A 60,397-nucleotide genomic window follows, 5' to 3' on the forward strand; every position below is an offset into this window, starting at 1 on the left:
TTAGGAATTCAATGGCTGAAAAATAGAAGGAAACGTAAATGGGAATCAGGCTCACCAGATGGGTTTTGGGTCATGGGTGCAGCTACTCAGCCGAGCTCTGCCTTCGGTTTTCGGCTTTCCTTTTGATTTTTCAATGTCAATATGGGTGTGGGGAGGCTTAGGATCGAATTTCGAAGCAAAAGTGGAAAAAACTCACCTCCCCGACATCGGCGGCAAGCTTCGGTGCAGTGGCGACGGCTACCGGTCTTCTTCTATGGTGACTAGTTTCCGGCCACCCCTCTTATTCTTCTTCGATTTCTCTTGCGGCTACGGTTCAGGTTTCCTGTGGAAGAGGAGTTTAAATACTCATCTTCATTAAATTAGAGTCATTCATTCAAGAAAACGTGACCCATTCTCAACTATTGGATCAATCATATCTGGGGAACGAATCTAAACCGCACGATCAGATAAAATTAGGATCATTCAATCGCGCCTGAACAGAAAACGAATCTGGGTCGTCAGATCCATTGGCAAGCGGATCACCCGCGTGGACACGTGTTTGCATGTTTGCCACGAGGTGCACAACGACTGGCCTAACTGCTGACGTGGCAGTCCAAATTTTTGCCCTAATTTTTCATATTTCTCTTCAAATAGATTATTTCTTATTTCTACTATGATCTTGAGTTTTGAAATATTTTTTCAAATACATCCAAAACATATATTTCTTCAAAATTTTAAACTTAAAATTAAATTTTTCTAAACTATTTATTATTATAGTTTGATTATCCCGAATTTAAATGACGCGAGAGTTCTCCTTGAGGCCAAAAAGTACAGCAATACTGCCATCCTTAGTTACCCATTAATTTATAGTGCTAAACATATCTTCTAGAGTCCAAATCAAGTGCGGTAAGCACCATCAGCATACAACTACACCTTCATTGATAATCAATTCAGTTTTTTAATATTCTCATATTATTATAGGTAATTTATTTATCGTTCCCAGAGGATTCGCGGGGTCCATCCCACACATCTACTAAGTGTTGTACATATGTATATATATATATATATATATTATACATATACATTGCTCCGATTTAAGTAAAATTAGAAGAAAAATATATTTAGGCCCCCAAAATTAGTATGTGTGGACTAATTTTTTTTTTGTTCTCATTTCAATGGCCAATTAATTTTCTTTTTAGGAGAAGAGAAATATTGTTCTCAACATTATCTATAGTAAATTTTGGTAATATTTTACTTTAAATTATTTTCTCTTTGTTTTTAAAAAGGAAAAATACGAAAAATATGATTTATTAATTGAAATATATATAAATATATATATTGACTAATAAATAATTTTTTAATTGTAGACTAAACTTTTTATGGAAATTGATAAAGGAAGATTCATTTAATATATAAAAAATATCTAATTAAGTAAGATATTCATGATTAATTTATGATTAATGTAGCCTCTAAAAACATAATAACAAAATTAATAAAAATAAAATATACCAAAATTATTGGATGACAGATAACAATTAGTCAAAATCAAATTTGTATTTTGCTTTAAAGTGTATTTTTTACCATACCTAATTTTTAATCTTTATATTTTATGTATATAAAAATTTGACTAAATGGTCTATTTACTACTTTTTGGTATTTCATAATCTTCAACGAAGGTAACGTACATAATTAGGATATCATTATTAATTCTATTTAATGATGATTATTGTAGAAAAATATATCACCATTTTGGAAATGAATCTTCATAATTAAGTGCATACCATTTAAGAGGAAATCTAACAAAATTAACATAGATATCATAACTATTAAGCACATATGATTTTTGAATAGTATCAATATTTTCCTTAAATTCAAAATATATATATATATATATATATATTTAAAGAGAATATGTTGTTAATCTATATGTAAAAGAGAAAAATATAGAAAAAATTGAAAAGCTTATGAATTTCATTTTTCGTATGAATTTTAATATTGATAAGTTCAAAAGCACTTGATAAGATAGAATAAATTTGTGCAAAAACTGAGTATCTAGAAATATGCAAAAAGACCTTGAAGTCGAACCCTAAAAGTCTTGCATCAGATGAAAAAGGACTTACCATAATCATACTCCAAGAAGCACAAAGTTATGCTGACGCTACAATCGTGTTTGCAATTAAGGTACTCAAAGAGGCAAAAGATAAAAAAATCATAAATGATCTTAAAACATGTATTGAGTTTTATAACAAAACTATCTCACATATCCCAAAGATAATAAATGAGGTACAATCAGATAATTTTTTTGAAATTCGAGATTCTGCTACCATCATTTTAGAAACTGAGACTGATTAAGAAGATCCACAGCTAAGAGCTCCAGTTATTCAAGATGTACCATTAGTTGATAATAATACCCACATAGATAAACTTGGTTTTATCATCATGGATATGATATTAACTCTTGGATTATTTTTTAATTGTTTTTTTTTTATTTTTCAGTATAATAATTAATATCTCAAAATTGAAATTTAATTCTCATAATTGTGATGAATGGAAGAAAGAAAAACCTTTTGTTTATTCAATGATAATACTCGGTTACAAGCTAATAGGGTTATTAACACCCAACCAAATTATCTAAATAAGTTAAATATGACAACTGTACTTACTAAAATAATATAGTAATAAAATAAGTCAAGCTAAATAAATTATCTCTCCCCAACCAAACTATCTAAATATGTTAAATATGACAACTGTACTTAGTAAAATAATTTAGTACTAAAATAAGTCAAGCTAAAATAAGCTAGGTAAGTTATCCTCCCCTCCCCCAAGTTGAAGCTTGGTTAATGTCACTTAAGTTTAACTTGGGACAGATTTTGAAATAGCGAACTGCATAGAGACTTCGTAAAAATATGTGTTGGTGATATGAAGCCTTCTTTGATTTTGTTTCGAATTACATAGCAGTCAATTTCTGTGTTTGGTCCTTTCATGAAAAACTGAGTTGACGGCGATGTGAAGGGCTGCTTTGTTGTTACACAGAAAGCTAATCGGCAAACATACTTTTATGTGAAAGTCTTGTAATATGTAAGAAATTCATTGTAATTCAATACTGTCATACTCATAAATCTGTATTTGGTCTCTGCAGAGCTTCTATTAACTGTAGCTTGCTTTTTAACTTTCCATAAAATTAGTGAAAAAGAAGATGCAATATCTAGTAATGCATGCTGCCTAGTCGGAGTCATAGTAGGCTACTATCTGGAATGTATTTTTGGACCGAAGGATGAGCCTTAAAGAGGGCTGATGTTTCAAGTATTTTATGACATGTTGTACAATTTTTAGGTAAATTTCTCTCAAATTTTAAACAAATTGGTTTAATTGTTGAACGGCATATGCGATGTCAAGTCTTGTGAATCCCAAGTAAAGTAACTTTGCCACTAGGCTTCTGTAGCGCTGGGGATCAGAGCAAGGGAACAGAGTACATAGAGAATAAACCAGGCGGCATCGATAAAAACATGAGAAGGAGAATATTGACAGGAAGAATGTTGAACGAAAACCCAGGGATCTCTTTGGTGTCAGTTTCGCTGAGCAGAACGAACTACAAAAGCTAGAGAGAGGCTGTCAAAATCGCACTAGCTGCAAAACGTAAACTTGGATTCGTGGGTGGGAGAATCAAGTAACCGGCTGAAAGCTCAGCGGAATATGATGAATGGTGTGGAGATAACGCCATGGTTCTATCATGGCTTCTGAATTCTCTGTCGAAAGAATTCTACGAGACTTTCGTTTACACCAAATCGGCAAGGGAACTTTGGTTGAAGCTTGAGAAGCATTTCGGACAGTCTAACGGGCTGCAAAAATATCAGAACAATCATGTAGGGAAACTATTCTGTCACTGTGTATTTCACAAAGATTTGCAGATTATGGGACAAATTGACGAGTATAATGCCGATTCCACAGTGCATCTGCGATAAGTGCGCCTGTGGAATAACAAAGCGGGTTGAGGAGATAGAAGAAAACAAAAAGGTTCTCCAATTTCTAATGGGGTTGAACGACTCCTTCGAACAAGCAAAAAATCAAATCCTCCTCATTGAGCCACTTCCAAACATTGACAAAGTATTCTCTATAGTTCTGAACATCAAAAATTAGAGGGAAGTTTCCACTCTATTTGGGGAATAGTTGGACATAGCAGCTCAAGTGTCCAAAAATCAACGTGAAGGAACAAACAAAAATAATTTTCGAAAGGGAAATTCGCTGAAGAAAGAAGACAAGAAGTGTATGTACTATAAGGAGTCAAGGCATTTGAGAGAAACGTGCTTCAAGTTGAATGGCTATCCCGAGTGGATCAAAGAGCTCAAAGCTAGGAGGAAGGCCAATGATGGGATTAAGTCCAAGGCAAATATGGCAAGTACACCTTTTAGTGAGTATGCTGCAGCAGAAGGAAGCTTGAACACATCAGTAAAAGAAATTATGGAAGAACTTTCGAAGTTGCTGAAGGAGAAATACTTTGATGAACATGCTGGAACGTCCAACCTTGACTTTGTAGGTATCACATCTCACTTCCTCTCTAAAAATAATTGTTGGGTTGTGGACACTGGTGCTAGCAATCACATTTGTGGAAATAAGGATATGTTTAGAACATTAGATAAAATGAGCATGACAAGTACTGTTCATCTGCCTAATTGAGAGGTTGTAAAGGTTGAGTACACAGGAGATGTAGAACTAAAGACTGATCTAGTGTTGAAAGGAGTATTATACATTCCCTCATTCAAGCACAATTTGCTTTTAGTAAATAGAATGACAAAATCAGATGGAATTAAATTCATTTTTTTCACTGACTTTTGTCTACTACAGGACTAGAGGAATGAGATAATCATTGGAGTGGGACTGACTGGGAAATTTGTATTGCATAAATAAAGAGGCTTTGGCAGTAGGTACAATTTGTAAGTACAATTCAATTGTGAATGGATTAAAGCATAGTGGTAGTATAAATACAGTGAATATGGAAGGAAAAATAGAATGGGCTGTAATGTGGCACAATAGGATGGGACATCCCTCTGCACGAGCACTTGAAAAACTTGATATTCGAATAAAATAATTTTTTTTTTATAATAGATTTTGTGATGTATGTGCAAAAGCTAAGCAAATAAGATTACAATTTGAAAGAACCAAAAGTAATTCTAATATATTGTTTGAGATGATCTATGTAGACACTTAGGAACCTTATACACATAGATCAGTTTCAGGAGCAGCGTATTTTTTGACCATAGTTGAGGATAAATCTAGATGCATATGGACTTACCTAATGGAAAGTAAGAAATAAGCAAAAAGTACACTTGAGAAATTTTTGAAAATGGTACTGATTCAATTTAATCCTAAAGTGAAAATAATGAGGTCAGATAATGGGAGTGAGTTTATGAGCACTTCCTACCAAAATTTCCTCATAGATATGGGAATCACCCTCCAGACGACCTATATTTATAAACCCAACAAAATGGGAGAGTAGAAAAGAAACAACGACACCTCTTGCAAATTGTAAGAGCACTTTTATTCTAAGTTAGACTGTTTGAATTATTTTAGGGAGAAGCGATACTTTATGCAACACACTTAATAAATAGGCTGCCCATAGAAATCTTGCAATGGAAAACACCCTATGAGATACTCTATGATAAGGCTCCAGACCTAGACAGATTAAAAGTGTTCGGCTCTTTGTGCTATTCGACTAATACTCGACTAGATAAAGATAAGTTAGATCCCAGAGCATTAAAGTGCGTCTTTGTAGGCTTCGAAGAAGGAAAGAATATATACAAATTATATAACCTCGAGGATGGGAAAACTTTTATGTCAAGATATGTAAAGTTTTATGAAAGCCATTTTCCATACAAGCATATCGAAGATGAGACCAGCTTGCCACAGGTCCCCGTAGCGGCTATGGGATTGAGACATAGAGGGGATGAGGCTACTGTGAGCCAACAGGATGTTGACAATGGGAGTCAAACAGAATAGCTTACTGACACTTGTGTAGACCAACCACAACCTGTAGAACGAAGGAGATTCCGAAACAGAACCAGATCCAAATGGTTGCAGGATTATGTGAACAAAATTAACACCACACCAGTTCTGACATCGCCACATTATCCGAACACCTTTCCATTCATTTAGAACCCGCTCCTACTCTAATGGACCAAGACACAAGCTTTCTAGCCAACATAGATGAATCTCAGGAACCCACGAATTACAAAGAAACAGTACAATCTAGCAAGTGGATGGAAGCCATGCAAGCAGAAATAAATGCACTAAACAAAATCAAACATGGATTGTAATGGCCCCGAAAATTTAAAATGGAATGTATATTAAAAATATCAAATGCGGAAGCGAAGTCAAAATTCGATTAACATCCCTTACGCTAAAACCAAAAACGTGCTCAAAATATAAAAGATCAAACTAACTAAAAGAGAAATTCGAAAATAAACTATGAATATGACTTTGGAGTCTTTAGGCGTCCCCTTCGTCGTCTTCTTGCGGAACGGACTCGGGAACAATGTCTTCCTGATCTTAAATGATTAAATAAGGAATGAGCTACACTAGGCCAGTAAGGACATCACGATATCTCACCGTCACGGAGATAAAGGTGGGTAGAAAACACAAAAAGACCAATGGAGCATAATTTACAATAAACTCATTTATCAGTAATAAAATCTTTTACCATTCACTTACCTCGGTGAAATTCATAAAACAATATACGAAAGCAATAATATTATCATCATCATGAAATCATATAAACTGTGTAACATAATACTCATCACGCCCTTGCAATTCAATCATTTCACAATTACTTTTCCTCATTCACCAGCCTACTAGTATCCATGGGGATCCATAGGGGTCCCGCTACCCGTTACCCTTAATACTTGTAATCAGATTCCAGGGCCGTCCCCATACCCCGTCCGGTATGGGTGCCAAAATTGTAAACCTCAATACCCCGTCCGGTATGAGGGTGAAACGGGCCGTCCCCATACCCCGTCCGGTATGGGCGCCAAAACACATAAGATCTCCATACCCCATCCGGTATGAGAGACCACAATCCCGGTAGGGTCCCCTACGGACCCGGTCTGTCCACCATCTCCCAGGATATCTAGTCAGGCTGACCTCATTACACAATTATGAATTTATACAATCTTCCATTCTTCTTTCCCTCAATCAGCATTGTCAATTCGCATTTAGATAAGCAAACAGTAATTCATGCCAAACAGACAACATACAGTATCGGTATTTCAGTCATTCAACCAATAATCAATAAAACAGTAAAATATGCACACGAAACTATAAAATGAAAACATCAAACCTCATACTGCATTTAATACTGAAAATTAGATCAAACAATAACAGACCAACATTGTATCAGACTCGGGCTCCATTGGCAACCTCAATCAGTTATACATCTATAAAGTCTCAAAATACCGTTTAATTATTTATTAAGCTTTAATACCATGATAGGAAATAGAGTGAGGGGTCCTTGCTCGTTTCGGGGTCCGAACATGGCTTCACAGTGCACCTACAGGCTGTCCCTAATTTTTCCTGAATTTTTCTCGGGGAACTGAAACGCACTACTGATACCTGCACGTGTTCCAAAAAAATTCCAAATTAGGCCCAGGGCCCCTTTCGGCCCAAATCGCAACTCCGGCACGGCGGCTCCGCCGTACTCCGGCGACGGCGCCGCTGCTTGCTGCAGCGGTTTGCCTCGGGTTGGCCATTTTCGGCCACACTCGCATTGGTTCCTGTGATAAAACAACCCTACGGCCCTCGGGGGGCCGAAAATTTACGGAAAACCGAAGCTTACCGGCGGCGGTGCTCTCGGGTGCGGCGGCTCTCCGGTGAAGTTCGTGTTTTGGTGATTCGGCTCCGATCAACCTGTAGAGAAAAGAATGGTGATCACGGTGATATAAAGATTGCATTAAACGGAGGCCGGGAAGGGCTCATCGGAGGTAAAAATCGAGAAGGGGCGCGGCGGCGCCGCTGGCTTTCGGCCGTGTTTTTCCAGCCGTTTGGTCGGAATTTTGGCTCCGATTTGGCCACTGGGGAAATCAGCGTGGAAAAACGAGTCGGGGTATGAAATTTACCTCAATCGGCGGTCGGAAATCCCTCCGGTACGGCGGCGGGCGGCGGCGGCCGGCTTCTGGTTCGTCTTCTCCGGCGAGCGGCAGGCGGCTAGGGTTTGTGGTCTGGTGTGGGGGTTCTATTTATAACCCTTTGCCCTTTTGATCTCAGCCGTCCATTTTGATTTAATCTAGGCCGTCCGTTTTTGATTAAATCTGGACCGTCCGATCGCACGCTTGATCTGAGCCGTCCGATCGCGCCTACGTGGATCGCCAACGTGGCCCGTTTCGGAAAGACGTGGTCTTGCCACGTGGCAAGTCCCGGTTGGCCGGGATTGCTGACCGGGCCTGCTGACGTGGCTGCCGACGTGGCCTTTTTTTTTTTTTTTTCCGGCCCCTTTTCCGGGTGCTACATGGATAATCACTTATCTATCACCTGAAAAAAAAGGCCATTGGATGTAGATGGGTCTACAAAGTAAAATTGAATCCTGATGGCACTATAGATAAATACAAAGTTAGACTTGTTGCGAAAGAGTATCATCAGCAAGAAGGGATAGATTATTTTGAAAGTTTCTCACCAGTGGCAAAGGTTGTAATAGTAAGAACATTACTCACTATAACAGCCGCCAACAGATGGATTCTACACCAATTGGACGTCAATAACGCATTCTTATATGGAAAACTTAAAGAAGATGTCTATATGCTCCCACCACAAGGATATGCAATGGCCAAGAAATGTGAGATATGTAAACTAAAAAAGTCTCTTTATGGCCTCAAGCAAGCATCAAGACAGTGGAACATTGAACTCTCAAATGCTCTGAAACCATGATGAAAGGGAGAAAGATAAGCCTTTTGTTTATTCAATGATAATACTAGGTTACAAGCTAATAAAATTATTAATATCCAACCAAACTGTCTAAATAAGTTAAATATGACAACTGTATTTACTAAAATAATTTAGCATTAAAATAAGTTAAGCTAAAATAAGCTAAATAAGTTATAACGTATTTCAATAAGCTATATATGCATGTTGTTTAAACTATATTCTACAATATATGTATGTTGTGCAAATATCTATGTTTTCAATTCTAAGAAAATTTTCCTTGAGTTGGATGTAAAAAAAGTTAAAAAAATATTTGTAATGATGGAAATTTTTTAGTAATATAAGAATATTAAATTATATTTACAACTTAGTTTTTTACACAAGTTACACTTGTTTTGTCATTTATTTGTTAAAATATATAATTAATATAATTAACTTAAATAATTGGATAAATCAAAAAGTGATTAAAAGATAAAAAAGAAATATGTCGAATAATTTATTTCAAACTGCATTGTTATTTAATTTTTTATTTAAATAATATTCAAATTATTCTAATCTTAACGAGTGTTATATAATGTTTATCAATGTATACTGTGTAACAAATTAATTTTACATTATATATGCAATTTATATCAATGTTAAGAAATTTCAAATAAGCATTTATAATATATTTTTATTTAAACTGACCAACTGTTTTTAAAAATGATTCAATTAAAAGTTACAAGCATCTTTTAAGTACTTTTACACATATCTTATCTCGCAGTTGCCTGGTCCATCAATATCATCATATACAGGTCTCTCTCTCACTCTCTCTAAAATATTTTTGCATTCTCTCTCTAAATGACTCTTCTCTCTCTAAAATATTTTGCCCTTACTATTTTTTTAATTTCCCAAATTATCTTTTATATTTTTAAGTTACTTCAAATTATTATAAATTATTTAAACTCAATATATTTTTTAAAAAATCCGAGTTTGGTGAATTAAATGTCAAAGTCGAATCCAGACATGCATGCATTGTCTTCTTTAAAAAATTAAGTGAAGATTTATTTAAAGATTTTTTTTTTTTTTAAAGTGATCTTTAGAAAATTGCCTCGAAATTCTTTCTTCGAAAATATATATTATCCATGAAGCCGGAATAAAGATGAGATGAAGGAGGAGAGAAGATTATGGAAAATGATCTTCAATTTTATGCTTGAAATCTTCTTCATCCTTACTCACACTTACACTCTCTCTTTTCTCTTTTGTCTTCTTTTTTTTTTCACATTTTACATTTTTATGGTAAGCATGAAGTTTTAATGATAATATTGTAGGTTGTTTTTCTTGTTCCAGATTGATTAAATTTTTGTCTTCATAAATTGGTTGTGCCATTCTGCGATGGTATTTCTTCACCATTATATTGATAAATTAATCTCTTAACTTTCAAAATAAGATTTCTCCATAAATTTACAAGTAAAAAAAAATGTAGTTTTTGCTTAATCAAGTACATAACATTTTTAATATTAAAAATATTTTTTTATGTAAAAGAGAAAAAAAGAAATACAAAAAAATGACAAATAAGCCTAGTGCTTAGTGAACCAGGCCTAGACAATGTCGGAATGATCCAAGAAGAGATATATGTGGAGGTCGGTCATTTGGGACTTGAGCCAATCTAGTGAATTTTTGTGAGCCTAAGTTGTTGTCACTAATGGATATAATTGATATGAACATCCTAATATAAGATTGAGAAGGAATGGAGACTGGGCTTATTTAACTAAGTTAAACCAATTTTAGTAAATTAAAGATAAAAGAAACAGAGATTGATAGGTTAAATGAGTAAAAATAAATTTAGAAATAACAAAGATGGACAAGTACTTCATTAAAGGCTTTCTTCTTTTAAAAAAATTACTAAATAAAAATAACAAATCTCAATTAAGTGAAAATTTTGAAATAAAGTAAAAAAAATTTGAGAGTCAACATAAAGAGTGAATATGTTAAAAGAGAACTAACTATAAGTTAGAAATTAGAAAATGTAAGCGTATAAAATAAGTATAAGCTTGAGTTTAAGTGTTAAGAGTCAACATAAAACATCAGTTTAAAAGTTCTAAGTAAGTGTAAAGTGTCTAAGGCATAAAATTTATTTGATCATATATCAAGAATTCCTTAAAATCGAATCCTAAAATCTCCATAGCAGATGAAAAATAACTTCTTACAATTATGCTCCAAGAGGTAGAGAGTTATGTCGACGCTGTTTGCAATTAAGGTACTCAAAATGATGAAAGATAAAACAAATCATCAACTATCTTGAAATTTGTATCGAATTCTACATTGATATTATGTTAAATATTCATTATATAATAGACTAGGTACAATCAGATAATTTTTCTCACGCTGAAGATTCTGCTAGCATTATTTTGGATACTGAGACTAATTATGAATATTCATATATAAGAGATTTAATTATTCAACATGAGTCACTAGTTGATAATAATAACTACATAAATTAATTTGCTTTTATAATTATAGAAATGATAAAAACTCTCGAATGATTTTTTAAACTTAATAATTATTTTTCTTTTACTTATATTCAAATGTCAGTCATTGTCAGATAAAGAAAAACAAAAATTTTTAACATAGTGACATTTTAGAGAAAAGAATTTACAAATTTTTTTTAGCGTTAGGCCGAGTATTTATTTAATAAGCTGAAAAAAATTAATAGGGATCGGATCTTTTCTTAGGCTTCAAAAATTTGTGCCGGATTTGTAAATGAATTTGATCTTGAGGTTGCAAATTTGAGGGAGTTGGGTTTCGGCTTTGCAAAATACAAACTGTTGTTTTCTTTTGGGTCTTCTATGGTAATGTTTTAGTAATTTGAAAAAAAAAACAGCAACAAAAAAAAAAAAAAAAAAAAAAAAAAGGATTAAAGAATAATTTTTTGGTGAATAAACAATTTTTTGTTTGTTTGAAACAATTTGAGAAAAAAATGAATTATTTTTTGGTAATAAGAAACGATAAAGAGAAAATAGCATTTGAGAAAAATCAGATAATTTCTTTTTGTAAATGAAAAATGCAAAACAGAAAATGCTAATTTCTTTTTGAGAATTGATTTTGGGAAGAAATGACTTGTGAGAGAATTTAATTTTTGAAAGAATTTCTCTTTGAAGGAATTCTCTCTTGGATATAAATTCTCTTTTAGAAAATTCTCTACTGATGAGAAATGATTCTAAGAGTCCATCGATTAATTAATGCTTCTTCAATCCAAACCACTTACATTACATATAATCCCAAATAACTTCACCAACATAATCACATTGTTCATCATTAGCCCTTTAAAATTGGTAGTGCTTAAAATTGAATATGCATAGAAACCGTGCGAATTTTATGAGATGGGTTGATGATGGCAATAATTATGGACCCCACCAATCCTCTGAATTGATTATCAAATGGAGGTGTAGTTATGAACTGATGGTGTTTACCGTACTTGATTGGAATTCTAGACAATATATTTGGCAGTATAAATTAAAGGGTAACAAAGGATGGCAGTATTGCTTTCCTTTTTGGACTCTTAAGAGAATTCCCAAGTAATAATATTCAATAAATATAATTAACAAATATCTATAAAAATAATTAAGGATGGTGTAGCTGTTGATAGGTATACATATATATATATATATATATATATTGCTCTCCATCTATTATTTGAACTCATACTGTCTACTTAATAGAATAGGTTTCTTAGTGTAATAATCAACGTACATCTCAATAATTTAATTTAATTCTCATAATTATTATTTTTTACTTGATTCACGAGTGTATTTAACAAAAAAAAAAAAAAAAAAGAAATTATATTTACATGCCCATTTAACTATATTCTACTATTGTGGAAGAGAAGCTCCACCACTCACTTCTCCTTCTCTCTTCCCCTCTCTTCTTCCTCATCAATCAGCATCTTCTACCACTCCTCTGTATATTACAATTCAACTTGACGTTTACAGAAAGTGTTAATTTTGACTTTCACCAAATTTCTCTCTGATCAATTGTGTTTTCCTCCGGGCTCTTGAACATGATATCAATGGCTAATTATGACAAAAAAGAGGACATCTTGGTAAGATTTTATTATATTTAAATACTTCTAATTTATATTATTAATACGTATTTCTATTTTCTGGATTACTAATCGATAATTAACTATGATATAAATATACCCACATATATAATCCCTCATTCCGTCGACATCTACACTTTCTGGATCACCAATAGAACAGGACAATAAATAAGAGAAGGAAAGAAGCAGGAGAGGTTTTGTAAGCTGCAGCAAATCTTTATGAGATCGGCTGATGATCCAACAACAATGGACCCCGCCAATCATCTGATTTTTTGGGGGCATCCTCTGATTTTTGCAAGTTGATGTGTGTATATATACACAAGCAGAATGGTGATGAGCAGGAGCACCATCGTGAGCTTCTGTTTTTACACAAGTAAAATCAGAATCATGCAGTTCTGTTTCGATTTTCTGATTACATTCATATTTTTTTAAGTGCGTTTTTATTCATTTATGTCTGTGTATCATAATTACTTGAAACAAAAGCAGGATAATCCTGAATTTAATTACATGTTGATTAAGATTGGAACTTCTATGCATATTGTAGTTCAAGCTGCATATCTGTGTGTGCATACACACGTGTCTTTGCAACATTAATTATATGTTATATAGCAAAAATTACAACGACTTTTGCAAAATGCAAAAATAACATAACTAATTTTAATATGAACAACAAATTCTGAATATATATTATTACCACAAAATTCTGATGTTGTTTGTAATATACAGTCTAATTTCTGTTGATCGAAAGCAAATAAGCTTCAAAGGAGGCTCTGTGAATGAGAAAACTTAGAGATAGAAAGTTGAGGAGAGAGAGGGCAGCAAAACAGAGCAAGCTAATGCAACTGCCTCTGTTTTGCTGTTTTGAAGAGGCGTGCACTTTCTTTGGAGAGAAGAAGTAATCTCTTCTTTTTATTTCAGCAAATATATATAGAAATACAAATTTAAACAGATTACATCAACCAACCGATCAAATCAGATCGACCAAAAATCATGCATACACATCGCATGGAATTTTACGTATCCTTCCGTGAAACAATTTCACGGTGGATTTCCTTTTTTTTTTTTGAATTTAAACTCAACAGAAAAAATCATTAAATTTAACACTCTCTCTTAATGACTTTTTTCACCAATCCCCACCTTTTCCCGCAATTTCTCAAATTTAGCTTTAGACAAGGCCTTGGTTAGAATGTCTGCAAGCTGATCATCAGTGGAGCAATATATCAGCTTTATTTCTTGATTCCTCTCAGCCTCATGTATAGCATGATACTTAACGTTGATGTGTTTAGTTCTCCCGTGCATTACAGAATTTTTCACAATGGCAATTGCAGACTTGTTGTCTACATACAACACTGTAGGTGTTTGTTTGTCCAGCTTTACATCATTGAACACCTTCCTCAACCAAATTGCTTGGTTAGTTGCTGTAGCTGCAGCTACATACTCAGCCTCAGTTGTGGACTGAGCCACAGTATCATGTTTCTTAGATGCCCATGAAAAAACACCGGAGCCTAGTTTGAACAAGTACCCAGTTGTGCTACGTGCATCTTCTACGCTTCCTGCCCAATCACTGTCATTGTAGCCGACTAATCCACCCTCAGCTCTTGCTTTGAATTGAACACCAAAATTCCAGGTTTCTTTCAAGTACCTTAGCACATGTTTGGCAGCTTGTAAGTGTGATTCCCTCGGTGAAGTCATGTTCCTTGAAAGCAAACTTACTGCAAACAAAATGTCTGGTCTGGTAGCTGTGAGATACAGAAGGCTCCCAATCAGACTTCTGTAATTTCCCTCTTCAACTTTGCTATCTTTCTCGTCCTTTGACAATTTCAAGTTGGACACCAGTGGTGTAGATACTGATTTACAGTGATTCATGTTGAATTTATTTAGAATTTCTTTGGCATACTTGCCTTGTGAAAGAAAAATACCCAGGTTGCTTTGATGAATCTCCATTCCCAGGAAGTAGGTAGCCTCCCCAAGATCAGACATCTCAAATTCCTTTTCCACTTTCAGCTTGAACTCTATCATTTTCCTTTTATTACTGCCTGTCACCAGTATATCATCAACATATACTGCAGTGATAAGACTGTCTTCATCTCTATTCACATACAGTGTATTTTCTGTCATGCTCCTCTCAAACCCATAGTGGAGTAAGTATGTATTTAACTTATCATACCAGGCTCGTGGAGCCTATTTGAGGCCGTATAGGGCCTTGTGAAGAAGATAGACGTGTCTCTCCTTTCCAGGTTGAATAAACCTCGGTGGTTGCTCAACATAAATTTCTTCATTCAGCTTGCCATTCAAGAAGGCCGATTTCACATCCAAATGCATCACACTCCAACTAAACTGAGCTGCCATGGCTAGAATAAGTCTAATTGTTTCATATCTGACCACAAGAGTAAAGGTCTCTATGTAGTCGATTCTTGGAAGCTGGGAGTACCCTTTTGCCACAAGCCGTGCCTTGCGCTTGTTTGTTGTCCCGTCCGGATTGAGTTTCATTTTGAACACCCATTTTACTTCAATAGGTTTTTTGTTTGTACTTGATTTTACCAGAGACCAAGTATTGTTTTTGTCGATCATCCTGATTTCCTCTTCCATGGCAAGTCTCCACTCTTGCTGCTGAAGTGCTTCCTTAATAGAGGAAGGTTCTTTTGAGGCAAAGTTGCATCTCTCATAGATGTCAGTTAGACTTTTCATTTTTATTCTCTCTTCTGCTTCACCTTCTTCATCTTCTTCATCTTGTTCATCACTCTGAGTTGGGTTTGATACTGTCATTGATTTCTTTCATTCTTCAACTGTGATACAGTCTCGTTCGACTTTCTGCTTCTCCCAATTCCAATAGCTGTTTTCATCCACCGTTACATTTCTTCGAATCATAAGCTTGTTGGTTTTCAGATTTAGAATTCTAGCTTGGATCTCTTGTCATCCGAGACATGGTAGTAGCACACGGATCCAAACACCTTTAGATACTTAGTTGATGGTTTAATGCCACTCCAAGCCTCTGCCGATGTCATCTGCTTTACAGCCTTTGTAGGCAGCATGTTGAGCAGGAACACAGCAGTGTTCATTGCCTCAGCCCACAAGGCTTTAGTCAGGTGCTTGTCAGCAAGCATGCTTCTTGCTATTTCCATAATGGTCCTGTTCTTCCTCTCCGAGACACCATTTTGTTGAGGAGAATATGGTGCCATGAGCTGCCTTTTGATCCCATTCTCAAAACAGAAATCATTGAATTGGCTGGAATTGAATTCAAGCCCATTATCTGTCCTTAGGCACCTCAGTACACTACCACTTTCCTTCTCTATAATAGCCTTGAACTTCTTGAATTCACCTAAAATTTGAGCTTTATTCTGCAGGAAACAAACCCAAATCATCCTGAAAAAATCATCTATGAACAAGCCAAAATACCTGCAACCACTCATGGAGTTTTCTGTCATTGGACCACAAATGTCAGAATGGATAAGTGTCAGCTTCTCTTTTGCTCTCCATTCTGCTTGCGAAGGAAATGAATTCCTTGCTAATTTTCCCATCTGACATGCACCACATACTGTCTCAGTGACTGCAATATTTGGGAAGTCCTTGGTTAGACCTCCCTTCTGCAGTTGTTGTAGCCCAGCTGCATGAAAATGCCCAAGGCGCCTGTGCCAAATCTCACCTTCAGTTACAGAGACAACACTGGCCCTCTCAACTACTTCTCGAAGTTTCAAGGAGTAGACTTGATTCTTCTTTTGGATGAAAGCAATCAAGCGATCCTCAGGATCATATATCCTGCAGCAGTTATTCTTGAATCCCACCGAGTAGCCTCGATCAGTCATCTGATTCACACTGAGAAGATTCTGTGAGAGAGTAGGAACAAAATTTACATCAGTGATAAGTTTCCTACCTTCCTTGGTTTCAATGGCTATGTTACCTTTGCCCTTGATAGTTTCCAGCATACCATTTCTAAGTCGGACCTGGCCTGTGATTGTTCTGTCAAGTGATACGAATAAGCCCTCATCCTTGCACATGTGGGAGGTGCATCCACTGTCCACCACCCAAAGAGTATCATCCTCCACTGGCAGCTTATTTAGTGCAACGAGAATTGTGTCATTTTGTTCACAGGACACCTCGGTGACATTGGCTTGTTGTTGTTCCTGCTTTGGCTGTGATCCTTCCAGCTTCTGTTTGTGGCCAAGTCTTTTGCAAAAATTGCACCGAACGGTTTTCTTTCCCTTATACCAGCACTCATTCTCAGAATGATTTGTTAAGGAACAGATACTACACTGAGAATATTTTCTTTGTTTACTGGAATTCTGGTTTCCAGTTTGATTCCATCCACTTCTTCTTCCTTGATTCTGTGTTGAAGAGTTGCCTTTGATCTGAGTTGAAATTAAGGCTCCCTCAGTATGTTGTCGAACATGCATATTTACACATTACTCACTAGATTGAAGCTTGTTTATCAGCTCAGCCGAGGAGATAGACTCTATGTCTGCTAGCTCCTTCAAGGCTGAGATTTTAGACTCGAATTTGGGGGGCAAACTGATAAGAATCTGCTCTACTACCCTTGATTCTAGAAAATCCTCCCCAATCAGTCTCATTTTGTTTACCACATCCGAGAGTTTGGATGCATAGTCTTTCACTGATTCATTTTCCTGCATTCTGAGTAATGTAAACTCACTCTTCAGTCTCAAGATTTTTACCTTCCTGCTTCTGACTCCCCCATCGAACTCTTCCTTAAGTTTCTCCCAAGAAGCCTTTGGTAATTCGAAGTTCATAATCCTTGAAAATACCCTATCCGAAACGGCCGAGAAAAGGCAAACAATTGCCTTTGGTTTCTTGGCTTTATCTTCCTCGTGCCTTCTGATTTGGTTTATAATGGCAGTGTCCCCTGGTGGAGAAGGATCATTGTCATCCAGAATAACATCCTACAGACTTAAGGCTTTCAGATGGGCTCTCATTTTGATTGCCCATACATGTTAGTTTTCTCCATTGAAGTGTGGAGGGGGGTGTTGTTCCGGTGGATGTCATTGGATTTTTTGAGGGTATATTGGTTTACCGGTCCTTTAAGATAACGGCTCTGATACCACTTGTTGATCGAAAGCGAATAATCTTCAAATGAGGCTTTGTGAATGAGAAAACTTAGAGAGAGAAAGTTGAGGAGAGAGAGGGCAGCAAAACAGAGCAAGTTAATGCAACTGCTTCTGTTTTGCTGTTTTGAAGAGGCGTGCACTTTCTTTGGAGAGAAGAAGTAATCTATTCTTTTTATTTCAGCATATATATATATAGAAATATAAATTTAAACAGATTACATCAACCAACCGATCAAATCAGATCGACCGAAAATCATGCATACACATCGCATGGAATTTTACGTATCCTTCCGTGAAACAACTTCACAGTAAATTTCTTTTTTTTTAAAAAAAATTTAAACTCAACAGAAAAAATTATTAAATTGAACAATTTCCTCCTTTTTCTATCCCTCACAAGCAAATGTGTGCGTGTGTATATATATATATATAATTTTCACTGCTAATTTTGTTATCTGTGCATTTTAACAAAAAACAATGACTAGTAGTTTTACAAACATGCTGAAAATGATGACAATTTTCATTTCAATCATGATAAACCACCATTTGAGGGTGGCTAGAGGAGAAACGGTGAAGAAGTTTGATTCTGTCGTGACTCTTGATGGCACTGGTAATTACACAAGAATCAAAGATGCTGTAATGACAGCATCTAATCAAAGCTAAAAAAAAAATTACTTTACGAAGATTAAAACAGGATAATATGTCGAAAACATTACTATCTCCAAATCAAAACCAATTTGATTTTTGTTGGAGACAGTGTATGGACCGAACTTGATTCCCTTGTAACTTGCACCAGCAAAAAGATAATGGTCTGGTAGAGAAATAAATGGTCAGTTGCACTTTTTGAAGCTACTGCCGTTTCACTTCTTGGTCCAGTTGTGTTTTCAAATGATTTTTGTTTGAACCCTTGTGTGTGTGTGTGTGATTATACATACCTTTTGTTTCCTGATATAACAATTCCTCCATGCCGTCTCCAACAAAAACCAAATTAGTTTTCAATGTGGATATGTAAATGTTTTCCAAATACTTTTCCTATTTTAATCTTTACAAACAATTTCTTTCGAGCTTCCATCTGATGCTGTTATTACAGCATCATTGATTCTTGTATAATTGTCAGTGCCCGTCAAGAGTCACAACAGCATCAAACTTCTTCACCATTTCTTCTTCAGCCACCCTCAGATCGTGGTCATCGTGATTGAAATGAAAATAATCATCACCTTCAGCACGTTTGCTGTACTACTCGTCATTGTCTTTTGGCTAAAATGCACAGATAACACAGAAAAATTAGTAGTGAAAACTATATATATTTGCACTTATATAAAAAACAAAGATTAAAAAGTCGGGATTGCAGTACACTAAGCAAGTGACATCTCATCTTTGAGGACTGAAAATGCTAATAGGAGAAATTCTCCAAGAAAACCAGCTTGCAAGAGAAACCTAAAAGAGAAAAAAAAAATAAAAAAAAACAAGAAAAAATCCACAAAACTAGATTATGCAGAACAGAACACGTAATGAAATAAAAGAAAACAGTGTCCCCTAAGAACAGACCCCGGCCTAAAAACACTCTTCTCTTCCCAAACCCTTTGTTGCATTCAAGACCATCTTCACATCAACGAAAATTCACAGCCGTGGTTTCTTCATTTGCTAATCACAAGCACATAAACTCAAAAACAAATTAAATATACCTTCTAAAGCTTCAATACCTCTCGTGCAAAAACTTTGAGAATAGAAGAGAGGAATGAATATACAATATTTACACATCTTCTACTAATATATATACATATATATAGATACACAGAGAGACACCGAGATAGAAGGGAAAAGAATTCTGCTTTTGGTTGGAGGGGAATTAAATGGTTTGAAGAGTATTTTAAATAGAAGGATTGTTTACGAATCACTTGAGAATCTTGATGGTGTTGCAGCTCATCACCATTCTACTTTATGTATATATACATACATATCAACTTGCAAAAACCAGAGGATGCCAAAAATGCATTACATTTAAAACCATGGATCACTATCTTCTAGAGTCCCAATCAAGTGCGGTAAGCACCATCATATCCACACCCACACCTCCATTTGATAATCAATTTAGAGGATTGGTGTGGCATCATTAACCGATCTCATTAAAGATTAGCAGCAGATTATAAAAGCTCTCTTGCTTCTTTACGTCCCTTAAGCCTCTTTTGAAGAATGGCAAATCTCATCTGCCCAAGTCAAACGTAGATTTGCCGGTGGAGGAAAATAATATATGGACTTTCAGTTTTCTTCTAAATCAAACTTCATTTAATGTTGTGGTAATAATAATATATATATATATATATATATTTAGAATTTGTTGTTTATATTTCAAATTAGTGAGCTTATTTTCTTGCATTTTGCAAAAGTCCTGTAAGTTTAATATATAATACAGATAAATTAATATTGTATATATATTAGAATCAAAATCAAAGTTTTTGTTGATAATCACTTTTTCCCTCTCAGAACCCCTGCAAGTTCTAGAAAAATCAAAAGAATATCTTTCCAAGTACTTTGTTTACAGGAAGAGGCTTTTAAGAAAAGATATTTGCAAAGCAGGAGAGCTTTTACAAGCCGCCCCTAATCTTTTATGAGATCGGTTGATGATGCCGAGATCATCAGAATGGACCCCACCACTCCTCTGAATTGATTATCAAATGGAGGTTGTAGCTGTGAACTGATGGTGTTTACCGCACTTGATTGGGACTCTAGAGAATGTATTTGGTATAAATGAAAGGGTAAGGATGACAGTGTTGCTTTCCTTTTCATTGATTAGAGCAAGTCCCCTCCTCCATCCACTTTGAACAAAATCATGCTCAGATCCACCTACCAAATGCTATACATATTGTGTGCATACATATATATATATATATATATATACACATTGCTCTAGATTTTAGTAAAATTAGAAAAGAACATATTTAGCCCCCGAGAAACTGTAGACCAAGTTTACTTTGTTGACATTTAAATGGCCAATTAATTTTTTTAGGAGAAGAATAATATTGTTTTTCAACATTATATATAGTAATTTCCTTTTTTTTTCGCTAATTTTACTATTTTCTTTGTTTTTTTTTATTTGAGCTCAGTTTTAAAAAATTTTGATAATATTTTTATTTAAATTATTTTTTAAATTTCATTAAAAAGGAAAAATACAAAAAAGTTATGGTATTAGTAATTAATATAATAATTTGCTATATAAGTTTTTTCTTAATTAATAAACCACTCTCTATTGTATTAAGAAATGAATTATTGAATATATTTAAATTCTTGACAATTGCATTTAATGGGTCCAAATTGTAGGCTTATTTTATTTATGTTTATGATAAATACTTGAATATTTATTTGGTATTTATTTTAGGTACATTCTTTCCTAAAAATATCTGTAATATCCGGATTCAAAATTTAGTTCAGGATCAATTTTGATATTTTAAAAATAAATAAAATATTAATTATAAATTAATTTTATTAAATTATTAAAAAAATAGGTAGGGATGTAATTGAAAGTAATTTTAGAGAAAAATAAGTAAAAATTTAAATTCGGTGGATGTTTTTGAAAAAAAAATAGAAACAAAAGGTCAAAGTGTAAATAGAAAAAGTTCGGCCATATAGGATTACCCAGTCAGTAGCTCCTACGAACCAGAGCATATTGTGTGGCAAGCCACACTGATGTCGGTACCACGCTAGTGATCGGCGTGTCCCGTAATCGGATGCACAGGATCGATCCCGCGTGCGTGGACGACTTAAATTTGTTTCTTTTTTAGGACGATCAAACGGACGAGATAAATTCTGATAAACGGTCCAGATCGACGTGGAATGAGTATAAATACTTCATGTCGCATAGGAGCCCGAACCCTACCCGCCAGCCCCTGCTGGAGAAGAAAAACCAGGCACCGGAGAAAGTGGTCGACCGCCGACCGTCGTCGTATATCAGAGCCACTGACAACCACTAAAAAAGATAAAATTTTTCCTTACTCGCTCAGAATTCGATTCCGAGCATTTCTGTGGCCAAATCAGAGCAAAATGGATGGCAGGTGAGCCGAAAAACACACGTAAAGCCTAGTAGAGCTGTCGTGGCCAAAATTAAAAAAATCCTTCCGATGAGCCCTTTTCCGTTTTCCATTTCACGCGATTTGTTGATCATTGTGCTCACCGTCTTTTTCTGAATATGTTGGAAGAAAAAGGAACCACAGCTGTAAAGAAGGACCAGCGGAGCCATTGCACATGGTGACCTCCCGCCGGTAGGTTCGATGTTTTTGGTGATTTTCCAGTCAATTGAGGTCATCTAACGTGTTTTTTTGTAGGGGTACGTGTAAAACCGACTAAAATCGGCCAAAATCGGCTAGGCCGAGGTGAACCTCCGCCGTATAGGAACCCCAAAATCGGTCGGAAAGAGTTTTGAGCATCGATTTTTTATTTTTGGAGTATTTTTAGGTACGTGACGAGTGTTTTGGATTCTTTAGAAAAAATTCAGGAAATCTACTACGCGTTAAGAGGTGTAATAAACAATACAACATCTCGAAATAACCGATCTGGGTGAGGATCTCTCACCCAAGGAGGGAATGAATCTGAACTGTTCACGCGCGCGGGATCGAACTTGGGTAATCGGATCGTTGGGCACGTGGATCGCCCGCGTTGCCTCCCACGTGGCACCGACGTCAGCGTGTTTGACACCTAGCATGCTTAGGTTCGTCGAGGCTGCTAACTGGGCCATAACACGTGGCTGAATTTTCTTTTTTTTACATTTTGACTTACTGTTTCTAATTTTTCTTTTAAAAATACTCCCGAACTCAAATTTTTACTTATTTTTTTTTAAATTATTTTCAATATTGTCCCTAATTTATATTTTTTAAATTTTAATTAAATAAAAATAAAATAATTTAACAAGAAAAATTAACCTGGGCCACTTTTTCAGATCTGAGTATTACAATTTCGTTCATTTGACTCGTTTTTTTTAACATATGAATTCTATTAAGAAAACGAATTAATCTATAATTATATTATGAACTAATAGTTATAGCACGAATAACCAACTGATGTTTCCCATTATGTGGATCCAAAAAATCAACTAAGATATGATATATTAGTCATATCATTGTAGCAACTATTTTTTTTATTTGCTTAGCTTGAGTATGGACCATATTTAAAAGAGTCATTTTTTCATAAGAATGGGGTTTATGTGGGCTATTCTGAAATTTCAAAAGGGGTTGAGCCTTGAATTAAAATTGGAATCATCAAGGGCTGTGAGGAATCAAAATAGTTGGTCCTCTTTTCGGGGTTTTTTATGGGTTTTAAAAAAATGACTTTTTGGGTTCAAAATTGACAGAATAAACACTTTGGGGTTTGGTTAAAAAATGAGAGATGACATTTAATCACAAAATCATAAGTATTTGAAATTAATAATAATTACAATAGTAATGATAATGTAAAACAAACTTTGTTTGAAAATAAAATAAAATTAAACCCCATGAAAAAAATTGGATATTATAGTAGGTATATCAGATTTTATCTAATTTTATCTGGAATAGAATATTTTTAGGTTTTCAATAAATTAAGGAGTCATTGTTGTTATTATATTATTATTATAGTTAATCCTGTTACTGGTATACTATTATTATTATAATTTTTTATCATTAATATTATTGTTGTCACTATTATAGTTATTGTTGTTATTTTTGTTGTTGACCTTGATTGTGTAGCAACCTAAGGAATAAATTGCATTTATCATATTTTAACATTTTTGAAAGTTTCTTGTTTTATTTTCTTTTTCAAAGTGCTAGCATTGGAAGATTTACAAAAACTATAATAATGGTAGCACTAATACTTAGTCACTTTGGTTGGACAAACATCTACATTTTTCTTAACACTTAATTCTGAATCACGTTAGTATGATAAAATTTTAATTATTTCTCTTGTTATATTTCTAAGAAGTTATTGTTGGATTTTTTTCTAACGTGTGGGCTTAATGTGGACCTTAATATTCGTATCAGACTATCAATTTAATGAGCTCATTTAAAAGTGATCAAATATAATTAAATAATATTGGGACTTAATGCATCGGGTTTAAGTATAGACTTTTAATGTACATATATTATTTTTGTAATATTCTTATTTTATGATGGATAAAATAGAAATTGTAAAAGTTTGTCGATATAAAAAGTGGTTATGGTCCCCGAATCACATGGCTGTCATTTTATTTTTCTGAAATTCTGTCACCAGAAAAAACTAGTTTCAAGGTGCCATGTTGATTTGGAAGATCTTACCGCTGGACGCGAATAAATCTTCTGTGATGGATTCAGGTATGCTTCCGCTTATATTTCTCTTTAATTCAGTACGAGAATATATGTTTAATTTTTACAGATCTATTGATTTAAAAAGAATTTTTATTCTAATAGTTATTACAATCATTTTTCTATGTTACGTATTGCTGAAACTTCTACTCTTTCATTGCATAGTAAGTCATCGTATATATATATTAATCTATTTTATCTTTGATTTAACGTATTGTTAATAAGATGTGTGTTCATTTTGAAGGATGTAGATAACTAAAGCATTCATGCATATGACGCCTCATTCACTAATAACATAACAATAACATTAAATAAATCATTCACAATAACATAACAACAACTAAATAAAAGAGAAATGGAAGAAGAGATGCACCCATAGTTTATAAAGGTTTTGTGACAATTTGTGCCTACGCCTCGCTTCAAGCAACTAATGAGAATTTCATAAAAGTTTTTACATTCAGCTTACTAGCTAACCATTATAGTTTGTTTCGTTTTCACTTACAAACAACATTTCTTGTTTTATCTCTGACTCACAAATAATTAGTCTTGTTTTATCTCTGGCTCATCAATAACTATTCTTATTTTCTCTCTAGGTTACAAACAATTGGCTTTTTTTTTCCTAACTTACAAGTAAACCGCATAGCTTGTCTTGCCTTAATCTCACAAGTAACCAACATTTTTTGTGTTTGATTCACGAGCAACCGAGCTTTTTTTTTTGCGCTCATAAGCAACCATCCTACTTTTTAAGGTACCACACAAGAGTAAACTCATTACAATAAAGATGGGTCCGTTAAAGTTCCAAACTCTCTAGATTGAATAAACATACCATTAAACCCTAAAAACATTCTCATTACACTAGAACAAATATATTGTACGAGGAGTTCCTTGATCATTACATTAGTTTGAAGAAGAACAAAGATTTTGCTTTTTGACATTGCATGCACAATCGTCCTTAAAAACTAGGTGAAGATTCATTTAGCAAAATCTTTTCCAAAAGTAATCTCAAGTATTCAATCATTTAAGAGAATAAAACATTATAAACACAAACTTGAGAAAATTCATTTTTCTTAAAGAAAGGATTTCTCCTAGTGGTTTTCTTTCATAAATCACCTTTAAAAAGAACTTTATGTCCATTTCATAAAAATATAATTAAAAAAATATTTAAAAAATTACCTCAAAATTTATTCTTCAAAAATATACCTTATCCATGAAGCCTAAATAAGGAGGAGACGAAGGAGGAGAGAATATTTTGAAAAATGAACTTTGGTTTTATGTTTGAAATCTTCTTCATTCTCACTCTCTCTTGTCTCTTATGTCTTTTTTTATTGCATCTTACATTTTTATGCTAAACATGGAGTTTTTTTTTTGTTCTGATTTTTGTTTCTGTACATGCTATTATTGTAGGTTGTTTTTCTTGTTCTAAATTGGTTATTTTATTCCTTATAGAATTAGACCTTGTACTATTTTATAGCAGTATTTTTTCACTATTATATTGATAAAGTAATTTCTTAACTTTTAAAAAAGAAAAAAAAATTCTACATGAATTTAATAAAAAAGAGAATATAGTTTTGCTTAAAAATACTCAATAAGGCAAATTAGTAATTTAAAAGAAAGAAAAAAAAGGAATTAGGGCTGCAGTTTCCTCATATATATATGTGTGTTGCACAGAAAAAGACGGAGTTAGAGGGAAAGAGAGAGAGGCTGTGCGGCAAGAAGAACAAGAGAACTATATATATATATATACAAATAAGTGGTTTTCATTCTCTCTCTTTGGTGACATCATTACTGATATCAAAAATTTTGTCATTTTCGATGAAAGTTTAAATTTGATTTTGTTTACCTCTTTCTTCTAATTCTGCATAAAGAAAAGGTTGTTTTTTATGTTCTGGATTTAATTTTTAGTAGATTATCTTGTACTTATTTTCATTAATAGTGGATTTGATTTAGACTTTGATCAGTATTTTTTCTTTTACATTGAAGGATTTTTCATGTAAAATTCTGTATTTATTTAATTTTATAGTTATTATCTGCTTATTATTTTTGTTCGGTTGTGCATCAATTTGGTTTGAGGTTATGGTTATTAGTTTCTGCTAATTAATTTGGGATTAATAATTTAAAACATTAATTTTATCTTTGTTCGAGACCCAATAAGTGGTATTAAAGCTTGATTGACTGGTTTGTTGATTGATTTATAGTCTGAGATTGATTGTGTGAATTAGGATGGAAGAATTTACGGTTACTATAATAAAATTGTCTTCTTCAAATTATTAAATTTGGAAGTCAAAGATAGATGATTTTTTTATTGTAGGGATTTATATGATCCGATTAACTTAGGAACTGTTAAGCCAATAGAAAAATCAGATGATGATTAGGAAAAGATGCATAGAAGACTATAGGAACTATCCAACAGTGGATGGATAATAATATCTATCATTATATAAATAAAAAAGTGAATACACAGGTTTTGTGGAACAAATTAAAAAATATGTTTGAGAGAAAAAATGCTCGGAATAAGACTTTTATTATTAGAAAGCTTGTTAATCTGAAGCTGAGAGATGGACAATCACTTACAGAACACTTGAATAAATTTCAATAGTTGATAAATGAGTTGAAAACAATGAAAATTACTCTAGATGATGAATTACAGTCGTTGTTACTCGAGTTCTTTGTCAGAATCTTAGTAGTGTCTCTTAGTAATTTTGCTCCGGACGATATTTTATCTTTACTTGTGGTAATAGATAGTCTGTACAATGAAGAGACTAGAAAAAAAGATATGGGTATTAAGACTTCACAGGCATTTGTTAAAACAACAAAGAGCAGAGGTGAAAGTAAAAATAGAGGTCCTAAGGGACGCCATAAATCCAGAGGTAAATTACAGGCAAAAGGAAAGTTCAGTTGTTATCATTGTGGCAAAGAGAGACATATAAAAAGAAATTGCAAGATTTGAAAAAAGGAATAGGATAGTGAGAAAAATAAAAAAATGATAGGTGATCAAAACACTACTGCAATTGTAGTTGATGACAGTGAAGAGTTGTACTTTCATTTGTTGAGGATCATAACTATGTCGCTGATTATGATACTGAGTGGGTTGTTGATTCTGTAGCATCCTATCATGCTACACCCAAAAGAGATGTCTTTACTATGTACAAAGTAGGGGATTTTGGCAGAGTGAAAATGGGTAATACTAGCTATACAGACATTGTGGGTATTGGTGATATTTGTGTACAGACAGATGTTGGTTGCAAGTTGACTCTGAAGAACGTGCGGCATGTATCAGATTTACGTCTTAATCTGATTTCTACTAATGTTCTTGACTTAGATGGTTATTACAATATATTTGGTGGTAGAAAATGAAAACTTACTAAAGGTTCAACTGTGATTGCTAGAGGCATCATACATTTACAAGACTCAGATGAATACTATTAGAGATACATTGAATGCATCTAAAGATGATGTTTCACCAGCCTTGTGGCATAAGAGGTTGGCTCACATGAGTGAGAGAAGGGGTTGCAAATTTTGGTAAATAAATCCCTTATTCCCTTTGCAAAAGGTATGAGTCTAAACCCTTTTTATTATTGTGTGCATGATAAACAACATAGAATTTCTTTTACTAACTCGTCTGAAAAGAAAAATAATATTTTTGAATTAATTTACTCTGATGTGTGTGGTCCTATTAATGTGGAAACCATAGGAGGTAGCAGATATTTTATTACTTTTATTGATAGTGCTCCATGAAAGGTTTGGGTGTTTGTGTTGAAAACAAAAGACCAAGTTCTTCAGTATTTTAAGCAATTTCATGTAATGGCAGAAAGAGAGAAACGAACTTCCTTAAAATGTCTTCACAGTGATAATGGTGGGGAATACACTTCAAAGGAGTTTGGGAATTACTATCTACAGTATGAAATTAGACATTAGAAAATAGTGTCTTGTACTCCTCAGCATAATGGTGTAGCTGAAAGAGCAAACAGAACCCTCATTGAAAATATCATATACATGTTAAAAATGACTAATTTACCAAAACCAATTTGGAATAAAGCACTCTACACTGTCTGCTACCTAATGAGTCGATCTCCATAAGCTCCTTTAGATTTTGATATTCTTTAGAGAGTATGGTCTGAGAAGGGCATCAGTTATTCTCATTTGAAAGTTTTTGGCTGTAAGACATTTATGCATGTACCTAAGGAGCAGAGATAGAAGCTTGATGATACGATAGTTTCATGTGTTTTTCTGGGTTATGCATATATAAAGTTTGGATATAAATTATGGAATCCAGTGAAGAAGAAAATCGTCAGGTCCAAAGATGTGATTTTTGATGAGCACAAGACTTTATCAGACTTTGAGACATAAGAGAATATTATAAGTGAATATGTTTCTCTTTCTGTACTAGTTTCTCCTTCGAATAGAGATGCCTTAGATGATGGAGAGTTACATGATGATCAAGGGTTTGCTAGTATGTCAGCATCAGATAATGTTGAGTAAGGGGAGCAGCCCTTTGCATCCCAGGTTACAGAAAAACCTCAACTTAGAAGATTAACTAGAACACATCATTCTTATACTAGATATCTCAGTTCTGAGTATATTACAGTTACTGAAGAGGGGAAGCGAGAAAGTTTTCAAGAAGTTTAGAACCATCAAGAAAAGACTCAGTGGTTGAAAGCAATGGAATAAGATATGAGCTCTTTAAAGAAGAAAAATACCTATGAGTTAGTTGAACTTCCAAAAGGTAGAAAAACTTTGAAAAATAAGTGGGTAGATAAGCCTAAGATGGATGGTAATAAGCTAGTGAAATATAAGACTTATTTGGTTGTAAAAGGTTTCAATCAGAAGAAAGGAATTGACTTTGATGAGATATTTTCTCTTGTTGTGAAGATGAGCTCTATTCGAGTAATTTTTGGTTTAACTGCTAGTTTAGATCTTGAGCTTAAACAATTAGATATAAAGACAACATTCCTTCATAATGATTTGGAGGAAAAAATCTACATAGATCAACCAAAGGGATTTGAAGTCAAAGGGAAAGAACATATAGTTTGCAGGTTAAAAAATAGTTTGTATGATTGAAATATGCTCCGAGATAATGGTACAAGAAATTTGATTCTTTCATGGTCAGTTATGGTTACACTAGAACAAATGCAGATCATTGTGTGTATTTCATGATATTCCCAAATGGTAAGTTTGTCATTCTATTGCTTTATGTTGATGATATGTTGATAGTAAGAAGAGACACTACACAAATTAGTGATTTGAAAAAAGAATTATTTGGCTCTTTTGATATGAAAATTTTGGGACCAATATGACAGATTTTGTGTATGCAGATTACTCGTGACAGAAAAGCTAAAAAGTTATGTTGTCACAAGAAAGGTATGTTGAGCAGGTTCTAAACAGATTTCATATGAAGAATGCTAAGCTAGTTAGCACACCAGTTACTAATCACTTCACACTTAATAAGAAATTATGTCCTACTACTCAAAAAGAAAAAGAAGAAATATCAATTGTTCTTTACTCATCTGCAGTTGAGAGTTTGATGTATGCTATGATTTACACCTGACCAGATATTCATACTATTGGTTTGGTAAACATATTTCTTTCTAATCCTGGTAAAAGTTATTGGAAAGTAGTAACAAATAAATTTTCAGATATTTGAAAGGTACTTCTAAGGTGTGCTTATGTTTTGAAGGTTCATAACTAATTCTAGAGAGATATGCAGATGCAGATATAACATGTGACCTTGATAGCAAAAAGTCTACTTTAGGGTATATATTTACTTTTATAGGGGGAACTATATCATGGAAGTCTAAATTGTAAAAATGTGTTGTCTTATCTACAATTGAGGTAGAGTATATAACTTTGACTAAAGCAGGAAAATAAATGATTTGGATGAAAAGATTTTATTAATAATTGAGTTTGAAGCAAGATGAGTATGTGATGAATTGTGATAGTTAAAGTACTCTAGATTTGAATAAGAATGTTATATATCATTGTCGAACTAAGCATATTTATGTGAGATACCATTGGATACAAGATGTCATAAATAATAAAGATACGCTATTGAAAAAGATTCACACTAATAAAAATCCAACTAACATTTTGACTAAGGTAGTGACTCATGATAAACATCAGTCTTGTACCAAAAAGGTGGGATTGATTAGACATTGAGTAATGTATGGTGGATATCTCCTCATGGGACGGAGGGGGAGTTTGTTGGTTATGTATCCAGTCCAAAACAGTAAATTAGTAATTTAAAAGACAAAAAATGAATTAGGGCTGTAGTTTCCTCATATATGTGTGTGTGTGTGTGTTGCGTGGAAGAAAAAACAGAGTTAGAGAGAAAGAGAGAGAGGATGTGCAGCAAGAAGAAAAAAGGAAGAAGAAGAGAACTATATATATACATATATATATATAGTTGAGTGGCTACCAAGAGAAGAAAAAATAAGTGGTTTTCATTCTCTCTTCTTGGCGATGTGACATCAGAAATTTCGTCTTTTTTAGGAGAGTTTAAATTTAATTTTGTTTACCTCTTTCTTTAGTTCTGCACTAAGAAAAGGTTGTTCTTTCTGTTCTGGATTTAATTATTGATGGATTACTTTCTACTTATTTTCATTAATAGTGGATTTGATTCGAAGTTTGACTCGTGATTTTTCTCTTTACATTGAAGGATTTTTCACGTAAAATTCTGTGTCTATTTAATTTTGTAATTATTATTTGCTTATTATTTTTATTTGGTTGTGCATCAATTTAGTTTGGAGTTATGGTTATCAGTTCCTGCTAATTAATTTGGAATTGACTTAATTTACACAATTAATTTTATCTTTGTTCGGGACCCAACGGGGGGGGGGGGGGGGGAAGGAGTATAAAAATGATGTAGAAGCTTAATACCAGTTAACCAAACCTAAATAGTATCAAAATGATCCAAGAAGAGGTAGATGTGGAGGTTATGTAGGACGTGAGCCAATGTAGTGGTATCTAATGGATTATTGTGAGCCCAATGGAGTGATTAATAAACATAATAGTTATTTTCTAAGTGGATATAATTGATTCTGAACATCCTAATTAAGATTGAGGTAAATATCATCTAAAATAATTTGTCAATGTTTTCTTTCTACATTAATTAATAAGTATTCAAGGGCAAGGAGCCGCATGAATCGACATACACATTTTGGTTTAGGAAGCGTGCAAATGGTCTTTTAATGAACTTGAGTGTGAGCTTCATGAGGTGACTTAAGGAAAACATATGTCGATTTCACCAGTAACACCTAATCAGTAGAATGAGGCCTAATCGATATAAGGACCCTATAGTGTGATAGCTCGAAAATACCCCCGAGTTAATTTCTTAGGTTTGATATATTTAATTTAGATTTTATATGTGTTTAAAAATATATAATAAAGTTAAGGACATACTTTAGAATTAAATAGAAAAAGGATAAATAAGGATGAAATAGTTAGAATAAGCATAGAAAAAGGTGAGAACCTTGTAGAACAAGTGGTATAATGAAAAGTGGTAACTTTTAGATGAAGTGACATAATAGAAAGTAACAATTTTTAGATAAAGTAAATAAAGTGACACAGTACAAAGTAGTAATTTTAGATGAAGTGGCACGTAAAAAATTATAACTTTTTAGATTTAGTGAAATAATGAAATATTACAACTTTTATGTGAATGGTATGACGAAATGGTCGCAACCTTTCTCTCGTAGCTCTCTACTCTTATAAATAAGGGATGAGAGAAGGGAGGAAGAGACATTTCTGGATGAGAAAAAATAGTGAGAAGCATAGAAGTGAGGAAAGAAGAATGAGTATGAAGTGTGTAATTTTTTAAAGTATTGTGAGATTTTAGATAAAAATCTTAGAGAAAATCTGCTAACTTCGTGAGAGCAAAGGAAGAGGAAGAGAAAATGAGGAAGGCTCATAGTCAAAAGAAAATTATAAACCGTTAAAAAGATAAGTCTTTTCTTAAGTTTTGAAATTCGGTTTCTCTTTAATTTTTGGGATTAGTTTGAGTATTTTATTAGATATTTTTGAGTTAAAAAAAGTGACAAAAAATCATCTCGAAACTCTGTTGAATTTTTAAGAGAAAAAAGTCATAAATAAAGTCAAAACTCTACTAAAATTAAGATTATGACTGCTAAGCACCCAAGGTAAGTGGATATTATGGGTTCATCAGTTTTGAAGTATTTTACGTATTTTCAGTATAAAAATGTGAAAGTGTTCAATTTTTTTTTTCGTATTTTTTAAGTAAATAAATGTTAAAGTTTTATTTCGATATAAGTGTTATTTCACTTTTTGTTTTCGAAATATAATTTTGATATATATGCATCACTCATTATGGAAAGAAATTATTCTGAGAGCACTTGCATTATACTAGACTTCAATGTGGCCATACATAACTGTTCCGTATTTGGGTGTATTGACGAAGTGATAAGTGTGTACCCATACATAACCGTTCCATAGTTGAGTGTATGAAAAAACAGTATGATTTATGTGTCCTAACCATTCTGCGTTCAAGATAACAATATTTCAAGGTACTAATGTATGTCGTTTCGTGTTCAAGTACATAGAGAACTAGCGATAAGTATGCGTGCCTACGTATAATGTATGGTAACTGATTGATCATCTATAATAGTGATGAAGTATACAACAAACAATTGTAAATCTGTTTTTTTATTTGTGCATTCATCTTCTGATTCATATATATGTTTTGGAAAAATTATATACTATATATTTTATTGTGTGTAAAGAAAATATATATTGCATGTATTATATTGTGATTTTACAATATCGCTTATTGGATATTTTATCTCACTCACCTATCACCCTCCAGATATTGAAAATACCGTTGCAGAGTGAGAAATGATACGGAAGAAATTTTTGAAGTTAAACTCTAATATTAAAATTATTGTTTTGTACTTTTTTTAGTACTGTAAGTAAGAAAATTTAGAGTCTCGTATATATGTTTATGTTTTACATTTAAGGGATGTAATACTTCTGTGATTCTGTTATGATTAATAAACTTAAGTTATTTTACTTAACTTTAGTTTATGTTATTTAAATAAGTATGGTTTGGTCATTACCCTATAAGATGGGTTATGGTCTGTGACAGCTAGAGCCCCTAACATAGGCAAATGCTAGACACAATGATTGAGAAAGAAGATCTAAAATAAGTTTATGACACCTTTACTGTTGATGTGTAAGCTACGTAACATATAGAGAATCAACTTTCAATATGAGTTGTATATGCCTTTTTTACCTCGAGGCAATCCCTTATGGTGTAAACAATATCTTCTTTAGTGGTGTAATATATGAGGCAAACATCCTTTCAAATAATGTGTCATTATTTTTATATGCATTAGATAACAAATATTTAGGGGCAAGGAACCAAATGAAATGGCATACTCGTTTTGGAATATGAAGAGTCTAAATGGTCTTATAATAAACCTGAGTGTGGGCCTCATGTGGTGATTTAAGAAATGCATATATTGGTTTCACTAATAATAGTACATCACTATAATGAGGTCTAATCGACTTATTGATATGAGGGCCTTCTAGAGCAACTCTAATGTGGGCAAGCGTCAGATGAAACGATTGAGGAAGAAGGTTTATAAACACATTCCATTTCTATGAGCTACTAGGTACATATAAAAATGAACCCACCTATTTGAATGTTGAACTGAAAAAAAAAAAAAAACAAAAACAAAAATTAGAGATGATAAAATTAGGGTGAATGTCCAAACCAAATATTACTTCCTAACTTTGACATGTTTTTCATCCCCTTATTTCCTGTCAAAACTCATATTAAAGGATTTGAACACACTTGAGAAGGATCTTTTAAGTAAATGACCCTTAAAAAAAGGCAACAATTAATATTTAAGACATGCAATGCCTCGAATCCCAATAACGAGGTATAGACATACTCATGCTATTTTAAACTAGTGGGATCCGTGAAACAGTAATATGCATAGTTTTAAAATTAAAATAAAACTGATCATCCCTTGCAATATATACAAACTTGTATATATATAAACATGATATTAAAACAAAATGGTACACTACCCTTAAAAACATAAATTTACAAATGATTAGGGTTCCTTCACGTGTCCCCCACTCGTTCAACACTTACTCTGAATTTACCTGATTTGTAAAATATCATAGTGAAATTTAATGAGTTTCACCAGTTCAGTAAGTATTATTATCATTCTAATACTCTAATCAGGCATCATGTACACACATACATGTAATAAATGCATCAATAAAAGTTTTGATTCTAAGATTCTTTGTAAAATTTTAGTGATGCTTTCTGTTTAATGGTCTTCACATCTAATGGTTTGCTTAATTCTCTTAATTTTTATCTTATAACATCATATTAATTTTTATAATATGATTTTTCACACATAAGGTTCATCTTGAAATTCACATATACACATTTCTACTCAAATATCAATTGAAATTTACATATGCACATTTCTACTTGAATATCACATTTAGAGTTTCATCGTGTGATGTTGTTTTTTATCGTCATCAATGAGAGGCAATACAGATCTCCTCACTACATGGATAACACTCACTCATATCACATATTGGTCACAACAATACATTCGTTAAGTGACCAGAAATACATCACACACATATCTACGCACATTTGGATTAAATTATGTATCTTTATCCATGAATAGGTTCACCACACTTACCACTAAATTCAGTCACATACACTCCCCTCCCTCATTATACGACTAAACGAGTATGGCTTTAGGATCCTTATATTTTGTACTCTTACCAAATTTCCTTTTTTTTCAATTCATTCATCCTATTTATTTTATCTAATTCCTCTTTTTAATTAATTTGTTATTTCCTAAATGCCTTTTTCTTTTTATTCTATTTATTATAATTTAATTTACTCCTCTAATTCTTTTTTTTTTTTATTTAGCAGAGTTTTTCATTATTAATTTACTTTAGTTCCTTTTACTTAATTCCTGTACGTAATATAGTTCTTCCTCTCACCAATTCCCCTCGCTTGTTCCCTTAATTTTATCGATTTCGTTATTGACATCCCTAATTATTTTTTTCATCGATGCCCTTAATTCTCATTAACTTTTACTTCATGTTTTGCGTCTTGCTCAAACTGTTTTCACGCCACGAACTCAGATAATTATACAATTATATAATTACATGAATTTAACTAACGCCAGAAAATCTTAAGCAATGCAACGAAAGCAAAAGTTCAAGTGTCCTGAACTCCATTCCCGGCCATCCACACTAATTGTGGACTCTTTCTCTCGAATGAGAGGAAACCTGATTGGGGTTTCCTTTATATGGCCCTTGCATCCGCCGTCCGATTGCTGCTCAATCAATATGGGTCATTAGTTTTAAGAGTATTTATATTTCTTTTATCATTTTTTAGATCTTGGTCGTTGGATCTAGATTTTGCGATCTGAGCTGTTCACCCTGTCCATTCATCTGGATCATTCCTGCCGTTCACTCTATAATTGATAATTTTCAAATGTTAACGGAGCTCAATGAATATTTAGTTATTATTTTTATTTTATAAAACATGTGATCAGAGGGGGGGAAAAGCAAGCAAACAATCTTATAGTCCAAAAAGGAAAGAAACACTCTTAAGACTGCCATCTTAAGTTACCATTTCATTTATACTAAAGATATTTTCAAGATCCCAATCAAGTGCAGTAAACACTATCAGTCCACATATACACCTCCATTTGATAATCAATTCAGTTTTTTTTTTTCATTTGTTGAAACGACTGTCACAGGCTCTAACATAGTCAACCTTAAGATTATATATTTGATTTTTAGTAGGCTAAAGATCAAATGCATAATCATAAGATTGACTGTATTACAACCTGTAACACTTGTTTCAACAAAGGAGATGAGGATTTTTACCTTTGTGGATTTAAACATAAGCTGCGCAGGGTAATTTAGAAAGACCAAAGACCCTTTGGTGAGGCCATGAGATCCCATAAGAACAACAGAGTTTGACATAGGTTTTCCATGAGTTGATCATTTGCTTGAGGGTGAAGCTTTGGAGGTAAATCAAAATTAAATTCACAAACCCTTAAATAAACGTGAAGTATCAATGGTTGCTGTTAAATAAAAAAAAACATATACACATCAAAATTCCTGAATGGCAGCCTATTGTATACATATTCATGAAAAATTAAGAGAACCGTAAGCTATTTCGACTTACTCAAAATAAAAATTTAAATAGATATCAAATTTGTTCGTAACTGTGTCTCACTTTTTTCTCTCTCAGAACTCTTAAGCAAATTCTTGAAAAATCAAACCATCCTTCCCCTAGAATTTTTTTTTCTTGATTTGATGTGATATGAAGTAGAGTACTATATAATTTCTAAAATGATGTAACTAAATTATATTACATTTTTAATACACCTGAAGTTGTGATTATCTTAATTTCTCCTGAAAATTAGATTGCCTTTTGTGTTTGTTGACAAATTAATACCGGTAATTGTGAATAATAAATTTAATTGTAGTGAATAAAAAATAAATTATCAAGAAAACAACAAAAATAAAAATACAAATGTATCAAAACGGAAAAAATAATTAAATTAACAATTGAATTTCAGAAACAAAAAGATTTTTAAAAAAATTATATTTTATTATTAATGAAGATAATTTATACTTTCAATTTAAAATTAAGGATAAAGGAAATGATGTTCCTGCATTAAAATTAGAAGGCCATATGTTTAGTTTAACTCAACTTATATAAGATGATTAAAAATATTGTTTCTTAAAGCTATCTTCCAACGCTAAGCGCTTGGATTTCTTGCGTTGCCATCATAAAATTATTCTGCTTCAATGAACTTATAAATAAATTATGCCCAAGAAGTTAAATGGGCTTTTTATGGGTTGGATTATACGTTCAGTGGCTTAGTGCTGCAATGATGTATCCACATTCATATGAGCAGTTCGGACATGCTACTCTTCAGGTAGTCTGTAGTCCCTCCTTCCAGTTTGATCGTAATATCTACAGTGATTTTGTTTCTCCAACTCGTAGGCCGAGACTGTTTTAAGTAACACAATCCTTTTAGCGTCTGGGATTCTAAATGCTTTCAGATGGTGAATGAGCAATGTATATTTGGATTTGGGAATAATTGATTTAAAGACCAAACTGGCTTAATAGAGGTGAAGGTATGAGCTTACTCATCTAATTGTAAGCTGGTTAGCTGAAAATAAAATTTGAGTTTTGGTGCTAGCAGCTGTCTTGCTTTCAGATCGAGTTCTGTTTCTTGCTGGTTTATCCATCAAGTTTGTTGTTTATAACTTAATTAAAATATAATTTTTTTATTTAAAATTTGTTGTTTATATTTTAAATTAGTTAGCTTGTTTTTGCATTTTGCAGAAGTCCTTGTAATTTTGCTATGATATATATAATCAATATTGCAAACACACGTGTATACGCACCCACAGATATGCAGCTTCAACTACAACATGCATAAAAGTTGCCATCTTAATCAACCTCATCGATCTGTATGATGGGTGGGTTGTGTAATTAAATTCAAGACTATCCCCTGGCTTTTCTTTCAAGTAAATATGATATATGACATAAATGAATAAAAACGCACTTAAAAGATGAAGGTAATCAGAAAATCAAAACAAAATTGTATGATTCTGATTTTACTTTGGTAAAAACAGGAGCTGACACCTGCATTTTGATGGTGGTACAGCTCATCACCATTCCACTTGTGTATATATACTTATCGACTTGCAAAAACCAGAGGATGCCAAAAATGCATCACATTTAAAACCATGGATCACTATCTTCTGGACTGCGGTAAGCACCATCAGTTCAGAACTACACCTCCATTTGATCATCAATTCAGAGGAATGGCGGGGTCCATTATTATTGCCATCATCGACCGATCTCACAAAAGATTAGCCGCAGGTTATAAACTTCTCCTGCTCTATAAATATCTCACTCTTAAATCCTCTCGCTGTAAATACAGAGACTTCTTTCCCCTTCTTTCTTTCTCTTTATATTTTCAACCAAAACCAGCCCTCAGTTTAATTTTCTAATTTCACAAAAATTGGAGCAATGTATATGTATAATATATATATATATACATATTTATAACACTTGGTAGGTGGATCTGAGTATGATCCTGTTCAAAGTAGACGGAGTAGGGGACTTGCTCTAATAAATGAAACGGAAAGCAACTGTCATCCTTACCCATTCATTTATTGCCAAAGGTAAACACCATCAGTCCACAGCTACACTCCAGTTGATCATCAATTCAGAGGTTTAGTAGCAGCTTATAAATAGCTCTCCCTGTAAACAACGTACATGGAAAGTTGAGCAGTCTGCTCGGTAAGTGATGATATTGCAAATACTTATTTTCCACAACATTCAGAGCAGCTCTTTATAATATTCATATACTGATCTAGTAGTCAGCTCAGCTTCAGCTTTCATCCAGGTGTACATACACACATACATACATATGTAAATAAATGTTCATGGTATTATAAACAGATATATATATATATATATATGTACATGTACATGTAAGTTATATTCTTTCTTCTGGGTATTATTTTTTTCATGGTAATACGTGGAAATGGCAGCAATTATGTGGAGTAGGAGCAAGAAGAATTGGAGTGTTTAGTTTACCTCCAATTGGGTGTGCGCCATCGCAGAGAACACTTGGCGGAGGACCAAATAGGGAATGTTCAGAGAAAGCTAACCAAGCTGCACTAGTCGTCAACTCCAAACTCTTTGATCAATTGAATTCTCTTCGGAAAAAGCTTCCAGGTTCCAAGCTTGTCTGCGTTGACGTCTACAATTCACTGCTTTCCCTCGTCCAAAACTCTGCTCAATATGGTACAAACATATCTATTCACTCATTTATTTATATCTTTACATGAAATATTGTTTCGAGTTAGAATCTACGTAACATCAGAATTAGCGACGTTACTATCTCTAAGATTATATGCATGCCAGATTTTAGGTCTGGTCGGCTGATCGTAAATCCTTCATTTGCAAACACGGGATTCAGTTTGTCCTGGTAGATAGCACAAGCACTTTGTCGACTAAACTAATTTGATCTCTCTGTAATAACGAATTTGGTGATAAATCACATTTCCTTTGTTGAACATTGATTTTGGTTGGTGTTACATTGTGGGATTCTAAGATGTGTTTATAATTTGCAGAGGTTTTATGGTTTCAGGTACTGCCTGCTATGCTAATGGGAGTACACAGATGAATTTTCATGTCCTGTAATTTCCATCATTGATTTCCCAGAGAAATGGTGAAATTGGAACCTTAGGTTTGATTAACAACACTTGTTTTGCAGATGGAGGTGCTGTCTCAATCGACTGTACTTGGCTTGCCCTTTCTGATTCCACCAACTTTTCTCCTATCCATAAAATTCCGTACGGTATACTTGTTAGCTTTTGAAGTGTTTGTGATGTTATAACCATGCCAATGCAATTCAAAATAAAGTTATAATTCAGAATTCAGTCTTCGATTATGAAATTCAACATAAAGTATTGTATTTATGCTCTGAACTTTCCACTCCAACCATCCTTTAGGGTCAATAATGTTATCAAATAAATGATTACATGATAACAACTTGAGAGAAATTGTATGAGGGTCATACAAAAACTGGCCAATGAACTTTTCGAAGATCATCACTACCTATAATTGTACAATTTTGAAAGATAGTCCATGTTTTTCCTTAGTTATTATTTCTTTTTCGTGTTGTGATTGTGTTGGACTGTCCTTTAAGATGAATACGTGCATATATATTGCAGTTTTGAAAAATTATTTTTGCATCGTCAAATATAAAATCAACAGTACCATAAGTATTACAATCTTTAAGGAATTGTGACATTTGTGGTACTGTTGATTTTATATTTGACGATGCAAAATTTTTTTAAAAAAATTGCAACATATATGCACTTATTCCTCTCAGTGAATGGTCCAATACAATCACGGGACAAGAGAGAAATAATAACCAAAATAAAATGGGGATCGTCTTCCAAAGTTGTATAGTTATAGGAATTGATGATCTTTGAAGAAATTCATTATTAGGCAAAACATTTTTTGAATTATCTCTGGCAAGTTATGGTCAAACAATCATTCATTGACAATGTTATTGACCTTAAAGAATTGTTAAAATAGAAAATATCACAACATAAATACTATATTTTAGGCTGAATTTTATAATTGAGGATCAGACTCTAACATTATTGGTAGAGTGCGTAAACCAGATTATAAGATCGTAATTAATTCAAAAACTAAAAAGTTGGCCAAATTTTATATATGGGAGAAAGTTGCGTTCCTTCCAATTTTTTTTTTATTTTATTTGATACGGAATGAAATAGAGTACTAAACAATTTATAAAATGAAGTAATGAAATTATAGTATGGATTATTTTAATTTCTCCTAGAAATTAGATTGCTTGTTGTGTTTGTTGTTGACAAATTAATACCAATAATTGTAAAAAGAGAATAATAAATTTAATTATAAATGAATAAAAATTAAATTATCAAGAAAACAAGGAAATAAAAATACGTATTTATTGAAAGGGAAAAAATAATTAAATTAATGATTGAATTTATAAAAAAATTTGATTTTTTAAAAGTTATAATTAATTTTTAATGAATATAAATTTATATGTTTAATTTAAAACTAAGGATAAAGGAAATGATGTTCCTATCTTAAATAGAAGTGTACATTTTTAATTAATTCAACTAATTTAAGATAATTAAAAATATTGGTTTATATAATTAAAAAGAAACCAAAACTTCCCTTCAATTATTTGCTACTGCTTTCTTTTTTAGGTTATCTTCCCCACTTTTTTCTTTTCTCGTCATAATAAATTTTTTCCGCTCCACTGAATTTATATATGGATTAATGCTCAAGAGAATTAAGGCTTCGAAAAATGGACTTTTAAACACTACATTTAAATAATCTCTGTTTGGTGCGTGCATGAATTGGCTTACAACACTTACAGCATAAGCTATATCTGGCATTGTGTGTGTCAAATAAGTTAATCTCCCAACTAGTCATTGATACCGACCAATGTTTGTTAAAACCTGATCTGGAAAAATTCCAAGCTTGTGATTCATTTCCATGGGCATGTCTACTGGCTTACAAGCAAGCATTCCAATCTCAGTCAAAAGATTTAGCATATATTTTCGTTGTGAAAGGAAAATCCTGTGTTTCGATCTGACTATTTCAATATCTAAGAAGTATTTAAGCCATCTCAGATCCTTCATTTCAAATTCAGCAGCCAAATATTCTTATAATAACTTCATTTCACAAGAATTATCTCATGTTAAGACCATATTATCAATGTACATAATTAAAGTCATTACCTTCCCTTTTTTATGCTTTATAAACAAAATATGATTTAAATTACTTTAGTTATAACCAAAAACTTTCATTGCTACTGAAAACCTTCCAAATCATGCTCTTGGTAACTGCTTAAGCCCATACAACCACTTCTTTAATTTACAAACTTTATTTTTGCTTAAAGAATTTTATATAAATCATGGTGGCAGTTCTATATAAACTTCTTCTTCTAAGTTTTTATTAAGGAATGCATTCTTAACATCAAATTATTGTAAGGACTAGTCTCGATTTACTGTTATAGACAAGAGAATGCAAATTGTATTCAGTTTAGCTACTGATGCAAACATCGCTTTGTAATCCACCCCATATTCTGTGTATACCTCTTTGCAACTAGTCTCGTCTTATAGCGATCGATACTTCCATTTGCTTTAAGTTTCACTGTATACACCCATCTATACCCAATAATCTTTTTTCCGTTGGGTAATGGAATTAGTTCCCATGTGAAATTTTTCTGCAAAGAATCCATTTCCTCATTCATTGCATTTTTCCACTTTGGATCCTTCAATGCATCCTGCACACTACTAGGAATAGAAACTTCGGATAATTATATGACTCAGACAACTTATGAGTAGAGATATAATTATTAATAGGATATTTAACTTTGGCTTTAGGATTAGGTTCATATTGCTTATTTGGAACACCTTTAGTAGACCATTGTGGATATCTAAGAGTCATAAATTCAGAAGAAATATTTGTTTCATTAGATGTAGGATTTAGAATTACCTGGGGTGAAGTATTCTGGACATTCTGAGTTAATTATTCGGTTAATGGTGTTATCAAAGGTAAATTTGCAACTATTGGTAATTCTGACATATTTTTTTTAAAAAACCATCAGTTCGTTATCATTTTCTGCCAAATTTTCTTGACTACTTCTCCCAACATGTTCATGAATCTTTTCCACCTCAAGGAAAACATCTTCATCTCCTTTACTGTTATTTTTTTGTAACACATTTGTTTCTTCAAATATTTTCCCTTGAAGAGAAGGTGCATGAACTCCCCCTGAGTAATAAAGTTCTACCTCGCAAAAAGATACATATAAGGTCATATATAATTTCTGAGTTTGAGAGTCATAACACCGATATCTTTTTTGAAAATTAGAATAACCAACAAAAATACATCTTTTTGCACACAGATCAAGTTTATTTTGAAGATTCTAAAAAATGTGAACATAAACAGTACATCTAAAAACTCTTGGTTCAAGATTTGGAGCATGTGGAATAGAGAAAAACAATTCCATCTTTTGTAATAGTGTTTGAAAATTTAATACTTTAAAAGTTGTCCGATTGATTAAATAAGTAGCAGATTTTATAGCTTCAACCCAATAGAAATGAGACATGTTCATACCAAAAAGTGATGCACGAACTACCTCAATTATCTGCCTATTTTTTCTCTCCGCCAACCCATTATGTTACGGAGTATATATGCAAGAGGTATGATGTCGAATACCTTTTTGGCTCAGAAAATTTTTAAACTTTACATTAACAAGCTCTTTTGCGATTGTTCGATTGCCAAACACGAATCTAACGTTGATATTGAGGTCCCACCAATCTATGAAATGTTTGAAAAACTATGAAAACATCATTTTTTCTCTGAAACAAGGACATCCAAGTTATTCTAGTACATTCATCAATTAATGTAACAAAATATAAAACTTTAGACAGAGAATGAACCTTTGCAAGGCCCCAAATATCAGAGTGTATGACAACAAAAAGTTCAGAATATTTATTCATACTAGGTAAGTAAGAAATACGATGACTTTTAACCAGTTCACAAATATGACAATGAAAATCAGAAACATTCAAGTTCAAAAATAAATGTGATTGTAATTTTTGAAGATATCTAAAAGAAAGATGCATCAATCTTCTATGTCATAAAACCATATAGTTATTCGAGCTTTCTCTTCACTACTAGTTTGCTATGCATGACTAACTTTTTATTTTCCATTTTCTGCCAATTCTAAGTAGTAGAGTTTGCCTCATTCAACACTATAATCAAGAATCTTTCAGGTCAGAATATCATGAAATACACAAAAAGAAAGTTAAAAAGTTACTGTGCAATCAAGGAATAAGGTAATTTGGCTCAAAGATAAAAGTTTATATTTAAGAAATGAGACAATGAGAACTATATGCAAAGTGAGTGTATTAAACAAAATAGCAGATCCTTCTCCAGTAATTGGAGTTGTACTCCCATTAGCTATAGATATAACGGATTGAGAAGATGCGCTAATGGATTGTAACTGGCCAGTGTCTCTAGTCATATGATTAGATGCATCTGTATCAATAATCCAAGTTGTATTCTTAAAAGTTACAGAAAAAATATTTGCTTGATTGATAATACTTGGGTGAACAACATTTGTTATAGGCTACAAATTATCTTCCATATTACATTCAACTTCCTTAGACGATGTCATCATAGCTTTTCCTATAATTTTTTTTTTCCGTGGTTTCTTTGAGAAATTCCACCATTCAAGATAACTAACAATTTCATAACATTATTGTTTTGAATGACCTGTTTCACTATAATAACTGCATATAAAATTAGACTTTCTAACAAATTGATTATTTAGAGTTTGTAAATAATTCAGGGATGATTATTCTTCTTTATTCATAGGCAATATATAGATACAATTACATCACCAAAAAAAAAATAGAAATTATTACACAAAAAATCAGCTAATCAAGTTCCTATAATTGTGATACTAATATAATAATTTATAACATAAATTTATAGCACTAATATAATAATTTAGCAATTAATATAATAATTTATAGCACTAATTTAGTAATATACCACTCATGTCAATAAGTATATTGATTTTTTTAAAGCTAACAGCTTCTTAATATAGTTTGATATATGATATTTTAACAAAATAATATGCATATAATCTATAACTTTTTTGTTAATGGTATTTGAATAAAAGTGAAGGAAAAAAAATCATGTGAACAAATTCAGTTATTGAGAAATCATTCGTTAGAAAATGAAAAATAGTTAGAGAAAGAAAAAGAAAATCATTCAAGAGTTTCAATCATATTATTATTAAGCGATAAGACCAAGTTGATACATAAATTTATTATTAGTAAATCTATTTCTAATAATTTATATTCATGGATATGGATTTTTGTAATCTTGGAGAGAGAGAGAGGATGAGAGAAAAAAAAAGAGAATAAATAAAAAATAAGTAAAAATATTTTCAAAATAAATATTACATAAGTTTAGTTTGAAATTTTTAATAGTACTATACAAATTAATATAGTCACTTAAATTTAATTCAATAAAATTTATTTGAGTTTTCTGTATATGTATGTATATAAAAAATTTTGAACTATATAAGACAACATAATTTTTATTTTAAAAGTAAAAGGTGAAGCTAGTCTCGTAATATTACCTCTATATATCAGTAATTAAGTAATGGTAAATTTTTATATAAAATTATTAAAATAGCCTTATCAATAGCACGTTGAGTATTATCAAATACAAAAAGAAAAGTAAACAAAATCTTATATACTAAATGTAAAAAATCAATCAATCAAGTTATCATTTAATTAATTTTAAATCACAATGGTACTTAGTAAAATAGAAGTAAGAAATCACCGACTCCCCATAATCTCAGCCGATAGATTTGCTAAAAGGTGCAGTAAGAGACTCCCCAAGAGAATCTAATAATATTTAATAAAACTAATTACATTCAATTACTTTTGCTATATTTATTGTTTAAATCTAACTTGTTTTAATATTACGACATTCTAAACAGATTGAGAAATTTTTTTTAAATTCAATTATGATATATTTTTTTTTTAAAAAAAAATTTGTGATAAATATTGGAGGAGAAGATACTCGTATTGTAGAATACAATCTAAATAAATATGTATATAAATTATTATTATTTTGTTAACAACACTTGAATAAAACTAAAAAAATAAAAAATAAAACATGGGCATTAGATTCAATTATTGAGAGATTGATTATTACATTCAGAAAACAAAAATAGTTTGAGAAAGAAAAAGTCATTTAAGAGCTTTTATCAAATGATAAACAATATTACCAAATATATACATCAGTCAATGGCAAAAATTTATTTCCAAAATGATGAGATATTTTCTAATAATAATTATCTCTAAATCTCAATAATTAAATACAATTAAGATATTCTTATATAAAATTATTAAAATTTTATTATCCTAAATGTATATTAATACCTCAATTCAAGATTATAAAATACATAAAATGATGCAAAAGCAAAGAAGAAAAGATAACATGTTGAACATTAAAACACAATGAACTGTTATAATTTTCTATTAAACAAAGAAATAGTAAGACATGGACCATTACATACACCATTGCTCTTACCATTAAGCCCAAGAATGCAAAAAAAAAAAAAAAAAAAAGACAGCCCAAGTTTTGAGGGACTTGGTGGGTGTATTAACAATCTGATCTTCGTAGAAATGAAATTTCATATCAATATACTTACTTCTTCTATTATAACATGATTTTAGATAGCTTTGTTTCCTCAAGTATTCTCATAATAAATTATGGTTGCTCAAAATGAACCTCTTTAAAAGTCTTTCTTTAAAGTAAATAACTTGACAAACACAAACTATTGTAGTTACAAAATTTATCTTAGTTGTTAATGGTAATAATTACTTAAGCCTTTGAAGACCAAGAAATTGAAATAATAATGATAATGAAAGCTAATAAGCACTAATCCAATTTTGAGACATTTATATACTATTTAATAAAATAAAAATTGCCCCATAAATGTGCACACTCACTTTTTTCACTCATTTTCTTTACAAAATTTGGGAAATGGTAATTCTTAATCAGAAAAGGAAAAAGAAAAAGACTTGGGCATGGTAAAGAGACTCTGCCTAAACGTACAGCATGAGCTACGTCTCTCATTATTTCTCCTCCTACTCATCTTTACATGTCAAAAAACTTAAATTATTTCTTCCAAAAAAAGCTGCACCTAAAACCCAATTTTAACTCTTTCCTGATTTCTCTGCTTCACTCTTTGATTCCGGGGGTAAAAACATCTTTACCCTACCCTACTCATCATATCGAATTGGACGTAATTCACTATGCATTTGAACAAGACCAATGGAATGCGGTGGCTTGATTCAAAGCATGTCCTGGTTGAAGTCCAAGTAAAATTTTTTACTCGAATATGAAATGATCCTTGGAATTTGTTCAGCAACGAGGATGAGAGCAGACATCGGATAACACCTCGTCTACTAAAATATCAAGCAAATCACTTTCAATTTCCAAGGCTAACTCTTCCTGCTCTTCCTCTAATTTTTCCCATTTTCCTCTTTTCTCCATTTCTCTTACACAGCCCTCTCTATTCACCTCCATTCCCCCTCCAATGGCAGACCTATTCTCCTCCTTCATCCAAGCTTTCGCTCTCTTAATCATCTCGTTCTCACGCTTTTCGTCAATTGACTGTCTGCTCATGTTTTCGGTCAATTCTTCTGTAAAGAAATCCAATAGAAGCTGCTCTACATGGCTCTTGCAGCTCCAAATTGAACACATTACTTTCACATTACTCAACAGCTCCATTGCCCTTTCTTCAACATCATACCCTTCTTTTTCTTCTTTGAAACTGCTGCTATCATCTGTTGATGACATCCATTCGTCTAAATTCAGAGGATTGACTTTGGCTAAAATCTCGAAACGATGCAGTTTTTGCATCAACTTTTTCTTTGTTTCTGTCAATAAGCACTACAGATTGGTATCATTCTCTCAATAGAAACTAAAGAAATTGACTCTACGTGGAACTGTAAACAATGGAACATACTCTGCGTATTAGCCAGGCTTTGATCAAATGAAGAGACCGATCCTCCATCGTATTCTTCAAATCGAAAATCAAGAGTAGAAACTGGGCTCTGGTAATCTTTTTCATCACATCCTGACTCCTCCTGTTCATCATTATTCCATTAATCCAAATTATTATCATTGCAAAATGTTTGAGATTACAAAAAGAAATTTACTTCATTAGAAAAATCAGTTCAATTTGAGAACTTAACACAAGACATTTAAAAAACTTTAAAACGTGACTTGAGATGAACAATGTTTTTAATGAATAGTTTTTAATGATTTTTCGTGATTAATTCGTATAATAATTGATATTTCAAATCTAATTAATTAATTATCTTTAGCGAAAACATAATCATAAACAATTAGCAGTCTATGAAAAAGGTGCTTTCAAGAACAAGTTCAACTTTAAATCATAATTTAAAGATTTAATTCCAGCTCAAGCAAAGGCAGTTACTATACTAGTCTATTATATTATTTTCTACCAACTTTTTGTTTAATTATTTTAAACTTGAAAATTAATAATAATATATAAACCCAAGATAGAGTTTTTGAATATTTTATATGTAAGATAACATTTATAGGTAGCTTCTCTTTTGTCTGATCAGATAAAAACTGTGCTAACTGGGTTTCAAATGAAACAGCTGTACCTATATATATATATATATATATAAACTACCTGCACATGGTAAACCCAGTTACCGTACAGTCAAGACAAATGAGAAAGTCAACCAAATCTCACTATGAGTGAGACACATTCGCCGTCCGATATCATAAACTATCCAAATCAGGACCCTCACCAGCCGACACACAATAAGACAAACAATAAACGCGACGCACTAAATAATTGCTTACCTTGGGCCCCACTTCAGTCTTATTGGATACTCCTGTCGTCGACTCCACGGAATCCTTTCCCTTGCCGACACCCGGTAAAAAGTTTTTACCAACCTCGCCCACCTTGTCACCTTGGTCGTCCGAGTTACGGCCCCACGGTGGTAAAACTTCTGAGGTAAAATCACTATCGCACCAGCTCGAGCTGTTGCTAGTGCTGCTGCTGCTGCTGGTAGTGGTGGACCCCGTGGTGGTGGTGGTGGTGGTGCCATGATGAGGAGAGCATGCGGAATCCAACGGTGGAGATTTCTCCTCGTCGATCAAGTCTCGGAACGATCTCCACCGTATGATATCTTTGACTCTGATGGTGACTTTGACTTCGGATTCTTTCTTTTCGCTTTTGGTGGAGAACGAGTTCTTGTTGGAGGAAAGTCTCCGTGAAAGGCTTCGGGGTAAAATTGAAGGGGACTTAACGGTGGCGAAGTGGAGGCTTTTGACGGCCTTAATGACGGCTCGAAATGCATTTGATCGGGTCCTCCTTTGTGGGTTTTTTGCAACAGAGAGAGAGAATTCGATCGGAGTAAGAGTGGGATTCTCAGCGGGTCCGCGAGGAAACGATTTGAACCCACTTGAGGAACACGAACTGAAATCTTCTGAGAGAAAATCTTTGAGCATGGTAGGTCTGCGTTCGATGGGAAACTGCTTTCTTTGTTTAGGGTATGTGAGGTCTGAAGAGGAAGCCATGGATGAAAGTGCTGATTTTGGAAAAAAGAGGAAGGAGGAGAAGAAGAGATGGAAGTGGGGAGTGAATAGTGAGAGCGGGAGAAGAAGCTATATAAAAGAGAAAGACGTAGAAGGAGAAGAAAGAAGAAAGAGAGAGGTAGCTTCTGGGTGGAGATCTCCAGAAGAGTAAGAAGGTGAATAAGGTGGTGATTCAGTGAGGAAGAGGAGGCAATTGCTGTGCTCATAGTTTTTTTTTTTTTTAAGAAAAAAAATGTGAAGAAGAGGACAAGAAAGGTAGAAGCTTGGATGGTTCTAATTATAAATTTAAATAAAGTTTAAGGAAGGTGATTTAGAGTGGGCGTAGGAGAGTGTGTGGGTTTGACTACTAATTATAAAATAATGAAAGAAGTCTTCTTTAACTGTCAAATCTTGGGTGCATATGATCCTGCAGTTTAACGATCGTATCATCTGCAACTTGAAAGTTTATTATTATTATTATTTTGCTCTTAAACAAAGATACATACATATATTTACTTACAACAGCCAAGAAAAAAATAATAGCAGATAATCAATTTTTTTTAAGTACATTATGTTATATATAAAGACTAATTATATATTATAAATTCAGCAAAATTCAGATATTAACTTATTAATATATTAATAAATTTAACGTAATTAAATTGATTTAAATTTTAACAATTTTATTATATTTTTTAGTAAAAAAATTATTATGTAACACCTAACTTAGCTTTTTTCAAATAAAAAATATGTATGGAGAATAATAACCTTCAACTATAAATATAAATTAAGATATCTGCTACAACTACTTTTCCTTTTAATGGCTAAGAAATTTCAAATTGGTTTTTGTATACTAAAATTAAATCTCATTAGGAACCAATCTAAGACAAATCACTCGTATCGGAAAACAAAATTTACCAGCAAAATTAATATATGCTTCTCAATATTTAATTATTTTTATAATACGGTAAATTGATTAATTAAGTATCACGTGCTCTACATACATACATATATATATATATATATATATAAATATAAGAGACAAATGAAGTTGATATATTATAATTGCGTACAAGTGTTGGGTTTGATAAGTTGAAATAGACAAAATATAATAAAAAGGGTGTAGATATGGAAAATCTTAAGATCCTTTTCAAATTTTCTTTTTCCATCTGGTCTGGTACTTTTCTCTGTGTGGGGTGCCCTTCTTTTTTGTTTACCAACTTGTTATTTACCAAAAATCCAAAATTCACCAAACACTCTCCCTAATTTTATTTTTTTATTTCAAAATACATTATATCTATTGATTAACTCTCATTTACTCCTTGGGCTGAAAATAGTGGGCTTTTTGGATGAAACCCACTCGGCCCATGGGCTTCTAGAAACTTGGGCTACAACGGTCATAAAAAAGAAAAAACAGAAAGAGAAATACCGATCGTTACCAAATTTGTCTCCGTTGCTTTTCTTGGCTCGTCTGTCTTCTCTGAAGCTCTTCTGTTGCTTGATCAAATTCTCGAACGCTCTTGACAAACCCTGATTTTCATGTCATCATCTTCTTCATCTTACGGATTGGTTTTTTTAAATACTGGAAAGTAATGGGAGTGGGAGGAAAGTTCTGGGACATGTTGAAGCCCTATGCTCGACACGAAGGATTCGATTACTTGAGAGAGAAACGAGTTGCCGTTGATCTCTCCTTCTGGATTGTTCAGCAAGAAACTGCTATCAAGGCCTATGCACGTAACCCACATCTTAGACTCACATTCTTCCGTACCATCAATCTGTTTTCCAAGGTATGCACTTTTCTTTTCCAAGTGCGTCTACTTTTGCTTCTATTTGGCTACGCAGAAAAGTAAATAGTAGTTATCTGGGTTGATTTTATATGGGTAATTTTGATCGGGAGAAATGGGTTCGTGAATTTTGTTGTGGAGTAGTTTTCTACTCTGTTCGATATGGCTTGATTTTTTCACTTTGTGTTTCAAGAAGTGGTGATGGGTTTAGCTTTCGGCCTCTTTAGTTATCTGTTGCGTGAATTTGAGTATAATGTAGCTGTCGATTATATTGCAGTTTGGAGCATTTCCGGTGTTTGTGGTTGATGGAACTCCCTCGCCTCTGAAATCTCAGGCAAGGATTGCACGCTTTTTCCGGTCTTCAGGCGTGGATATATCCTCTTTGACGGTTGCCGAGGAGGGTGTCTCCGTTGAGAGAAACCGGGCTTTTTTGAAATGTGTTCAAGAATGTGTGGTGAATTTATTCTAATCCCTATTACTTCTATGAATTTGCTACTCTGCTTTGAATCTTCCCCCTCCCCCCCCCCCCCCCCCCCCCCGGGTTATATTTATGTTCGTTTTATCTTTATTCTGCTGTATGAGGACCAATTGTTTGATGGAAACTGAGTTCATTTAGTCAGAGCACTTGGAGTTGTCTACAAACTCAAATTTTCTCCTTTCAAAAGGAATTCGTATAATTTTTATGGGTTTCTAAATGATTATCAAATAAATTTTGTTTGCTTCAAGCGTAGCCTTACTTATAGTTAGATGGTCATTAAACCATGGTGCTTCAGAACAAGTAGATCCTTCTTTTGTCCTTGTGCACAAATTTGTATATACCTGTGTTGCTTCGTGTGAAGGCAGTGTGATCCACCTTGCATAATTTGCCTGCAGTTAATCCTGTTTTGTCCATGCAAAATAATTCTTATCCTGTTTTTCTTGTTTTTGGCATGCTCAAGAAAATATTTTCTTTTTCATCTTCACCTTTTTTAAGTCCTTATTCAGTTAGTGACTATTAAGAGTTTAGGAGTCCATGCGAAATAATTCTTATCCTGTTTTTTTAGTCTTTTTAATCTCAGAAAGGAATACTTTCATTTGCTTTTTATTTTTCCCATTTTTTTTGAAGTCCTTATTTTTTTAGTGACTATTAACGGTTTTGTAGGAACTACTTGAACTACTTGGGATGCCTGTCCTGAAAGCAAAAGGGGAGGCTGAAGCGCTGTGTGCACAGTTAAATAACGATGGTCTTGTTGATGCTTGCATTACATCTGATAGTGATGCATTCCTATTTGGAGCGAAATGTGTGATAAAATCCATCCGTCCTAATTCAAAAGTAAGGCGTAATCTGTTACTTATTTATGTAAACTTGAATTTTTGCTTTGATGTAGACATTTGTGCAAATTGCTGCATTTTCTTCCATGAATATGAACATGAAAATTAATACAGCATTGGCCAAAACTGAGATGATTTCTTTGCTATTAGTCAGCATTATTAGGCATTCATACATGATTATTGTTATGAATATCGATGTTATGCTGTTATTCTTGCTAACGCAGATGAGAAGATGTTAAAATGGGAGAATTATAGTGATTTAAGAAATATTTTTCAATTATTATGATATCTCAGTAGTTTTAAATTATTTGTATTATTTAGGAATACTAGTTAGATTTAGAAACTTATTATTTTATCTTCTTTAGTTTTACATTTTCGTTATCGGTTGCAATTAGTGCTATATAAAGGCCTTTACCTACCTAGAGAATAGGACCCAAATAAATTGAGAATTATTTGCTAGGCTTGTAATCTTTTTTTCTCTCTACCCTATGTTGAATGCTGACTACCTGCTATTCCCCTTTCTTCTTATTTGTTCAGCTTGTTCCTCATCTCCTCTCTATGTTCTATCTTATGTTAAATGTTCGAAATTTTGAGACCAAATTGTTATTAAGGTGAATGTGGCAATTATTGTTGTTTTTTGACTAATTGTTTTTTTCCATTATTTGAATCATCCTTCTCTTGCAGTTTTCATTATAAATCCATTGGTCGTTTGTTATGCACTCTTGTGAATGGTATTCAAAACCCCATTGATTGTTATAGTTGGCTCTTTACATTTGGCAAGTGTGAGAATCTCATGTACACAGGAACCATTTGAATGCTACCATATGCGAGATATTGAAGTTGGTCTTGGGCTGAAGAGGAAACATCTGATAGCCATCTCACTTTTGGTTGGAAATGATCATGACCTACATGGGGTGCAAGGAATTGGGCTTGATACAGCTCTTCAGTTTGTCCAAAAGTTTAGCGAAGAGGAGGTATTGGATAGGTGTGCCTCTAAGCTGGATTTAGATGTCTTTTTTTTTTTTGTTTAATAGTTTTTAATATGGATTTTGGGTGAATATAGTTACAACTTCTCTTAAAAAAGAAAAATTCTTGGCAGATTATGTGAAATAGGCCAGGGCATTACACCCGTAGGCCAGGGCCTACTAAAGTCTTTAAATGATGTCGAGCACAGTTCAGAAGAGAGCTTGCAAAACGCAAGATCTTCTCATTGTTCCTTTTGTGGGCATCCTGGCAACAAGAGAGCACATTTCAAGTTTTCTTGTGAATATTGTGGTCCTGATATTAATGGTTGTATAGAAAAATCTGCAGGGTTTAAATGTACATGCGTCCCCTGTGAAAAGGTAACTTTCTTTTTTTTTTATTTTGGGTTTATAATATGTTGATTTTGGGTTTTCTGCTTTTTCACTCCAAATAACTACAATTATCTATTTTAATGGCAGTCTCTAGAAGAAAAGGAGCAAAAGAAACACGGAAACTGGTGGACTAAAGTTTGTAACAAGATTACTGCAGAACCAAAATTTCCTAATAACCAAATTATTGAGCTCTATTTGTGTGACAATAATGGAAACAATGCTGGTATGATGGTTCAGTTTCTTAAGTGCCATCGATCTTAATAGGTTGATTTGATCTTTTCAGTAGATTTTTATGCTAGCTAGGTGTTTGCAGTGTGTTTAATTGAACATCTTATGATCAAGCCAATTGGTTTTAGTTTTTTCTTTCTACATATTCTCTGGTTAGTGGTTCCTGCTTCCTTTTTTCATTTTCCTTTTGGAATTAATCTACTATTTATTATTTTTTTTTTTGGGAGAAATATGCATTCATATGGGTTGTTTTTCTAGGATTTCTACGCAGGCATTTTTTTGGGTTCATTTAAGTTTCTGGTTATTTCTCTGTATGATAATAAATATTTGTTTTAGACACAGTAAAAGATGGCTGCTGTATATGATGGAAAAACGCATAATTTTTGGTGGTTTATTTGTATCATTTAAATATTTTTGTTTAGATGGAGCAACTGCTGCCCATTCTGTATTGTGGGCTACCATGGGAAGCTCATCAGTTTATGGTTATTTCTTTGTATGACGCAGATATTTATTTATTATTCTACTTATTTACATTTGCAGCAACTGATGGCAATTCTATATCTTGGGGAAGCCCAAAAACTGAAATGCTGGTTGATTTCTTGGCTTATCACCAGCTCTGGGAGTCATCTTATACTCGTCAGAGAATGCTTCCAATGTTGTCCACTATATATTTAAGAGAAATGGCTAGAAATCCAGTGAACACCTTCTTATATGGGCAATATGATTTTCATTCTATTCACCGCATAAAGATTCGGTATGGGCATCGACTTTTTGTGGTCAAATGGCAGAAAGCTGCACTCGTGTCAAGTAGTGTCGTCAACACATTACCGGTTGAAGAATGTGCTAAGGAGCAAGGAGACGTTATAGAAGTTGATGAGCCTGTTGATCTGTTGGATGAGTCAAGTGACCTACAGATTTTTCTTGTTGATGGATGCTGGTTTTTGTTGACAGACGAAAACATGGAGCTTGTTCGATCTGCTTTTCCAGATGAAGTTGACAAGTTCTACCAGAAGAAAGTATGATTTGTTTTCTGCTCTACTTTTACGAATCTTTTGCTATTTTTTTTTCTCTCTGACCAGTTTTACCTTGTTTATATTTCGGATTGAATCTCAAATATTGTAGATAGAATTAAGTGTTGAACTCAAAAAATCTACCTTTTTCCTCTCCAAAAAACATTTGAATTTTATAAAGTTGTTTTGGTTATTTTTCCAACAAGGCTCTTCTACTAGACTTCTGACCTTAGGTAGTTATTGAATCTCGTGTCATTTATCTTGTCATGAAGAATGAAAGGGGCTGCTGTGGTTTTCGATTAAGAGCTGGTGTGTGGTTAACTGAAAATAGTTGATATGTTATGGATATAATTGACTGAGGCAAAGAAGGTAGCATTTGCATCGTGTTTGTGGAGTAACAGTAGCCGCTATTCAAACATATGGCAGAAACTCTTCGAGTTGGATAGGTTAAGGTGATATCTGGTGAAATAATAAGGGAGAAAATGCTAGTTTTGGTTATCATATAGAGTGGGGGGGGACTTGGGTTTTGCCTTTGGTGCTTTACTAGTTCATTACTTCATCAACTTGTTATACTCATTATTGATTATGTCTTATGAAAAGGATATACAGAAATAGAATACCCTTGAAAAAGTTGCATGATTATTTCTGTGTCCTTGAAATTTGGCAGCAGGAACTGGAAGAATCAAAAAGAAGAAAGAATCCAATCTTGAGTTCTGAAGGGTCTGGCAAAAACTCAGAATTGCCAAATTCGAAAGGTGTCCAACTGAACATTACTGAATTTTACCGCTCAACAAAAGTACAAGTTCAGACAAAATTAGGAGAAGATACAAGCAAGAATGCCGATTCTGGTGGCAGGACATCGGATGAGAAGAGGAAGACATCAAGCTCCAACTTCTCCAAGTCCACAAGACGTCGCCTTTTGTTGGAATAGCAGGTGGGAGACTGATTTCGGACAGCTTAGGGAAAATGCTACTTACGATGTAAAGATATGTTTTGTAAATGGGATTTGGTAATTGGTTAGAAATTTTGATCTGGGAAGATGCTAGTTGAATGAAATTGGTAATTGACAGAAACATGAGCCAGTTGGAATGAGTATATTTTATGATGGCTAGCTTGTAATTTAGGGTTTGTCTCTAGCTTATCCTCAGAGAATCATGCCTACATATGTAACTTGCAAAGATACTTTAGATTCACAAAGAGTACGAAACAAAAACATAGTAGTGAATATATACTGTAACCTAAAGTCCTTGGAGAAGGAGAAATGATTCTTTAAAAAAAATAAATTGAAATTTTAACACAGTGTTTGTAACTTTTATAAATAGTAAGGTAAATGATAGAGGAAGGAAAAATTCTCTCAACAATTGTTCAAATTAGATTTTATTCTGAGATTAAATGTTAAATTGGACTTTATATTATTTTCAAATATTTAAAATTTTTTATTTTTTTTTTATATTTTTATTTTAAAAAATTATGTACTAATTTATATTCGTTTGTTAATAAAATTAATAAAAATTTGTCATGTGACATCAAATCAGATATATAATTATTTTTAAATAAGCAAATTTTAACCTCAAATGTAATGCAAAAAAAATTTTTTAATTATTTTTTAATATAACAAAAAAAAATAAAAGATGAAAAATTTACAATTTAAAAAATAAATTCTTCTGCGTCTATAAGAGGAACCAAGATGACCATCTCCAGCACTCCAAAGTCTAGTTAATAAATTATTTTTTTAGTTTTTAATTTTTGTGATATTAAAAATATTTAAAAATTAAAATATCTTTTACAAACATGAAAATTTATTTACTTATAAATAATTATATTTGATTTATTGTTGTATAGTAAATCTACAAACGGTATTACTTGCATTAGAAGTGACTCCCTAGTCCGCAAGGACATAGCCTTCGACCTCTCCTGCTCGAGCTGCAGCTTCTCACAGACCTTTGATAACTTCCAAGGCCAGCTCTGACTCGTTGGTGCACAAGGAGCCTAAATCCGCAACTATGCGTAACCGGTTCAAAATGCAAGGTGATCGCAAGGTTATGCCGATGGCGGGGTTTGCAGCCAAAGGTTGGCTGTTATAAAGACAAAGTTAGAAATTTATAAATCAAATACATAAGTCAAATAATTGAAAACAAGTTTTAGAGCTTAAACTATTTTAAACTTAAAAAATTTGTCAGGCCTAAAAATTACACAAACGAGTGAAATAAAAAGAAAAAGCAAGTAACAAGTATGTTTATAATAACAAATATATTTATAATAATAAAAAATTAAATATATATGCAATATTTGGACTTAAAATTTGGTTCGAGATTAATTTTAAAATTAAAAAAATATATATAAATATAATTTTTAAATTTATAAATTTTTATTTAATGTCAAATTAGAAAAAAAACAGATGGAAAATGAAACCAAAAACAATTATGGAAAAAATGGATGAAAATTTGAGTTCAGAATGTATTTTTGAAAGAAAAATCAGAAACTGATGGTCAAATCACAATTAAAAAAACTGTCACGTAGGATTACCAGTCAGCAGTCCCGATGAAACGAAGTGCGCCGTATGACAAGGTATGTTGACTCGGTGCCATGCGGGAGGCCACGCTGGCAATTTGCCTGCTCGTGATCGGACGGTCTGGATGCGTTCCCGCGTGCGTGGGCATTCCGGATATGTTCCCTCCTCAGGCATGATCGGACGATCGCGATTAAACGTAATGAATGACCCAAATTCGTTCCCTCTTTAAACGTGATCGTAAGGTCCAAATCAAATTGCGATAAACAGTCCAGATTCATTTTTTCTTTAATCGCAATCGAACGGTCGAGATCAAACATGATAAACGATCCATATTTAAGGGAGACTGGTATAAATATCTCACTTTACACCGAACCCAAACATTAGCCGCCAGCCCCACCCCTGGAGAAGAAGGACCAAACACTGGAGAAGGGAGCCGACAATCGCCCGCCGCCCTGCTGGAGCCACTTTCGACCGCCAAAGAAGGTAAAAATTCTTCTCTTTATTTAAAATTTGATTTTGAACACCCACATGACCAAATCGAAGAAAAAAGAAGGGTGGATGAGCCAAAAATCACGGGTAAAGCCTAGCAGCGCCGTCGCAGGAAAAATAAAAAATCGCCTCTAATGAGCCTCTTCCCGTTTCCTGTTTTGTGTGATTTTTTCACTATTGTATTCACATTCTGTTTTCTACAGGTTGATCGAAAAAAAAAAACCCAGCCGCGAAGGCAAGCCAGTGGAGCTGCAGCACCAAAAAATTATGCCGCCAAAAAGTTTTTATTTTTTAACTTTTTTGGTCAACCTAAGCCCCTTAACGTGTTTTCTTGCATGGATGGGTATAAAATCAGCCAAAACTAACCAAAACTGATTGAAACTAGTTGAAATTGGTCGAAAACGACCAGTCTGAGGCAAACCGCCGCTGCAGACGGCAGTGCCGTCGCCAGAACACGATGGTGCCGCCGTACTGGAAATTTAAAATTTACCAGAAAAGGTTTTTAACACCGATTTTATATTTTTTAGGGTATTTTTAGGTATGTCAAGTATGTTTTAATCTCCTTAAGAAAATTTAGAAAATTCGGGGACCGCCAGTAGGTGTAGTTGAAAATTTGGTGTTTTGAACACCGATTCGGGTAAAAATCCCTCACCTTATTTCTTGTTATGAAAGTTCGGTGTGTCGAACACCGATTCGGGTAAGAATTTTTCACCTTATTCCCTGTTATAGAATTAAAATCTAATTATAAATAATTCGGTATTTTGTGTAATTTAAAAAAATTTGATAATTAATTACAGGTTACTAATGAAGCCGAAACCGGTTATTTATTACTGTTTGTCCTGTTTTAACTGATTGTTTGATTTTACAGTTTTAAATATATGATAATACACTGGAATTGGTAAGATGATTTAATTGTATTTCCTTGGTAAGATGATTTAATTGTATTTATTACTGTTTATACTGTTTTAACTGATTGTTTAATTTTACAGTTTTAAATGCATGATAATACATTAAATTAGTAAGATGATTTAATTGTATTTTCTTGATGCATGTTTTGTTTGTCTTGTGTGATTTACAGTTAAATTGTGAAACTGAAAATTAAATGTAAACGGAAAATTGCTTGGTTAAGTGAATTAATGAAACAGTTGTCTTATTGGATATCCTGAGAGATGGTAGACGGATCGGGTACATAGGGAACCCTACCGTGAATGTTACCTCATACGACCGGGTATTGAGGGATGGTACCTTTGGCGCTCATATTGGATGAGATATGGGGACGGCTCGATTTACCCTCATACCGGACATGGTAGTGAGGGATGGTACTTTTGGCGCTCATGCCAGACGGAGTATGGGGATGACAGGTTAGTTGACAAGTTGTGTTATGCGTTCACGCGTAGTGGAACATCTCTATGGACTCCTAGGTATACTAGTAAGTAAATAAAAAGGAAAAGTTGTTATTCTGATTAATTGAATATGAGATTATAATCTTATTTGTGTTATTACCTCCATAAGTCGGTTTTGAAAATCTCGTTGCGGTAAGTATACAATAAATAATTTTATTTATGATAAATGAATTTATTTAATTTAAGAGTTCCATTAGTCGTTTTTATGATTTTTACTAACCTTTATTTCTGTATTAGTGATTAGTGTGATATTCTTACTAGGTTAGTGTAGTTCACCCTTTCATTAACCATTTCAGATTAAGAGAAGTAAAATCCAAATTCCAATCAACAAGAGGGTTGTGCATAGTTCACCATCCGAACTCCCTTTAAAGGCTAGTAAAGGTTGTCCTATGATACCTAATTGTTTACTTTTCATTTATTTCTTGATTTTTCACTTGTTTGTTTAGAAGAGTCATTTCCGTATCTCTATTGGGTATTCTAAATTATTATGTAAGCAATATAAACCTTAACTATATTATTTCGCTTATACATTCAATTTATGATTTTATTTTCTTTTAAGTTCTAGGTCGTTACAGTTAGTATCAGAGTCAGGTTCCTCAGAACCATTCCTTACACAAAGACTTAAAAATACTAAATGCGAACTATTGCCCAACCCTTTCTTGTGAAAAATAAGTACAAAGACACGAGAAGATGAGGTCTCTTACTGAACAGGGTAGCCCGAGACGGGTCGTTTCGAGAGGATGTCGATTGGCTCTTCGAGATTTGGGAGACTTATCTTTACCCAGTAGGCCAGGTAAGAGAGGAGGGAATTGTTTGACCCTCCACCACTTTCACAATATGAGCCACCCCTACAAGAGGATCTAACGCCACCTCAATGCAACCCTACTCCTCAGTTGTATCATCCGACACCGTCATAATATAATTCAGAGCCCCACTGTATCATCCGGCACTGTTACAGGACCACCCGGTCCCTCTTCAGCAACATCTAGCCCCTCTTTCATAGGATTTGATTTCACCCATGATGGACTTGATAGAGATTGACACGGGGGACCCTGATGTATTTCTAAGAATGAACTAATTAGCAACTTATCATGCCACCATAGATTGTTTCATAAGAAAATTTGTATTTAAGCCTCATAAGAAAGAGTCATTTACAAGCTAATAAAAGTTTTGAATATTATTCTCTCATAACAAATTTCTTAGTACATAACACTTTAACTCGATT

At 33.1% G+C, this 60,397-nt stretch overlaps 3 protein-coding genes and 2 long non-coding RNA genes across 11 annotated transcripts; 2 read left to right on the top strand and 3 right to left on the bottom strand.

The window, feature by feature from the left end:
* Positions 1-17,364: 17,364 nt before the first annotated feature.
* Positions 17,365-17,706, bottom strand: LOC148253695 (uncharacterized). Its single transcript, XM_088219846.1, has one exon. The coding sequence runs from the start codon at positions 17,704-17,706 to the stop codon at positions 17,365-17,367; it is 342 nt and encodes a 113-aa protein (XP_088075972.1).
* Positions 17,707-18,506: 800 nt separating this feature from the next.
* Positions 18,507-20,275, bottom strand: LOC148253696 (uncharacterized). The gene is made up of 2 exons (XR_015819307.1): positions 19,704-20,275; positions 18,507-19,455 (listed from the first exon to the last, which is right to left on the bottom strand). It is a non-coding gene; the product is annotated as an uncharacterized LOC148253696 (long non-coding RNA).
* A 17,653-nt stretch (positions 20,276-37,928) lies between these two features.
* LOC148253697 (uncharacterized) lies at positions 37,929-39,848 on the top strand. 4 transcript variants are annotated; one of them, XR_015819312.1, is made up of 3 exons: positions 38,273-38,784; positions 38,907-39,162; positions 39,509-39,800. It is a non-coding gene; the product is annotated as an uncharacterized LOC148253697 (long non-coding RNA). The 4 variants fall into 4 exon arrangements; XR_015819310.1 differs by having other exon boundaries at positions 38,274-38,758; XR_015819311.1 differs by having other exon boundaries at positions 38,274-38,652.
* Positions 39,849-46,495: 6,647 nt separating this feature from the next.
* Positions 46,496-49,233, bottom strand: LOC110825271 (DUF4378 domain protein). The gene is made up of 3 exons (XM_022055720.2): positions 48,364-49,233; positions 47,492-47,612; positions 46,496-47,402 (listed from the first exon to the last, which is right to left on the bottom strand). Exons 1-3 carry the CDS (start codon positions 49,081-49,083, stop codon positions 46,885-46,887), a joined length of 1,359 nt encoding a protein of 452 aa, XP_021911412.1. The 5' UTR covers positions 49,084-49,233; the 3' UTR covers positions 46,496-46,884.
* Positions 49,234-50,495: 1,262 nt separating this feature from the next.
* On the top strand, positions 50,496-55,841 carry LOC110814130 (flap endonuclease GEN-like 1). 4 transcript variants are annotated; one of them, XM_088220007.1, is made up of 8 exons: positions 50,496-50,867; positions 51,142-51,315; positions 52,006-52,176; positions 52,979-53,160; positions 53,275-53,518; positions 53,618-53,753; positions 54,299-54,774; positions 55,436-55,841. In XM_088220007.1, exons 1-8 carry the CDS (start codon positions 50,673-50,675, stop codon positions 55,697-55,699), a joined length of 1,842 nt encoding a protein of 613 aa, XP_088076133.1. In that variant the 5' UTR covers positions 50,496-50,672; the 3' UTR covers positions 55,700-55,841. The 4 variants fall into 4 exon arrangements, with proteins under 4 accessions (XP_088076133.1, XP_088076131.1, XP_088076132.1 ...); XM_088220005.1 differs by having other exon boundaries at positions 50,497-50,867; positions 51,142-51,318; XM_088220006.1 differs by having other exon boundaries at positions 50,497-50,867; positions 51,142-51,318; positions 55,439-55,841.
* Positions 55,842-60,397: the final 4,556 nt, after the last annotated feature.

The sequence above is a fragment of the Carica papaya genome, chromosome 5, assembly GCF_054855325.1.
Source record: "Carica papaya isolate Zhongbai chromosome 5, ASM5485532v1, whole genome shotgun sequence".
Lineage (NCBI taxonomy): Eukaryota > Viridiplantae > Streptophyta > Magnoliopsida > Brassicales > Caricaceae > Carica > Carica papaya.

Bases quoted from the DNA above. Each gene is read 5' to 3' on its own strand.
- LOC110825271 (XM_022055720.2), bottom strand. From the start codon at position 49,083: ATGGCTTCCTCTTCAGACCTCACATACCCTAAACAAAGAAAGCAGTTT. The intron at 47,613-48,363 runs GTAAGCAATTAT...AATGATGAACAG, and splicing joins AGACTGAAGTGGGGCCCAAG to GAGGAGTCAGGATGTGATGA. The intron at 47,403-47,491 runs GTATGTTCCATT...GCTTATTGACAG, and splicing joins AAGCCTGGCTAATACGCAGA to AAACAAAGAAAAAGTTGATG.
- LOC110814130 (XM_088220005.1), top strand. From the start codon at position 50,673: ATGGGAGTGGGAGGAAAGTTCTGGGACATGTTGAAGCCCTATGCTCGA. The intron at 53,161-53,274 runs GTGTGCCTCTAA...AATTCTTGGCAG, and splicing joins GAAGAGGAGGTATTGGATAG to ATTATGTGAAATAGGCCAGG. The intron at 54,775-55,435 runs GTATGATTTGTT...GAAATTTGGCAG, and splicing joins ACAAGTTCTACCAGAAGAAA to CAGGAACTGGAAGAATCAAA.
- LOC148253695 (XM_088219846.1), bottom strand. From the start codon at position 17,706: ATGAACTTCGAATTACCAAAGGCTTCTTGGGAGAAACTTAAGGAAGAG.